This window comes from Arachis hypogaea, chromosome 20 (genome assembly GCF_003086295.3).
Source record: "Arachis hypogaea cultivar Tifrunner chromosome 20, arahy.Tifrunner.gnm2.J5K5, whole genome shotgun sequence".
NCBI classification, from domain to species: domain Eukaryota; kingdom Viridiplantae; phylum Streptophyta; class Magnoliopsida; order Fabales; family Fabaceae; genus Arachis; species Arachis hypogaea.
In genome coordinates, this window is record NC_092055.1 from 95,251,130 (window position 1) to 95,323,218 (window position 72,089).

At 38.8% G+C, this 72,089-nt stretch overlaps 1 protein-coding gene across 1 annotated transcript; it reads right to left on the reverse strand.

The window, feature by feature from the left end:
* Positions 1-23,347: 23,347 nt before the first annotated feature.
* Positions 23,348-26,019, reverse strand: LOC112784659 (organic cation/carnitine transporter 1). Its single transcript, XM_025827950.3, has 2 exons — positions 25,468-26,019; positions 23,348-24,814 (listed from the first exon to the last, which is right to left on the reverse strand). The coding sequence occupies exons 1-2, from the start codon at positions 25,874-25,876 to the stop codon at positions 23,598-23,600; spliced, it is 1,626 nt and encodes a 541-aa protein (XP_025683735.1). The 5' UTR covers positions 25,877-26,019; the 3' UTR covers positions 23,348-23,597.
* Between the last annotated feature and the right edge of the window lie 46,070 nt (positions 26,020-72,089).

The window sequence follows — 72,089 nt, forward strand, 5'->3', positions numbered from 1 at the left end:
TGTTTGTCACAAGTACAAAGCCCTAATAAAACTAATAACCGAAGTATTTAAACCTCGGATCGTCTCTCAAAGGAATTGCAGGGTAGTGTTCTTGTTATTGGATATGGACATGTATATTTTGGGGTTTTGAATAAGAAGCAAGAAAAGTAAATGGCAAAGGAATTCAAATGATGAAAAGGTCTTGGCAAGGTTTGGTGGTCAAGGATCTCTATCCTTATCACTAACCACAATATGATAATTGCAAGGATCAATCCCACTAAGCTAAGTCATCCTCTAATAAGTAAAGAAAAGTCAAATGAGCTATATCAATCCAAGTCTATAAGTCCTAGCTATTCACTAATTGAATTAATGAGAGCTAGAGTCAATGGCTATCAACTATCACTCACTTGGACATTAGTGACTCAAGAATTCCTAAGTTACCTTCCCAAGCCAAGAGCACAAAATTCTACTCTAACATCCTTTCAAGTATTTTAACAAACACTTGGAAGGTATAAAAGGAAAGCATAGTAAATTAACAACAAGAATGAAATCTAACACTACTTATTGCAAAGAATTAACAACAACAATAAAAGAGAACACAATTATCATGAATTACCTCAAATTGCATTGAAAGGAAATGAAAGAAACAAGAGTAGATCAATAACAAAGTATGGAAACAACATAGAGGAAATTACAACAAAAGAATAGAAGAACAAGATGTAACAACAAAGAATTGAAAGGTAGAAGTTGATGAAAGCATGAATTAAAACCTAGATCTAAGCTTATTGTCCTAAACCAAATCCTAATCCTAGAGGGAAGAGAGAGCTTCTCTCTCTAAAACTAACACTAAAACTATTCCTAATGTGTGAAATGATGGAATGAATGAATTAATGCCTCTCCCCTTCAATCCTTGGTTCTTTTAAGCATTTTGGCGCCAAAGTTGGTTTAGATTGGGCCCCACAGCCCCTGTGAATTTGCTGGGCACGTTTTCACTTAAAAATCACGTGCCAGCACCGACGCATATGCGTACAGCACGCGTGCACGTCCCTAAGATTTTTGCGATCCACGCGTGCACGTATAGTGCACGTGCGCGTGGATGATTGCATTCAAATCTTTGGCTTTTTCCATGTGTTCTCCACTTTGCATGCTTTTCTCTTCACTCCTTTGATCCATTCCTAGCCTTTTCAACCTGAAATCACTTAACAAACAAATCAAGGCATCTAGTGGAATCAAAGGTGAATTAAAATCATCAAATTAAAGGTCTAAAAGAATGTTTTCACACTTAAGCACAAAATGAGGGAGAATCACAAAACCATGTTATTTCATTGAATAAATGAGAGAAAAGGTTGATATAATACTCTAAATTCAGCACAAGATAAACCCTGAAAACAGGGTTTAGGGTGGATTAAATGAAGATTTGCATCCCTTCTTTCCAGTAGGCATAGTTCTTCCCGTTGAAGAAGGGAGGCCTGTTGTTTGACTGGCCTTCTGTTAGAGTGTAGCAACTGTGGTTGTACCCAAGTTGTTTGCTATTGGACCTTTGCTCCAAGCTGTGAAGCTTGATTCTTGAGACCTTGGTCCTAGATACCAATTGAAGGTTATAGAAGGTTTAGAGAAGGATGGTTGAATCTATGGCCTTCTTTTACTTTAATGAACTTAGCCTTTAATTACAAACTTTTACTTTGAATCTATTTGAACTGTGCAGCGAAAACTTTATGAGACAAATCCGTTTTATCTCATAAATATAAGAAAATAGAACTTAGAGAAAGAGAAGAGAAATGACACAGGCATGTATCCTGGTTCAGTTGCCTTGTGCAATGCAATCTACATCCAGTCTCCACTACAACATTGGTGGAATTTCTACTATAGTTAAAGTATTACATATACCAATTTCATAGGATTCACCCAATCCTTTTCTCTCAAGTTCTCAACTAACTTGACTTGGTTATGCTAATACCTAACTCTTCACTCTAAGTGCTAACCCAACTTAGAAAGGGGAACTTCACAAGTATAAGACACAAGACATATGAAACAACCTAAAGAAATCTGAAATCACTCTAGGCTTTATCTCAAGTGTTTCACTCAACCTTTTATCACTCATAGGCTTTTTCTTGATTTCTCTCTTTCAGCATTTTACCTCTCAAGAAATTAAAGAAAGATATACATTGAAAATAAAATACAAACTGTAAAACATGAAGGAGATTGATGCATTAACAACCTCTGTTGCTATAAGTTGAACCGGATTCAGCTGACTCTGATTAAGTTCTTCATCTTGGTAGAATGCTTCTTTAACTAGAAAACACTGTCCAAAGTTAATGAACTCTACAGAGAAGCTCTTCAGAATAAACTCAAAATCTGGTTCTCTCTCTTTTCCTTGCCTACCAAAAAATTTTTCTTTTTGTACCTTGTACAGGATCACAGATGTTTCTCCCCAGGTCAACTTCTCAGACTTTGAGCTTTGACAATATATTCCTTCACTTTCTTCAATCAACCCCTAATTTAGGGATTTCAATTTTGATTTTCTTGCTTGACCAAGGTCAACTGAGCAGCAAAGGATTATTCAGTGATAAGCCCTATATTCACACCATTAAGAATGTGCTTTGGCTCTAAGTAACTTTGTGGATCATTGATTTACAGCAGCATAGATCAGAGATTTCTTTCTCCATTTATCCCAAAACTGTATCGCAGAAAGTTGGAAAAGGAGTGAAGAAAATAAATTGCATGCAAATGGAAATAAATCACCTTTAACTTCTGACTAAGCTTAGCTCGTTTTGATTTGGGTGATTAGACATTTGCTTTTGTGATTTACCTTTCTCTTTCTTTCTTCTCTGGTGAAGGAACCAAGAAGAAACTTTCTTCTCTTTCTTCATGTTTCTGATCAAAGTGAACTTGTGAATGATGGCTTTGGAAGGCTTCCTATTGAGTGATGCAACTTCGGCTGAATTTGCTTCACTTACCTCTCAACCCATGTGATTTCTTTGTTATTTCTTTTGGACTTAGTTTGTGGACTTTTGTATACCTCAGCAGCTTTTGTTTCTTTGTTTCTTTTGGATTCGGCTGCTCAAAGAATTTGGGCCTGCCACACTAATCAAACATAAATAAAAACTAATTGGGTGTTTATTCCAATACATCAATATTTGTCATCATCAATTAAGTTAGTTAATTTCTTAACTCAACAGATCTTATGATCATTAAAATAAAAAGAGAACGGATTCGTATAACCATAAAAGAATACTCGACAATCAAACTGCCAAGGTCTATCCAATAATAAATGACAAGCTTGTGTTAGCATTATATCACATAATATCTCATCAATATTCCCAACAGAGAACGCGACTGTAACCTGCTTTCAACCTTTATCTCACCACTGTCATTCAACTATTGCAGTGTATATGGTTTAGGATGCTGACGAGCGGGACTTTCTGTCAGTAAATAATTTCACAATTAATATCTCATTGAAAGTATAGTTTCTAAACCAACAGAGAATCCTTTCATACAAAAGTTTTGGTTGTCACAAGTAACAAACCCCTAAAAAAATTGATAACCGAAGTATTCAAACCTCGGATCGTCTCTCAAAGAATTGCAGGGAAGTATGATTTATTATTGGTTATGAAATTGTATCTTTTTGGGGTTTTTGAAATAGGGAACAAGAAAATAAATTGGCAAGGAAGTAAATTAATAACTAGAAAAACTCTTGGCAAGGTATGAGAACTGGAAATCCCATCCTAGTTATCCTTATCAGGTGTGATGAGAATTGTTATTGCTCCCACTTTGTTAACCCTTACTAAATAAAGAAAAGTCTAATGGACTAATCAATTTGATTCCTCAAGTCCTAGTCAACTCCTATGGATAGACTAGCTTTAGAGGGATCCAAATCAATAAGCAATTTTCAATTTTCAATCAACAGCTGAGTTTGACAACTCAAGTGTCACCAATTACTCAACCAAAGCCAAAAGGGGAAAATCAAAATTATTTATATCATAAATAGAAGAAAGAAACCATAAATCTGAAATACCTCGAATTATATTAAATAGAGAATCAAATTAAAAATATAGGAATCCATAAACCAATTTGGAAAAATAAACAAATTAAAGTAATAGAATGAATAAAAGTAGAAGAGAAACATAAATTAAAGGAACATTGAACCTGGAATTGAGGAGAAACAATCCTAAAACTAAGAGAAATCCTAAATCCTAAAACCTAAGAGAGAGGAGAGAGCCTCTCTCTCTAGAAAACTACATCTAAAACCTAAAATTGTAAATCTGAAAGTTATCTTTTGAATGGATAGATTCTCCCACTTTATAGCCTCTAATATGTATTTTCTGGGCCAAAACTGGGTCAAAAACAGCCCAGAAATTGCCCCCAGCGATTTCTGATACGTCCAGCACGCGGCAAAGTCACACGTGAGTGCACGCGTGGATTGGATTTTTGCCAGGTCATGCGTGCGTGTCACCTATCTTCTGGGCAGCTATGGCAAATTATATATCATTGCCCTGGATGTTAGCTTTTCAACGCAACAGAAACCATTTCATTTGGACCTCTATAACTCAAGTTATGATCGATTTAGTGCGAAGAGGTCAGGCTGGACAGCTTTAGCAGTTCCTTCAGTTTCTTGTATTCCTTCCACTTTTGCATGCTTCCTTTCCATCCTCTAAGTCATTCCTGCCCTGTAATCTCTGAAAACACTTAACACACATATCAAGGCATCGAATGGTAATAAGAGAGGATTTAAACATAGCAAATTTAAGGCCAAAGAAGCATGTTTTCAATCATAGCACAAAATCAGGAAGGAAAAATGTAAACTCATGTAAATCATATGAATAAGTGGGTAAAGAATTGATAAAAACTACTCAATTGAGCACAAGATAAACCATAAAATAGTGGTTTATCAAACTCCCCACACTTAAACATTAGCATGTCCTCATGCTAAGGTCAAGAGAAGCTATAAAGGAGTGAAGAGGAATGGTAGAATGTAAGAAATGCAACCTATCTATATGAATACAGCTACATGATAAGATGTTTCTACCTACTTGGTTAAAAGTAAATAAGCTCTTCAAGACAAACATAAATCAAATTCCACTAATTCAAATTATACAATAAAAGACAAGTAAACTTGTAAGAGGATAGCTCATGAAAGCAGGGAACATAGAATCAAGCATTGAACTCTCACTGGTAGTGTATGTGCACTCTAATCACTCAAGTGTATAGGGTAATTCACTCTACTCTTCTCCAATAATGCTTTCTAAACTTTGTTCTTCATCTATCCAATCAACAAATATTTAATGTACCAATGCAAACATCATGAGGTCTTTTCAAGGTTGTAATGGGGCTAAAGTAAAGGTGAGGATATATATATATGTATGGCTAAGTGAGCTGAAATATAAATCTTTAATTAACCTAAGCTTTCACCTATACATACTCTATATACTTTTAAATTCATGCCTAGCTACCCAAAATTCCCACTTTTGCATTACATACTCATGCATCAACTTTTCTTTTAATTTGTATCACATATGCATTGATCTTTTCATTAACTTAACATTGCATTGGGGTAATTTTGTCCCCATATTTATTTACTTATTTATTGAATATTTTTTTTTTGGATTTTTTTCTCTTTTTTTATTTTTTTTATTTTTTATTTTTTAAATAGAAAAATAAACATAACTTATCAATGCACATGGATTTTTAATTTTTCTGGTCTTACATGAGTAGGTACCCAAATTCCTAATATTTAAATGAAATAGAAACATTCCCTATTAACCCATGTTTCCACAGTTTTCCCACACTTAATTAACACACAATCTCTATCTTAAGTTAACCAAAGATTCAATTTGGGTATTTAATTTGTTTTTTCGCTTAAGGCTAGTGATGTGGTAAAATATAGAACAAATGGGGATTAAAAAGGCTCAAAGTGGCTAACAAAGGTAAATAGAAGGGTAGGCTATTTGGGATAAGTGAGCAAAAATAAATGATGGCCTCAATCATATGCAAGCATGTAAATACACTAAATAATGGACATATAGACTGGAACAAAATAAAGATCACAATTATAGAGAAGTAAACATACAAGAATTGAAATATTGTGGTTAAATAGTGTAACCATATAATTAAGCTCAAATCTCACGGTTGTATATTCTTAGTTATAAACTATGTTCCAATTTACAATCTTCAAACAAGTTTTAACACAAAAATTTTAATTTAAATTAGTGAAATACTATAAAGTCTTGAAAATAAATTTATTACTTTAACCAAGTAGTAACTAAATGCATAAAATCAAACAAACATGCAATTAAACATGCAAATGCAACAATGAACTAACAAATAAAGTAATATATTGGTGTTGAGAAGAAAATAATAACCCATGGAAATCGATATCGACCTCCCCACACTTAAAGATTGCACCGTCCTCGGTGCATGCAAAGAAGTGCAAGTGGACGGGCTGCTACAACTGATGCTTTTCTCCAAAGAATGTGCAAATGGACTTGTCTGTCACCCCATGTAAACGTTTTCTATTTTCCTTCCTCGGTGGCCATCCTGAAAGAAGAGGAAAAAGAAGAAAAGTAACCCAAAAATAAAGATAGGAAACAATTTAAAATATGGTTAGGTTAATGCCAAATGATGAGAGTCTCAATTACATGGTAGCTACAACATGCAAGTGAGAAAACAGTAGAAGCACGTCGCAAATCAAGAGTGCAAAAATTTGCAACAATGGGAAGAGAGTGTGGGTAATGCAAGAAAATATAAATTCATGTCAATGCAAAAGGGATACAGGTAACATAAAAGATTGATAGTGACAGATAAATAATATCATCCAATAGTGTAAAACAAGTTACTAAGCACCAAAATAATACCAGAAAAGATACAACAGTTGAAAAAGAAAATTTAACACCAATGAAAAAATAAAAAATTTAGAAAAGAAAAAAAATGCACAAAATTAAAATGCAATGAATGAAAAGTATGCAAATAAATTAAGTAAAATAGAATGAAAGTGAAGAAGGATAAGAAGTTAAAGAGATGAAGAAGAAGAAAGTAAGAAAGGAAGAAGAAAGAAGGAGAAAGGAGAGAAGAAAAGGAGAAAAATGGAATCTGCGAAGCGACGCGTGGGTGTGCAAAAGAAGAGGCGATGCGTAAGCATCGCTCATGCTTACGCGTGGGTGAGCAAGAATCCTGGTGACGCGTAAGCGTCGGTTACGCGTACGCGTGACCACTGGTTGTGCTAAACGCACAATACCAGCACCAAGGCAGCACAACTCTTGGCCAAATCACCCATTGACGCCAATCTGGCAATCCACACGTACGCGTCACTGACGCTTACGCGTGGGGTGACTAAAATACGGGTGACGCGCACGCGTCGCCCACGCGTCGCCCACGCGTACGCGTGGGTTGGCTCGTGCGCAAGGCACCCTTCCTGCACAGCTCCCGCGTGACTTTCTATAAGGTTTAGCGTCGCATGTGACGCGTGCGCGTGATTCACGCGCACGCGTGAAACGCGCTTTTCTCCCTTTTCTTTTCTTTTTTATGCAGTATGCAGAATGCAGAATGCAAATGCTGATGCAGGCACTATGAATGAACACTAAGAAAAATAAAATAAAATAGAACTAAGAATAAAACAAAATAAAATAAAACTAAGACCGAAAAAGAATGATCATACCATGGTGGGTTGTCTCCCACCTAGCACTTTTAGTTAAAGTCCTTAAGTTGGACATTTGATGAGCTCCCTGTTATGGTGGCTTGTGCTTGAACTCATCCAGGAATCTCCACTAATGTTTGTGATTCCAATGGCCTCCGGGATCCCAAACTAGGCGTATAAAGCCTTCAAGCAAGTCAAAGCAAGTGACAAGGCCCCAAGAGTGTTGATTGCTAGACTGAATTTCGGGGTCCCAAACCTTGCTGTTGCACCCGTCTTCTTGTTGATCATCATTTTTTCACTTGGGTGGTGAACAGTCATAATTCTCACGGAGACATCCAAAAATTTCCTAGACCCATTCAATTGAGAATTATACCAACCCTTATACTTCAATTTGGAGCATGCAACCATATTGAACCTTGCATGACAACTCTTACCACTAACCATCTCCCTCTTACTCTTATAGCCACAAAGTGCTCTAAGTTGCCCATCCGTCTCAAGCAAAGCATATTCAAGTGGGCTAATTAAACTTAGAGATGAAAGATTTACCTACTTGAATGAAGGAATGGACGGTGATGGCTTTGGGGGAGAGGTCTCCAACAATTTTGGCAAGGTGATTTCCAGCTCCATTCCCTTGAGCTCTTCTTTGACAACTTCCACCTCTTTGCAAGCTTCTTCAATATCAACCTCTCCCTCTTGGTAGCTTTTTTCTAATTCGATCTCTTCTTCATTGTTCACCAAGGGCATGGGAGGTTGTGCTTCTTCTTCTTTAATCTCCATGTCTAGTCCAATGGGAGAAGATTCAAATGTAGATAAGAATTCGTCAATGATTGAATCCATCTCTTGATCATCCCCTTCAAAGTCTTCAACCATGATATGCCTTGGAGGTTGTACACCCTCCTCAACAACAAATTCAAACTCCTTAGAAAGGGGCTCTATGACTGGGCTTTCCCATGGACGTTCCGCATCTCCTAAGTCTTCGACCACTTCTTCTTCTTCAATAATTCTGGCTTCCTCCACTTGTTCCAGTACAAAGTCATGCTCCTTACTGTCCACCAGAGTTTCTAGTGTCTCCTTCATGCTACGTTCTTCATTAGATTCTCCATATGAAGACATGGAAGTTCCTTGAGTGTCCGACTGTCGGGAAGCTAATTGATTTATCGCTTGCTCTAGTTGATGAAGGGTTGCATGAAATTGATCTACTGTTTCCTTGAGGCGAGCCTGTGATTCTTGGGTCGATGGATATGGACATGGTGCAAATGGAAGTGGTGGTTCTTGGGGGTAATTGGATTGGAATTGGGGTGGATAAGGATTAGGGTCATATGGAGGTGAATGGTTGTAGGTGGCTTGTGAGTATGGTAGTTCAAAGCTATGTTAAGGAGGTGGTTCATTGGCATATGATGGGGCTTGTTGGTAACTACAAGGGGGTCCACCATATCTATCATCTCGGTACGCACCTCGGAATGGCTCTTGACCATAGTAATTTGGTGGAGGTGGTTTGTCACGAAAGGGTCCACCATAACTATTGTCTTGGTATGGATCACAGAATGGTTGTTGGTTATAGCGCATTGGAGGGGGTTGTTGCCAAGAGGGTTGATCAAATCCTTGTGGCTCCTCCCATCTTTGATTCTTCCAACCTTGATGCCTATTTTCATTATAGTTTCCATTCCTTATAACAACATTGGAACCAAACTTGAAACCAGAGGGGTGAGAATTCATAGTAGCAATTAAAGAAAAAAATTAATAAAAATTAATGAAAATAAACTCCTAAAACTAGAAACACTAAAAAAAGAAACAAAAAAGAAAATATTTACAATAACCAATAATAAGGCACACGTTTGCAATTCCCCGACAACAGTGCCATTTTGACGAGCGGGACTTTCTGTCAGTAAAGAATTTCACAATTAATATCTCGTTGAAAGTATAGTTTCTAAACCAACAGAGAATCCTTTCGTACAAAAGTTTTGGTTGTCACAAGTAACAAACCCCTAATAAAATTGATAACCAAAGTATTCAAACCTCGAGTCGTCTCTCAAGGAATTGCAGGGAAGTATGATTTATTATTGGTTATAAAATTGTATCTTTTTGGGGTTTTTGAAACAGGGAACAAGAAAATAAATTGGCAAGGAAGTAAATTAATAACTAGAAAAACTCTTGGCAAGGTATGAGAACTAGAAATCCCAACCTAGTTATCCTTATCAGGTGTGACAAGAATTGTTATTGCTCCCACTTAGTTAACCCTTACTAAATAAAGAAAAGTCAAGTGGAGTAATCAATTTGATTCCTCAAGTCCTAGTCAACTCCTATGGATAGACTAGCATTAGAGGAATCCAAATCAATAAGTAATTTTCAATTTTCAATTTTCAATCAACAGCTGAGTTTGACAACTCAAGTGTCACCAATTACTCAACCAAAGCCAAAAAGGGAAAAATCCAAATTATTTATATCATAAATAGAAGAAAGAAACCATAAATCTGAAATACCTCGAATTATATTAAATTGAGAATTAAATTAAACATAGGAATCCATAAAACAATTTGGAAAAATAAACAAATTAAAGTAATAAAATGAATAAAAGTAGAAGAGAAACATAAATTAAAGGAACATTGAACTTGGAATTGAGGAGAAACAATCCTAAAACTAAGAGAAATCCTAAATCCTAAAACCTAAGAGAGAGGAGAGAGCCTCTCTCTCTAGAAAACTACATCTAAAACCTAAAATTGTAAATCTGAAAGTTGTCTTTTGAATGGATAGATTCCCCCACTTTATAGCCTCTAATCTGTGTTTTTTTTTGGGCCGAAAGCTGGGTCAAAAACAGCCCAGAAATCGTCCCCAACAATTTCTGATACGTCCAGCACGCAGCAAAGTCACGCGTGAGCGCACGCATGGATTGGATTCTTGCCAGGTCATGCGTGCGCGTCACCTATCTTCGGGGCAGCTATGGCAAATTATATATCATTGTGAAGCCCGGGATGTTAGCTTTTCAACGCAACTAAAACCACCTCATTTGGACTTCTGTAACTCAAGTTATGATCGATTTAGTGCAAAGAGGTCAGGCTGGACAGCTTTAGCAGTTCCTTTAGTTTCTTGTATTCCTTCCACTTTTGCATGCTTCCTTTCCATCCTCTAAGTCATTCATGCCCTGTAATCTCTGAAAACACTTAACACACATATCAAGGCATCAAATGGTAATAAGAGAGGATTTAAACATAGCAAATTTAAGGCCAAAGAAGCATGTTTTTAGTCATAGTACAAAATTTGGAAGGAAAAATGTAAACTCATGCAAATCATATGAATAAGTGGGTAAAGAATTGATAAAAACCACTCAATTAAGCACAAGATAAACGATAAAATAGTGGTTTATCAGATGCCGAACACATGTCAAGCCCAATTTCTCCACCATAAGAGTACTTGCCACATTAGTCCAACTTCCTCCATCAGTAATCAAACTGCGTACCTTTTCACCCACTAAACATTTATTATGAAAAAAATTTTGGCGTTGCTCTAAGTTATCTTCTTTCACTTGCAAATTCAAAGCACGCCTAACAACAAGAGATTCACTATAGACTGCATACTCAACATCACCATTAGAACATTCCTCCAAAGGTGACATACTATCATGATCGAAGTCATCACATTGGTAAGAGTTAGATATAATATCACCTCTTCTAATAACCATGACACTTGAAGCATTTAATATCTCTCTACCTAGAGGTAGAAAAAGAAGAAGAGTTAGAATTATCTTTCTTCTATGTAGCGTAAAATAACTTTTTCTTAGAGTCAGCATCCTTAGTCTTTGTTATGTCATCACCACAAGACTCTGTAAATTCACTTTTAATTAGCATGAGACAATCTCTTTGCTACTCTTCTTTGTTGTTGTCTCTCCACCTTCATCGCCACACTGACTAAATCTTCCATCTCCACATAATGATGTAATTCCACCACATCAGTAATAGCTCTATTCAAACCACCTATAAATCGTGCCATAGTAACATCGATATCATCTTCTATGTTGGCCTTAATCATAAGCATCTCCATTTTCTTATAGTAGTTGTCAACTGAATTGGAACCTTGAGTCAACCTATGTAATATTTGATGCACTTTCCTGTAGTAGTACGAAGGCACAAATTTCTTTTTCATGAGACGCTTCATATGATCCAAGTCTGTATAGGATATCTTCATTTGGCCGTCTTATTTTCACTAGTTCATCCCACCAAAGTAAGGCATAATCAAAGAATGCAATTGCTGTCAAGTAAACCTTCTTTGTCTCAGAGTAGTTATGACAAGCAAAAATTCTTTCGACCTTACGTTTCCACTTCAAAGAAATTTCAAGATCATTTCTCCCTTTGAATGGTGGTATTTGCATCTTGATGGCATTGATATTGCTATCTTATCTTCTATATCAAGGTGTTGTAGCCTCATCAGAGTCATCATCAGATGGTTTATGAGTTTGACGTTAATTCCTAAAAGTGTCATGTTTAGTATTTTTGGACAATGTTTGTGTCACCTCCTGCCACTATTCTTTTAATTCATTCAAGCGATTAATTAAGTGCTGAATTACCCTTTGCATCATCCTCATATCAACTAGAGTATCATATGAGTCGGTTGTTATAGCAATGAACCCATAAAAATTATTGTAGAAAGGACCTCGCAATCACTCTCTCACGTGTTTCACTCAAAGATGGACACTCGTGTTTATTCTCAAAATTGACTTTTACCTTCTATTGAACTCACTATTCTTGTCTTTTACCACTCTTAATACCATCTGGTTGTTGCACTTTGGAAACCAAATAAGAAAGTAGATGAACTTGAACAACAAAATTAGAGTTAATGCACAAATATAATTTGGACAATAAAAAAAACGCCAAAGTTCTCCTTGCTATCACTATTCATTTCTTCGTACACTTCAACTCTATCATCTTCCATATATGAGTCATGTTAAATTCCATTTGCAGCTATATATATGTCAAATTCAACATACAGCTTAATATTTGGCTTTTGAATATGAAACATCTACTGCATACTTGCTTCCTCAACGATGGGCATAGTATCAAATTGTATTAACTCACCAAATATGATAACAGGATTTCTATATAGAATATTGCTCACTCTCTTTAAGATATCACTTTCTATTTTTTGACAGAGACCGTACTGTAGCTCTGCAAACGTCATAGTGTATGAAATAACAAAGAAAAATAAATTCTCATACGTAAAAAAGCTCGTACTCTCATGTGTATTTCGTATAATTATGCCGTTGTAATACACCAGTATATTTGCGCTATCTCCATCACACCACCCACAGACCAAAACAATTCTCATCTAACAATGAAATAAAATGGTAATAAATTTTATATCTATAGACAGAGTTCTAGAATGAAAGAAGGAGCATTTAACATGCAGATATGTTGCATCAACATCCTTTCAACATTCGATATGTGACAACACGCAACTTGCATACTGGACCAACACACCACTTATATGTTAAGTCTGCTCTATCTGCAAAATTCACTCACCTGCAAATTATACCTCTTTAGCCTGTTTCAATGTGTATCTTACCATCAAAATTATATATATATATATATATATATATATATATATATATATATATATATATATATATATAAAATGAGCCACATTTATTTATTTTTTTGTTTTTTTTTTTGTCTTTTTGTTTTATATAATATTTATGTTGGTTAGAATATACTATATAATGAAAAAGAAAGCATGTTAATTTATAGAATAATTGTGATATTAAAAACTATTTATAAAGAAAAGCATGTTGATTTATAAGATAATTGTGATATTATAGTATGCTAAAATATTAAAAAATAATAAAAATTAATTAAAAATAATTTAAATTTATTTTATTTTTATATTTTTAGTTCATTTATCTTATTTTATATTATTTAATTACTGATAGAATAATTTAATAAATTAAATATAATAACTGTATAATTATAAATATGTACATATATAAAATTATAGATGTTAATTTTTTTTATTATGTTACATCTTTACCCAATTAGTGAGAAGATTACAATGATTTATAACACTATAAATCACATGTTCTTGTGGTACTTACTACAACTTTCATCTTTATATTATACATGAATCAACAGATTTTGTTCCGTTATAAATTATAAAAAATAATTATTTTCACGGAACACAGTTTTGATCTTTATTTACAGGAATGCACGTTTTTTTTGGTAATTAGGGCAAGTTCACCTTATCCCCGGCGAACTCTATGCAAAGTTTCCCCCATAAATGGCCTTAGCACAACGAAGTTGAGCACCGAACTTTGTTCTCGACAACCATTTTGGCTGTTGATTATCTCTTTTTTTTATAATGGTAAGAAATTCACTGTTATCCATTCATTACGATGGAGAAATGGTGTATGATGAGGAAGGTTCTATCGTTTTTAGATCGAACCAACCTATATTTACCCATCTGACAACAGAAATCAATTGTTTAGAGCTGTTAAAGAATCTAGTATTACTCTCTGTGGGGATGCAAGAGACAAAGAAGGTGAAGAAAATCTACTACAGATATCCAACCGAAATAGATGGTACTTTAATTTATAAAAGGTATGTCACAACTATGTTGTTTCTGCTATTGGTATATTTATATTTATGTGAACGCGCTTGTGATAAAAACGTTATGGTATTTTTAATCAGGTATTGTCTGCACGACGACGAGGACGTACGTCTTATACGGTCTTGGCACAACCACTGGGCAAATGTTCATTTGTTTGAGTTAGCCGTGTTCGTCGTCGATTTGGGTGGCTGAGGATTGTCTGTGGATACTGTCGACGATAGTCCGTTGAGTGGGCCTGTTAAACGAAATATCAGGCGGACAATGGTGGATCTGAATATGGCTCCTGAAGGTAGTCAAGAATGGTCTAATGTTGAAGTGGACAATGCTGAGGTGGATGATGGCGTTGAAAGTCACGATGGTTCCACTCTTAGAGATCCAATGATGGATCAGTATGAAGTTAACCCTGATGATAGAGACGATGCCAAAGAAGAACCTGCCGAAATTCCTGATGGTGGTGACGATGAAGAAGAGATGAACTATTACGGTGAAACACAAATTGCCCTGACACAGCCCGCTATTTCCCAACCGTATGATCGCCTGGACCACTTCTCTAGGTTGAATCTGAAGGCAATGACGTCCGATTGGTCCTTTACCCAGGGAGGGCCTGAAGATGATCCAAGGAATGAGTTCTAGGTTGGATAACATTTTCAAAACAAGGAAGAAGTCATGTTGGTTGTTAAGACGTACAGCATCAGAAGGGATGTGGAATACAAAATAGTAAACAGTGACCAGTGGAGGTATAATGCACAGTGTATCCAGTTCGGACCGGGTTGTAATTGGAGCATACACATATCATATCGCCGTAAGGTAGAAAAGTGGGAGGTGAGGAGATACACAGGTCCTCACAAATGCATGCAAAACTCAATGGGGCAAGACCATCGTCGGTTGGATTCGAAGGTGATTGCGCAACACATTTTCACAATGGTAAAAGTGGATCCAACAATAAGTATCAGGGTTCTACAAGGAGGTGTAGAGAAACACTTCGGTTACAAGGCGTCGTATAGAAAGGAGACGTGTGCATCTGTGAGAATGGCTGCGCCTGCTGTGAATGTGTCCCGATATCTGCCAACCCGCCATCACCCCCTGCATCAACCCCGTCATCCACTCAGGGACAAGCATCGTCACATCAAGCAAGTCCTGCGTGTCCAATATGGGCTGGTAATCCGTATGCTGTCCGAGATCACTAGGGCTGAATGGCAGATGGAACTGGGTACCGAAATCTCCATGCACTGCCTGCTGCTCCTGCTGGCTAGTCCCAACCTCCGGTCCCTCAGCCTGGTGGCTGGTACCGGCGTCAGAGTGATGTGACCTAGGGGGTCTGAGGGACAGGTATCCTCCAGGCAAGGGTCCCGACAGAGTCCCAGCAATCTGACCACCAGCCTCATGCCCACCAACTCCCTCTGGCCCACCACCTAGCGGGCTGACTGGGTCCCTGTCCCGCTGAAGCTCGTCAGCTTGCTGCCTCCCTCCGCCTCTACGACGTCTGCCTCTGCCTCTTGCTCTCCCCCGTCCCCTACCTCTCCCTCTCCCAGTGGGAACGCGCAGCTCTGGGAGGTGATGACCATCCTCAGGCTGATGTAACTTTGGAGCAGGTGGATGGTATAGAGGCAGGTCCTCCGGCACCACCCTCGCCGGTATTAGGTGCTGGTCACCCTGACCAAACAACTCTGTGTGTGCCCACTAAAGGTACCAAGCCATATACGATAGTGAAGGACGCAGGTCTATATGATGATGGATGTGTAGACGATGGTCGGCCTGATGATCCCATAGCTCATGCCATCCCCCCAGCAAATGTGGGAACCACTCACCCCGTCCAAATCGACCATCCATCCCATGCATGCTGTCGATGTCTAATGGCCTGGTCGGGATGTGCTGCAGGCCACCGAACTCCCGCACCACTCGGTCCACCTGATGCCACTCAATAATGGAAAAGTAGAGAAGCGGGCAGACAACAGCTGCCGTGTGGTCAACCTCAGCAATCTCATGCGGAACTAGACCCTCCAACTGTGGGTCTGCATACGGTGTCCACTCAACCTGTTTCCAAGACACAAGTTGGTGTTATTATTGAATTTTCATATGCAAAACACATAACATAAAGTAAACTGGGTTTGCATAAATATTTAAAACTTATAGCGAGCATGCTAATCCCATTCAGGACACGCCTGTAATGCCTAAGGCGCCCCTCGCCTCTGGCATTGTCCGGTCGGTATTGAACATCACAACTTAGTTATATTAAACACAATATAGTAAATAAACAAAGGACTATTGCAAAAAATAAAAAAAAATCTACCTCTCAACAAGCGGAAACCGACGGGTATCAAATCCATCCGGAAGTAGCAGGGAAATACGGTGGTAGGCCCAAGACAATAGCAGGTTGACACAACCACCCCAACAGGTTGCGCGCACCATGCTCCGTGGCGCGGCACATCTGGCGGTACATCCAAGCCAATACAGTCGATCCCTACGACAACCTACCACATGCATCGAGGTCTTCCAGCAGGGAGAGCCACCTGATGTGCACCCCAGAGTCAGATGCATCTGGGAATAGAATACCCCTATCAGCTGCATAATGTAGCCTCTCGTGTATCTCAGGAGGCGCTCCTCAGTGGCGTCCTGCTCCAGCTCTCCACAGATAGTGTTAAGGAACCAAGTCAGCTTGACAGTCCACTTCGTCTGTGACTGTCTGTCATTCGCGCCAAGCACAACACCCAATACCTCCTGACAAAAGTCCTCAATGGTCCGTCCCTGATGGTGCTGCTCCCAACTACCTATGCACCCGCTCACAGAATCACCATCGATCCTGAGTCTCAGCTGATACGCCACGTCCTTCAGCGTGATGGTCATCTCCCCGCATGCTAGATGAATGGTGTGGGACTCAGGCCTCCACCTCTCTAACAACGCCGAGGCAAGTGGCCAGTCATACTCGAACTCAACCATGTAGGCCACATACTCAAATCCGGCTCGTCTGAGATATGGCCTAAACGCCTCCGGTGGCCTCGTCATCAAATTCCACCTGGTGGGCAAGATCCGAGGTGCCTACCAAACGGAAAGATAATATTAAAAACAAAACAAAAAAACAGCGTCAACTCTAAATAGCACAAGTTCACTGTTTCATAATTAAAGAGAGATAAACGACAACGATATCATCATACCACTCGATCAAGTCTGCCAGCAATGTGCTCAGCCTGATCTAATCTGTACAGGGACCCCTCGTATCCCAATAACTGCTGCTCCATCTAACCACAACCAATTTAAACAAAATAACATGTACTTATCAGCATTTGTTTCACATTAACCTATTCTATTACTCACTTAACCCCACATTCTAACTTAATTTTATAAAATTTGACTAACAACTTAAACCAATTTTTTTTACTAAACTAACTAAGAAATATACTAACAACTTATACTAATTCACATGTTAAAAACAATCAACAACCACCGAATAACATGAAATAAGCAAACAGTAACTCTAATTATAATTAGCATGCAACCACGAACTAAAAAATAATAGGTAACTCTAACTAATCTGAGAAAAATTACTCAAACTAACATTTTAATTACTAACCTCAAACTGCTAATGCTGTGAATAAGAATCTCTTGAACGCCGGATTACAGAAAGTTCTAATAGAATAAAAATTGGGAGAAGATTTGGAAAGAAAAGGACAAGGAACAATGGTCCCACTTCGAATTTATAATACGTCGAACTTTGCATAGAGTTCGCCGCGGGGTGCAGCGAACTCTATAATATATGTTAGAATATAATTAGGATCAATTAGAATTATTTAGTATATCTGAATATTTATTATATAATATTACGTCTTTATTATTACGATTCTCTTAGTCCCTATAAATACACTTCTATGTCAGGAAGGTCATTGCCATCACGGGGAGGTAGAGATGTATTATCTGACACCCTGGATGGTGACAAGCTACCACGAGTAAGAGATAAGGTTTATATTGATGCACCTCGCAAATTCTCTAGAGAAAGACACCAAGATATCCCCTAGAAATTCTAGAATGAATTTTGTGCGTGGTAGAGGAAGGGATAATAATTCTAATTGATCCTAATTATATTCTAATAATATATATAGAGTTCGCTGGGAGTACCGCGAACTTGCCCTAATTACCAAAAAAAAACCCTGCATTCCTATAAATAAAGATCAAAACTGTGTTCTATGGAAATAATTATTTTTTATAATTTATAACGGAAAAAAATCCTGAATCAACCTTCTAATGAATACATCTTTATATTGCCATCATATTTACTTAGTACCAAGGTTCTAAAAACCGAACCGGTCATCGAACCGCTCTAGTTACTGGTTCACTGGTTCATAGGTTCAATCGGTTTGACCGTGGTTGAACTGAAAAAACTGTTTTATAATAAAATAAAAAATAAAATATAAATAAACACATTAAAACATAATTATAGTCTAATATAAATATACAATTCACAAGTTAAAGATAGAAAATATTGTCTGTAGCTGAGTCAAAAAGTAAAACAAATTGATAGGTATTATACAACAAACACAACAGGACCTGAAACAAAAACACAACAGCTGAAACAAAAAAAAATCCAACACAGAGGAGGGGCAGCAAGTCAGCAGAGATTGAGAGCAGGGACGGTGCAACCAAACAATGAACAAAACTCAAAAAACTTTGAATCAGTAACATAGTGCAAATTCAAGAAACTTTAATAAAATTTAACTATACAAACAGACAATAAAGTAATAATAGAGTTATAAATCTAAAATTTATCATCAAATATAATCAGTGAGCAAAGCCAATCAATCAAGCATTGACTGGGCATTCGAGAAAAAGAAAGAATTAAAAAGAACATTTAAATCACAGCAACAACACAACACCACCAATTGAAACATTTAAAAAGAAAGCAACTAAAAAGAATATCTAAAAATCACCAAGGTTGAAAACAATAATTTGATCTCAACGAATTAAAAGCTAAGCTTCCGGGAAAGTGAAGAATACCCAAACCAAAGAACCTTCAATCACAGTTTAAACCAAAATTCAGAATCCCCTCAAATTGAAGCAGCAAGCAACTTGAAAATCAAAGAACCAAAAAATAATTTTCAAATAAAAGATTCAGATATCCAATCCTAACCAGAAATAAAATCAAATTCCAATAACAAAGAAATCTAGAAGCCTAAAACAGAGCAGAACAGATCCTGAGAAAGAGGGGAAGCAGCACTGATCGGTGAAACAGAGCTGGCACCGGCGATGGTAACAAGTGAAGTAACAACAACAAAGTTCACAGCTTAACTAACAATAATTATTCATCCATACCTAAACATTACCAGCAATCCAATAACAATACAATCCAATCCAATTATTCAATTGAAACAGGCAAACATGCAATAACAATCCATTCCAATAACAATACAATCCAATCCAATAACAATACAAAGTTCACAGTTCTGAATCAGTAACTTAGTTCAGTTAAAACAGGCAAACAATTATTCAATCAATTATTCAATCACTATATCACTATATCAGTTCACACTTCACAGTTCACAAAAAAAAAACAAACAATTATTCAATCACTATATCACCATATCAGTTCACAGTTGAATGACTTGAATCAGAGTTTAGAGCTTCACTATTTCAGTAAATCATAAATTCAGAGTTGACAGAGCTTCACTATTTCAGAGTTCACATAACTTCACTATATCAGAGTTCAATCATAAATTCATAGTTAATAAAAAAATTACCTAGAGAACATGCAAGAGACTGTGGTTGCAGAGAGGGACAGAGACACCGAGAGGCAGAGATAGAGACACAGAGTGACCAAGGGAGACAAAGACACCGAGAGACACTAAGGGAGACAGAGCATGCAAGAGTGGTGGAGCAGACGGTGGCTTCGAAGGTTGAGATGGCTATTGCGCGATGGAGGCTTCAAAGGTTGCGCGACGAAGGCTTCAAAGGTTGCGATGGCTGCTGCGCGATGGAGGGGAAGTGGGCGCGCAAACGGTGGCTTTTCGAAGGAACGACGGCGGCGGCACGAGGCGGTGGCTGGACGAAGGTGAGGGGCGCTCTGGAGCTCGATGAGATTGAAACGGCGCTCTGGAATCTGGAATGCTAGATCTGGCACGGGAGGATGCAGTTAGGGCTTGCTAATTGCCTCAATGAGTGGAACGGTTTCAATTACGGTTTCTGAAATCCACGGTTTTTGCATATGTTCGGACCACTTTTTTCAGCGATTTACGGTTCAACCGGTTTGACCGGCTGGTTCGAACCGATTTTAAGAACATTGCTTATTACCCTTTTATCCAGATACCATTTCTTTTGTCAGCACATCTTTTTCATTCTTTCCACAATCCGAATGATTTCTGTACCTTATAAAGCATATATATGCTTTGGAAATAGGACTTATAGCGGAATTTTTATTTTTCAACAAATTTTTCTTTCACTTATTTTATTTTTATTAATGGATATTAAGTTAAATAAGATAATTTTAGTTATTGTCTTATTATTTTTTTTTAAATTTAGTTTGATAAAATTTTTTAAAGAGAAACTTGTGTTTTTGAAAAGTTATATTAACTTATATTTATTAAAATGAAAAAATTTAATATAATATTATACATTAACAAAGATCTAAATTTATTTTTATATTTATATTTATAATAGTATTTTTAACTTTAAAAATTAGTTTAACAAGCACAATTATTATTTCTTGTACTCATTATTTAATTTAATTTAACAAACATAAAATTTATAATTTTAAAAAATTAACTTTTAAAAGTTAATTTTAATAAACTCCTTTCAAAAAATAAAAACTCTACTAATCACCAATAATATATTTATACTAGTATCCGACCTATTAAAAAAATAATCATCGGATAATATAATTATATGAAATCTCACATAACAATTCTGTATATGAAATTTAAAAAAAAAAAAGATTTACAGAGTGTAAAAAATATATATTCTTTTTAAATTTTATAGACAAAATCTTTTAAACACTGTGAAAAACATTTCAAATTATCTTTTAACAATTTTACTGATAAAAAAACATATTTTTTAATACATAAAAAAGAGCATTTTATTATTGTATTTTCAGAGATTTTTACGATTTTTTATTTAAATTAAATAAATATATAAATGACAAAAATATATAAAATGTGAAGTATTTATAAAAATGCGTAACCTTACGCATCTCGAATGTTGAGGCATAAGTTAAAAATTGAACATGTCTTGGATTCTGAAATTCTGTGTTGTGACCAGGCGTCACCGAGATATATCCTAGATACACCCGGGATATGTGTTATTATGGAGATCGAGATTTGAGCATCCGAGATATGTGACAACTTAGAAAAGAGTCTCAGTACTCGGGATATATACAATTCTCCTAATGGGGTCTCAGTTCCTATTAGACACATATCTCGGATGCTAAGACCTAAATTAAGCAAATTGTACATATTTTAATGAGATTCTTTTCTAAGCTGCCACATATTTCGGGTGCTCAACCTCCGATTTCCATAATAACACATATCTTGGGTGTATCTAAGATATGTTTCGATGTCGTCCGATCATAGCACGACACCAAGTCTTAGATGGCGAAATATGTTTAATATTTAATATATTTTTGAGATGTGTAAGTGTATGTATTTTTGTAAATATCTCATATTTTATATATTTCTGTAATTTATATATTTATTTAATTTCAATAAAAAATCCAGCATTTTTGTTATTTATGTAAAAAAAAAAAACTGTGTACCTACAAAAAATAATGACGTCCATATCACCATAAATCACCATATCTCACCCCATAAACCTCATTTTACTACTTTCTCCTTCATTTTTAAATAAATAAATAAAAAGTGATAATCATCCTGGTATATATATATATATATATATATATATATATATATATATACTTGTTCATTCGAAACAAAATATTTTCTGTGTGGCGGTAAAAAAAACATGCTTTCTTGGAGAGATACTATTCTACCAATCGAGTCACAGGTATTTAACATATTAATATCTAACCATTTTTTTTTCGTAAAGTGGTGACGAAGGGTATAACTTGTACAAATCTTTCCATTTTTCAATTCGATTCGATCCATTCGTTCGTAGAGCTATTTACTCGATCGCAGACATTTCGAGAACATCTCTAACAGAGGGACAAATAGTCAATTTTAAAAGAATTTATTGTAAACCTCTTTCGGATATGAATCTACCTGATTCAGAAGGGAAAAACTTGAATCAGTATTTCAATTTGAATTCAAACATGGGTTTGATTCACACTCCATGTTCTGAGAAATATTTACCATCCAAAAAGAAAAAAAACAGAATTTTTATCTAAAAAAATGCCTTGAAAAATGGCAGATGTATAGAACCTTTCAATAAGATAGTACTTTTTTAACTCTCTCCAAATGAAATCTATTCCAAACATATATACCATGGTTTTCTGCTCCTCTTTAGTTTGAACACACTAGATATTCAACTCCCATATCATTTAAACATGTCATCTGCTTGGAATTGAAATATTAAGTAAATTCCCAATAATATTATCCAAAGATTTAGGTTCTCACAAAAAAAAATCTTTGTAAAATACAGAAACATTCCAAAATATAATAAAGGTACAAATTTTTTTTTTTTATATAAAATTTGATTAGTTTGATGTCATCATCTTCTTCGAAAGAAAATTGAAGATGGTTATGCTGTCAAATTTGACAAGTTGAAGGTTTTACTACATGTTTCTAGGAGTTATAGAATCATGTTTGAAAAAGTCAAACAATAAGCTAAGCTTATTAAGATACAACTATATGCGAGTTGTATGCATCTTATGGCCACCATATATTGATGCATGGTTATATAAAGGCTTTAGGACGTTGATTAGTTCTTAAATGAAGATCATAAATTAATATGAGCAGTCAAATTGAGAGTTATCACTTTGTCGCCACTACGAAAGTATAATAGATTAACAGAGAATAAAAATATGAATTATTATTATTATAATTATAGTATTGTTTTTCTCTTTAAATTATTATTATAATATTATTCTTCTTCTTAAAATATTATTATGTTATTGTTAAAAAAATTATACTAAGATTAACTAAAAAAAATGCTATTTTACGGGAATTTTGTTACGGAACTTTTAACTAAATCACGTTCTTCATTAAAACCATAAATAAAATTTACATACAGAGAAATTTATATAGAATTTTCTTGTCATAGGAGATTAAAATAAATACTGAAATACATTAAGTAGATGAAATAATTGACAAGCTTTTACCTTTCTACAAATACAGAGCTGCCAAAGTAGAAACTTTCTTTTTTTTCATTTGCTTTTTATTTTTTGAAATTAAAACCTTTTCAAGCTCTGATAAGTAGTCAAAAGTCTAACGACTTAATTGACCAATGTTACCATTGACTTGAATCATTTTCCAAATTCTAGGCACCTAGAATGGCCATTGGAAACATGATTAAGAGCCTCCATCTCCTCCTGCTGCTTAAGTGTCTCATACAAAGGAGCATTCCTGGTCTCAGGAATCCAAATGCTCAAAACGCCACTAGCAATGGACAAGACCCCAAACACTATAAAAGAAAGTGATGGGCTCAACCGGCCCACCACCACGAGCAGCGGCGCCACCGACGCCCCGAGCATCAAAGTTTGCCTCAACATTGAGACAGCAAAGTTCCTCACATTTGTAGGAAACAACTCCACACAATAAATGTACAAGATATCATAGGCCAAGGAAGAGCCCATAAACCCAACTGCCTCAACAATCAACTGCCCCCAGTTCCCGCCAAATTTGCCACGTGCCTTGGAATTTGAATACCCCTTTGAGAATATTAGGCACAGAATGCAAGAAACGCCTGCCACGTAGGATGAAACGGAGAATAACAACCTTCTGTTAGAAAATCCCAACAGAAAAGAACCGGCAAAAACAGCAGGGATTTCCATAACCGCATTTATAGCCACCGAGACATAAAGATTGAAATTCAAATTCTCCACGTTGAGTTGAACTCCGTAGTAAACAAATCCAACCCCAAACCCAGCAATCATAACAAGAGCCATTCGTTTGGCAGCCCATTTTGTGGTCCAGAGATTCTCTCTCTTGTTCGAAATTGTTCCGGATTCTTCATCTTTCAGTTCAGAAGGATTTGCTAAGGTTAGATTCGGAGGGAATTCGTCTTTGCCGTTTATTCTGGCGAAATATTTCAACACTTTCAATGCATCTTTGCTTCTGCCTCTTATTAGAAACCACCTTGGGGATTCAGAGACCCAAGGGAGTATTATGATTGCATATGCCAGGGGCAAAATGGACAAGAATTTGTACAAGTTCCTCCAATTTGTTCTGGTTGGGTATGCCAGAAGAGGGAGTGAGAGGAATCCAATTGTGAAGAAAAAGAAGCTGTATTGGCCGGCTTGGCCTCGCCACTTGCGTCCCACTGACTCTGTGGCGAGGACAAGGCAGCTTATGCCGATTCCTGATCTCGCAAACCCTGTTGCGAATCGGAAGAAGGCATAGGCGTAGATGTTTGGGGAGTAGGATGTGGCCAAAAATGTTATGGAGGTTAAGATGCATGAAATCATCACTGCTCTTTTTCTTCCAAGCCAAGTATCTGCTAGGTGCCCAAATATAGCAGACCCTGAACCAAAATTTGAAGAACATGTTAGTTAATGTTGTTACAAATTACTAACACAATTCATATTCACAGCATCATATGTATGGATGCCCGCCCGTTAAACTAATCCACTATGTACTATATTATATTATATTAATATTATAGGCTATTGAGTCTTTGTATTACATGCTTGTGAATGGCCAAATTCATATCCAATAATTCACTTTTGCAATGGGTGAAAAGTTTATTACATGGAACCAATTATTTTCGTAGTTACATCTTCTATCAGTTGAGTTCAAAAAAGGGGATATAAAATCACGCCCTTTATGCAGATCAACTCATGTTTATAACCAAAGATCAGAAAACCCTGTATCCTTTAGTACAAAATGCAATGTATTTGTCTGTGTATATAAACAATTAACTACTCAATTAATCACCATGTATTTATCTATAAATATATATTGTTTTATATATTTTTTTCAACATTTATACAAATGACTGATTTGATAACTAATTTTTTCGTACACATATTGACATTAAATATATACGAAGCATAGGACTATATTGTGGTGATATATAATATCCTAGATTAAAAATATAGAGTAACGATTTTAGTATATGTATATTAGCATAAATGAATATAAACATAGTAATTAAGATTCTAAACAGGTATATACCTAAAAGAGAACCAAGGAAGTTGACAGAAGCAGGAACAGCAGCAAGAAACTTCCTATCACATATAAGTCCCCATTCAGCTACGGTGGAGCTTCTATCTCCACTAACCCATTCCCAGCTCCCAGGCACCAAGCCACAAACAGAACTGCGGCGGCCGTCGGCGCAGTACACGCCATTCTTGCACCTCCAAGGTGGCTGTGCATCACTGAAGATTGTCACCAATGTGCTCTGTGCATCAAATATCCATGCAAATGAAACCACAAGGACATGCAAGATTTGGGATAATCCAAGTGAGCCTACATAACCTTCCACAACTTCATCCACAGTTAGCTCAAGTTTTGTGCCTTCTTCACTTTCCACCAGGGTTGTGCCTCTTCTTCCATCACTCTCTTTTGATTGATCCTGTTCCATGATGCTTCCTACAATAATCAAAACACAATGGAAATAATTAATTATTATTAGTGCCTATTGTTTTGCTCCCTTCCTAGAATGCACATACACTCTTATTTATAGTGTTATTGTGCTCTCATTCTATATTTCTAGAACATTAAAATAAAGTTGCAACAAAAATAAAATATATATAAATTAGACATGGGTTTTGTTTGTTAAAAGTCTCCTAATTAAAAGCATTAAAGACATAAAAGTAGGATCTTCTAAACATTTTCATTAATTCGTTGTCATTTAATATTAAAGTTTTTTTTTTTAATATAATGAATTGTGTCCTAATAAGTTATCACAAATTTCAAAAGAAAAAAGTACCCTTCTTTTTCAATATATTAGTTGTTTTGTATCTGTAGCAATTTAGTTGTGGCTTTGTGTTTTCAAAAAAAAAAAAAAATACTACATAACTAATAAAATTTATTATTTTTATTTAATAAAAATATTTTATATTAAATAAATCCTAAATTCTAATAATATAAAAATAAGATGTTAATCTAAACTATTATGTAATATTGATAAAACCTATTGACCCTTAATGTTTCTCTTCTAGTAATTTATATTAATCGATTTCTGTTTATTCTAATATATATATTTATTAATCGGAGAGATAATATTGGTAGAAGTTAAAAAATTTGATAAGGAGTGTTTGCAAAAAGCTTTAATAGTTATTTTTTTTTAGTGTATTTAATAAAGGAGAAAATTAATTTGAAATGAAAAGAGTAATGAAGACGAAAATAACATTCTGGTATAATTTTTCTTCTAAAATTTAACTTTATGTTAATATAATTTGATACTCTTTTAGTTTATAAAATGTAACACTGATCTTTCTTTCATGTATCAAATCAAGGGTGCCAATTTTAGTTAGAGGACATTTAAACATCCATATATAATTTTTTGAAAATCATATCCATATATAATTCACCCTAAGTATAAATGGAAAAAGAGATAGAGACTTCACAATAAAACTGGAGTTCTAATTGAATAATGTGAGATTAATGTGACTTGTTGGGAAATATATCCTACATTTTTTCCACTCAAACAATTAGAGATGCATGCAAAATGTGAATGTCATCACTCATCACCTATACAAATGGTAGTGGATAGTGCCAATTTAAAAATCCTACAACGTATTATATTTGAATTGTAGATGACTCACTTATCATAAAATAAGTACCTAGTACAATAATTAATTATTGGTGGCTTAATTAAACCGTGATAACTATTAGTAATGGTAATCCATGGCTATGGGGCCCAAATTTTATAATAATAATAATGGTAGTTGATAGATGATTGAAGAAATAAAAATGGAAACCATGAAGACAAACACCCACTCACTCTGGGAATCTTGGTGAAAGTTTGTTTTGACAGATAGTTGATTAATTTCTTGAGAAATGATACTTTTTTTTTTCTTTTAATTTGAGAGATATTTAAATAATTTTTTTATTTGAAAAAATAACTATTTGTATCTATAAATTTTATGAACATTGATAAAAATACTCATCAAATAAAAAAAATAATGTTATACTCATAAAAGATGAGTTCTATACGACAAAAATATCCAAATCTAATTTTTTTATTCATTTTTTAATTAAATTCCTAAATTATCCTCTTTATCTAACCTCAACCTCGACACCACCATCTTTTTTTTCCCCCAAATTTCAAACATTCTCAATCCTCCATAACATAACCTCTATAACCCACCCTACACCTTTGAAACCTCAAACACTTATTCTCTTAAGCCTCACTGCCTCCTTTATTCACTCTCACCGTCGTTCTCCATCGTGTCCCTACAGATTCCTAGTCGTTGTTCCTGTTCGTCGCTAGTCTCTCATCGTGTCGCTGTTCGGCGTCGCATCTTACGGTCACCTCGCCACCACCAATAGATTCTTCTCCTCCATCAGCAACGTTGCATCTTGTAGATTTCTTGCCAACGGACTCCCAATCGCGTCGTTGTTCGGCGCCGCGTTTTGCGATCACCTCGCCACCACCAGCAGATTCTTCTCCTCCAGTAGAAGTGTCCCACGTCCAGCGTCCTGCAGATTCCTTGCCATCGCCAACAAAATCTTCGTTGTCATTGGCTTGTTGTTCTTCTATTTTTTTTCTTCATCATCATTGGTGGTGGTGATATTTCGTATGTGGATACTTTGTTAATTGGATTTGGAGTTACCGGAGAAGAAGCAAAAATTGAATGACGAAGAATTGGTGATGGTGAGTTTGGAGTTTTTGTGTTAGAAGAATTATAAGAAGAGATGGTGATGTTGAAGTTGAAGATAAAAAGGATAATTTAAGAATTTAATTAAAAAGTCAACAAAAAATTAAGATTTAGATATTTTTGTCGTACAAATTTATCTTTCATAGATATAACGCACGTTAGTTTTTTTTGTTTAATGAATATTTTTGTCAGCATTCATAAAATTTATGGACAGAAATAATTGTTTTTTCTTTTTTATTTTCATAAGGCCATTCTCAAAAATATGTCAAAATATGTTAAAACAAGCATCCACTTATTATTTTTCATTTAAAAGTGCGAAATGTGACGAAAAATCTTATACAAAATTGTGAATTGAAATACACTTACGATTATTATTATTATTATTTTGCTCTATTCCGAACGAAAACTCTTTCCATGCACATACACATACACTATCAGAATTGAGAATTTATTATTAATTAAAAATATCTGCATTATTATCCCCACAAACTAACACCACCAGAAGTTTTTGTCTATTTGCCTATTACAAAGCATTTGTGATTTTCGAGCATGGGATATTATTCTAGCCAAATAAAGCACAACACTATTTTGTTTTTATTGTTGATATTTGGCTCCATGCCAGGCATCACAAATACAATACGAAACTAAGTTGCAACAATAAAAATAGAAATAGTAGTTAGGGAGCTACAAAATCATGGGCTGGAAAAGAAAAATAAAAGGTAATTAAGATTGTTTCCTAAATGATATTTTGTTTGTAATAGTTATTTATTTAATTTTCGATTCATATCTAAGAGTTTAGATAAATTTAATAATAGTATGTTCTCTTACATTAAAATGTAGACTTAATTTATTGAGTCATCAAAACTTCAAAAGTATTTGTAAATTATCTATGCTAGAAACCAAGGGCAAAATTTAAAGGAAAAAGTCTGTTTTTAATATATATCAAAAGGTAATTGTTTTAAGAATTTAGCGACAGTTATACTAGCGATTACTGAAAACTGCCGTCAAATCTACTCCTTGCACTCATAACCAGGATGGTCCGGTGAGTCGCCGACCTTTGATTTTGTGCCGTTTTAAACTGCCGCTAATCATAAAAAAATCGCCGCAAAGACACGCCTATCTTGTAGTGATTTAACTAATATTACAATATCATTACAATTGTGTATTCTAAAAAAATTCTCACAGGAACAAAAACCTACCGAACAAACATGAAAATCAATTGCAGCAAATATATAAAGAATGCTCTCAACTGTAACTTGCGTGAGCATAGAGGGCTGGTGACTCGACATGCCATTATCATGAATGATACAAAAAAAGTGGCTGATTTCTTGGCCATGGAATAACCTTAGCAAGTTTAGTTAAATATATATATATAATATTTTTATCATAGTTTAGTTAAATATTTAAATCCTAGATAGCATGTCCTAAGAATATTCCATTTTCTTTTCCTCTTCATTTTAGCTGAAACATTTTTATATATAAATTACTTTTCATTGTTTTCCTACTCAATATGTTGTTCACAATTTCTATTAAGGATAGTTATAATATTTTCTGTTATTTTTGTATACTACTACGTACTAGTTTTTTATTTTTATTTTTTTCTTTTTGTGTGTGTGAGGGGCTAAATGAGAAAAAGAAAGAAAAGAACAAGGAAAAAATAAAAAACAAGCAAATTAAAGAAAAAGCTAACAGGGTCACAGCCTTGAGCCAAATCCTTCTCCAATATATTAATGTTTTTCTTTGTCAAACATTTTATATTTGAGTATGTTTTTCTGTTTGACTGATAATCATTATTAGAATTGAAAATAATAGATATAATTTAATTACAAAAGTTTGTTCAAGGACTGAGAAGTACCTTATATTATAAATTATTTAAATGTCATATTCTTCAAAAATGTGAAATTTAAAATATATCTTCTTTTATGTTAAGAATAATTATTTAAAACGTTAGCATTCACAGGTGGGTCAACAGTGTCAAACGAGTTACAATTTACCGTACTAACATGTTTAGTCCACCAAAAAAATGCGATGAGCATTAAAATTGATCCTACAAAATAGAAAAAATGTATGTCTAATCCGCACTGTATTTGATATGTGGGCATTGGCAGAAAAATGTAGATCGAATTAGTGAGATACCTACTGTTACGATGGGTAATCGGAGATTAATAGGCTGGACTTATAAGGTTAGTCCAAACGTCAGGAGGAGGTGGTCTCCGACTTGGTTTGCGTCTGGGAGTCGCCGTTCGACTTGTGTGTATGAAGGAATGGGGGGTGGTACCTGCAAAGACACTCCGATGCCTAAGTCAGCAAAGGGTTTAGCAGGTTTTTAAAGTATTGGAACTTAGAGATACCTGAGAGGTGTCAGTGTATTTATAGTGGTGAACCAATAACCACCATTGGAGTAGTTCCACCTTTTAAGGTGGATAACTGTCCCTTTATCTTAAGGAAGTTGAGATATGACTCTTGGAAGTGGGTTGAGAGATTTTAGGGGCAGCTACTTATTTGAATAAGTGTTATTTGCCAGCTATCATTCGATCCCGACTTCTTTGGAGTGGAGTCTGTATTCAGTCCGACCTCTTTACAAGGAGGTCGGTTGGTAGCAAAGGCCAATCTTTAGATTGGGCCTTTTTGGTTTATTTGGACCTGGGCCTTAGTGTTGGGTCAGGGTATGAACAGTGCCCCTACTCGAGTCCAATCTCTTTCGCTTATGAGTTAGATTTGACTATTTGAACTCGAGTTTGTAGCCGACGTGTTATGAGAACCAACATAATTTTTGAAACCGACGTGATTCAAATTTCTCAACAGTCGCGTTTAATCAAACGTCGCGTTTGTTATGAGCTCTGCATTCACACGTGGGAGCAGTTACATTGGTAATGGACTAACGGCGTGTTTCTTTAATGATTTCTTCGATTTTACCATTTTGCCCCTGACGTGTTTATAAATATTTTTTCCTCTCTTTTCTCTATCTTCTTTCGTTTTTTGAAATCTCTTACCTGCAATCCTTATTTTTTTAAAGAGAAAGCCTTTTAGGCTTCCTTCTTGGAGTGCTACGTTCGCTGTTTCCTGCTCGTCCTTGCTTCAAAGGTTAGCCTTTTCTTTCTCCTCTTTATTTGAGTGCTTTATTTTGCGCATTTAGAGGAGTTTTTGCGCGTTTGTAGTGAGTCTGTTGGTAGGTTTAGTGACTCTATTCTTTTCAGGGATTGCTTTGGCCTTTTAGAGACCCTGTTTTTTATTTTTTTTTTCCATTTTTCTCTATAGGTCTCGTTGCCTTTTCACTTATTTCTTTTTACTGGAAAAGATGTCTTCTCATATTTTTGAGTGGGTAGATGATACTGTTCTTGGGGAAGAACCCTTAGTGGACACCGACTATCTCTCTGAACTTCGTGTTCATCATAGGATTTGTGTCTTAGAGGACGATGAGCCCAAGTATGAATTGTTGGCCCCGGGTCTTGGTGACTGAGTTTGTTATGGCAGGGTTACTGACTCTGACCCCCATTTTTTCTTTATGTATGATTGCTTTTTTTACCCGTCTCGGGGTTTCTTTGCCTTTCTCTGACTTCGAAATGGAGGTACTGTCCCATTGCCGAGTTGCTCCTACTTAGCTCCACCCCAATTCTTGGGGCTTTATGAAGATTTACTAGCTTGTTAGTCGAGAGTTAGATTTTCTGACCTCTTTAAAGATCTTTTTCTACCTTTTCCATATGGCCAAGCCCTTTAGTGGGCAAAATAATAAGCAACAGTGGATTTCTTTCCGGACCATTCAAGGTCGGAAAGTTTTTTCTATCTTTGACGATTCTTTTCATGATTTCAAAAATTTCTTTTTTAAAGTCCAAGCTGTAGAGGGTCACCATCCCTTTTTTCTTGATGAGAACTCTGACCCCCGATTTCCTCTCTATTGGTTAGAGGCATCTTCTGTAGAAAAATATGGTCTGGAGGATTTGGATGAGATAGAAGAGGCTGTCGTGAGGTTTTTCTGAGATGCTTGGGGGAGAGTGATAAACCCATATTTTATGATATATTTTGTGCTCAAATTGAGTGATTTATTCAATCCTTCACCCACTTATTCATATTAATTGCATGGTTTTACTTTCCCTTCCTTATTATGTGATGTATGTGAAAAACATGTTTTCTATGCTCTAAAAATAACTGTTCATACCCTGGGTCGAGCTATCTGACCTGGGATGATCAACGATGAAGCGACTGACCTGTTAAGGTCAAAGAGGACCGACTTCGTTATAAAGAGTTCGGTCATATCGACAGCAAAGCCCAATAAAAGGGCCCAAATAGAGGAACACGACCCAGAATCCAAAGGCAATCCCAGCCTATAGAGATAAAGGCGGTTCCCTGGAAAGATAAGCTGACTTCACTCAAGATAAGATAAGATAAGATAAGATAACTAACTTATCTTATCAGAAAGGTCAGCCCACGCTACTATAAATACACTGGAGCACCCAGGTATAACTCATACTCTGATTCTACATAAAAACCTGCTTAATACCCGTGCTAACTTAAGCATCGGAGTCTCTTGCAGGTACCCCCCACCCTCCGGGGGCCAAGGATCAGCAGTGCAGCAAGTCCAACGAGTCGGACCCAACAGTTCCGGCCGTCATCAGCCAGCCGGATACGTCATCTCCGACCAGTACAGAAGATCTCATCCGAGATCGACCTCCAGTTTCAGGTAACCCACGGAACATTGGCGCCGTTGCCGGGGAACCTGGAAGTCGTCCCAAAACCATGGCGGACGGCCATGACAACGACCACGATTCAGATCTGGAGAACAGAACGCCGCACAAGAACGCGAACACTACGCTAAAGGATACCCTGGAATCCAACGGGGACAAAAACTCACCAAATCCGGGGGCCATGGAAGCACTCCAAGATCGTTTAAAGCAGCTAGAGAAAGAAACCCAGCAACAACGGGAGATCAGAAAAGATCTACAAAGAGAAGTACGGCGACGTCGAGAACTAGAAGAAAAACTACAGCAATTAGAGGCCGACCTCAAAACAAAAGCTCCTCGGACCACTCCTGAAGAAAAATCACGCAAAGAACAGGACCCATTCACCAGAGAAATCATGAAGACCAAAATTCCAAAGGACTTCAAGCTTTCGGATATGGTTTTGTACGATGGCACTACAGATCCCAACCATCATCTTAGCAATTTCAGAAGCAGGATGTACCTTACCGATGCCTTGGATGCCGTTCGCTGCAAAGCTTTTCCAACAACTCTCACAAAAATGGCGATCAGATGGTTCGACAACTTGCCTCCGAGGTCCATCTCAAACTTCGACGATCTGGCCAAAAAGTTCCTGGCCAGATTCTCCATCCAGAAAGATAAGGCCAAGCACACACCCAGCTTACTGGGAATCAAGCAAGGAGATCGGGAGAGCCTCCGCAACTACATGGAAAGATTCAACAAAACATGCATGGACATACAAAGTTTACCGACAGAGGCCGCCATCATGGGGCTTATCAATGGCTTACGAGAGGGACCTTTCAGCCAATCCATATCAAAAAAGTATCCTACCTCCTTAGACGAAGTACAGGAGCGAGCAGAAAAATACATCAACATGGAAGAAAACGCTCGGCTGGGAGAAACCTCAAAATCTGGAACCTCCTACCGAGACAAAGACAAAGACTCCAAAAGGAAAGAAGATCGACAAGGTGAGAAAATCAAAAAGTACCACAACTACACTCCTCTCAAAGTATCCCTGGTCGACATATACAAAGAAGTTTGCCATACTGAGAAAATCCCCCCAGCGCGACCACTCAAAGGCAAAAGGGGAGGAGGAAATCGGAAGGAATATTGTGACTACCATCGAATTTGGGGACACTCTACAAACGAATGTTTCGATTTGAAAAAACATCATAGAAAATTTGGTAAGAGAAGGAAAATTAGATCGATTTCTGGCCACCCGGGATGATAACCAAAGAAAAAGACGGAGAGACGAAGATGATGGACGAACTGAACGGTCACCTCGGACACCAGAAAGACACGTCCACATGATACATGGCGGATTCGCAGGAGGTGGGATCTCCAAATCATCCCGAAAGAGATACCTTAAAGAAGTATACCACGTTAAGAGAAAGGAGGAAGCACCCGACATCCCGGCGATAACATTTACTAAAGAAGACGCATCCGGCATCATCCCGGGACACGACGACCCCATGGTCATCACAATTATACTGGAAAACGCCAATCTACACCGCACACTAGTAGACCAAGGGAGTTCTACCGACATCTTATTCAAAACAGCTTTCGACAAACTCGGCTTAGACGAAAGGGAACTAAGAGCATACCCGAACAATCTGTTTGGACTAGGAGACACTCCGATACAACCGTTGGGATACGTATCGCTACACACTACTTTTGGAAAGGGGAACCAATCTAGGACCCTCAAAATAGACTACATTGTGGTCGACGTAAGTTCAGCCTACAATGCTCTCATAGGACGGACAACACTCAATCAACTCGGCGCAATAGTCTCAACTCCACATCTATGCATGAAATTCCCAACTACAGAGGGGATAGCCACGGTAAAGGCAGATCAAAAGATGGCACGTCACTGCTATAACGAGAGCTTAAACCTCAAAGGCAGAGGAGAAGAGTTTCATACAATTGAGCTTGGTGGAGCTCAGCATCGAGAAGAACTCCGTCCGCACCCAGAAGGTGAGGTAGAGAAGGTCCAGATTGGAGACACCGCAGATAAAACGACTAATATCGGTACGGTCCTAAGAGGAGACTCAAAGGACTCACTGATACAATTCCTGCAAGATAATGTCGACCTCTTCGCATGGAAAGCCGCAGACATGCCAGGCATAGACCCCAAGTTAATGTGCCACAAGTTAGCGGTCTATCCAGGATCTCGGCCAGTGCAGCAGAAACGAAGAAAACTCGGACCAGAATGATCCCGAGCTGTGGAAGAACAAGTACAAGCGTTATTGGAGGCAGGATTCATAAGAGAAGTCAAGTATCCACTATGGCTAGCCAACGTCGTTTTGGTGAAAAAGTCAAACGGGAAGTGGCACATGTGTACCGATTACACCGATCTCAACAAAGCCTGCCCAAAAGATCCATATCCACTCCCAAGTATTGACGCTTTGGTAGATGCTTCCTCTGGATATAGATACCTCTCGTTTATGGACGCCTATTCGGGATACAACCAAATCCCCATGTATCCACCAGATCAAGAAAAAACGTCGTTCTTAACACCAAAGGCAAACTACTGCTACATCGTGATGCCTTTCGGCCTCAAGAACGCGGGAGCTACTTATCAAAGGCTAATGAATAAAGTCTTCTCAGATCACATTGAGAAAATCATGGAAGTCTATGTGGACGACATGTTGATAAAAACACAGAACGAAAATACATTATTGTCCGACCTGTCCCAAGTATTCGACACTATAAGGAAGCATGACATGCGACTCAACCCCGCAAAATGCACCTTCGCAGTTGAAGCAGGCAAATTCTTGGGTTTCATGATCACACAAAGGGGAATTGAAGCAAATCCAGACAAATGTCAAGCTATACTCAACATGAAGAGCCCAACCTGTGTCAAAGAGGTACAGCAACTCAACGGGAGATTGGCCGCCCTATCCCAATTTTTAGCAGGAGCTGCGATAAGATCTCTCCCCTTCTATGCTACTTTAAGAAAGGAAAAATAGTTCGAATGGACGACAGAATGTGAACAAGCTTTCCAAGACTTCAAGGAGTTCTTAGGACGGCCACCTATCCTATCTCGACCACAAGAAGGAGAACCACTTATATTATATCTCGCAGTAGGAAGCTGGGCGATAGCCTCAGCACTAGTCAGAGAAGACGAAAATGGGCAACAACCCGTCTACTTCATTAGCAAAGCACTACAGGGATCCGAGCTGAACTACCAGAAAATAGAAAAATTTGCCTATACTCTCATCCTAACATCTCAACGACTCCGCCCGTACTTTCAGGCTCATACCATTAAGGTTAGAACTAACCAGCCCATAAAAGGAATACTGCAGAAAACAGATTTAGCAGGCAGAATTCTACAATGGGCAGTCGAGTTATCAGAGTTCGACCTCCAATATGAAGCTCGGACGGCCATCAAATCACAGTATCTGGCCGACTTCATCACAGAATTCACAGATACCCCAGAAACCCCCGCAGAATAGAATCTCTACATGGACGGTTCTTCAAATAAAACTGGAAGCGGCGCAGGCGTGATAATAGAAAGCAACCAAGGAACCCAAGTTGAGCTTTCCCTCAAGTTCGGGTTCCCGGCCTCCAATAACCAAGCGGAATATGAAGCACTATTAGCTGGTTTGAAGCTGGCTAAAGAGGTCGGAGCTCAAAAACTCAACATTTACAGCGATTTACAAGTAATCACATCACAAATAACAGGGAGCTACCAAGCCAAAGACCCCACCATGAAAAAATATTTAGACAAAACTAAGGAACTACTCGGACAAGTCGGGGAATATAAGATCTGCCACATACCCCGCGAACGAAATGCCCGAGCTGATGCACTCTCAAAACTAGCCAGCACCAAACCAGGGGGCAACAATAGAAGCCTCATCCAGGAAATGTTGCGAAACCCGTCAATCTCGGAAGAAGAACAAGTCCTGGCCATAACAAGTCAGGACCAAGGATGGATGACCCCCATAGTCAACTACCTCAAAGAAGGAACACTCCCCGCAGAAGAAAAGGAGGCAAAAAAGTTAAAAAGGGAGGCACAGTACTACACCATCATAAACAACATCCTGTACAAAAGAGGAATCTCAATACCTTTACTAAAATGCGTGCCGACCTCCAACACAAAGGAAGTGCTAGAGGAAATACATAGCGGCATTTGTGGCAATCATCTCGGAGCGCGAGCTCTCGCCAAAAAAGTACTCCGGGCAGGATTTTATTGGCCAACTCTACAAAAAGAAGCCACAGAATTTGTAAAGACATGTCCACCATGTCAAAAACATGCCAATTTTCACATCGCCCCGCCAGAAGAGCTCATCAGCGTGACTTCACCTTGGCCATTTGCAAAATGGGGACTCGATCTTCTCGGCCCCTTCCCACAGGGATCAGGATAAGTTAAATTTCTCATAGTGGGAGTAGATTACTTTACAAAGTGGATTGAGGCAGAACCCCTAGCCAATGCCACCGCTCAAAGGAGTCGGAAATTCTTATATAGAAACATTGTCACGAGATTCGGGATTCCATATTCGATAACTACAGACAATGGCACTCAATTCACAGATGCAGGCTTCAGAAAACTAGTAGCCGACTTGAATATAAAGCACCAGTACACCTCCGTTGAGCATCCACAAGCCAATGGACAGGCCGAGGCGGCTAACAAAGTCATATTGGCTGGACTAAAATGGAGATTACAAAATGCAAAGGGAGCCTGGGCAGAAGAGCTTCCACAGGTCCTATTAGCATATCGAACAACTCCACATTCCACCACGAAGGAATCCCCCTTCCGATTAGCATACGGAACGGAAGCGATGATTCCAGTAGAAATTGAGGGATCGCCAAGAATAGTTCACTACAATGAAGGAGCAAACTCCCAACTTCAAAGAGAAGAGCTCGACTTGTTACCCGAAATCCAAGAAAGAGCTCAGATCAAGGAAGAAGCCCTAAAGCGCCGAATGGCTTCCAGATACAATCAAAAGGTAGTGCCGAGAAGTTTTGCGGAGAATGATCTTATCCTAATCCGAAATGATATCGGAACAACTCGACCGGAAGAAGGAAAGCTGGCGGCAAACTGGAAAGGACCCTACCGAGTTATAGAAGTACTTGGAAAGGGCTACTACAGACTGCCTGAACTCGACGGACGAGAGCTTCTCAGGTCATGGCATGCCTGCAACCTCAGAAGGTACTACAGTTAGAAAAAAGGATATAAAAGATCTCATCATTGGATGCACTCTTTTTCCTAAAAAGGTTTTTTAATGAGGCACCAAGTTGAGACTCAGACAATCCCATATGTATATATTTCTACTTTTTCTTTTAATAAAATATATTTGAGATATTCTACAAAGATTTCAAGACGCATTAATCTGAAGCATTCATTGTCCGATTATAAAGCGACAGATCGGCAGAAAGTGAAAAACAATTTCACTGCACGATCACGGTAAAGACAAACCGTCCGATAAAGGTGAAAACGCGATTCACCCAAAGGACGACCTAGAGATGACAACCACTTTCTACAAATCGGCAAAGATGAACACAGAATAATGTAAGAAGTTATCGAAAGTGATCTAAAAAAGAACCTGACGAGGTCCTACGGATCACTAAAATAATAACTTTAAGACTGGCCAACGTTGAGAAGTCGGACCAAGTCAACCCGAGATATAAGTAAACCCTGGAAAGAGGTCTGGCCAACCCTATTAAAGAGGATTACTTTAACTCAGAAGGGCTCGACATGACAAAGTCAGCCCAAACTAAAAGTTATCAAAGTAGTCCCTGAAAGAGATCTGACAAAGATCCAAGAAAGAGGACTACAAATAACTTAAAGGAGACCGATATAACCAAGTCGGACTCCTACTACTAAAAGTTATCAAAGTAGTCCTTGAAAGAGATCTGACAAAGATCCAAGAAAGAGGACTACAAATAACTTAAAGGAGACCGATATAACCAAGTCAGGACTCCTACTACTAAAAGTTATCAAAGTAGTCCCTGAAAGAGATCTGACAAAGATCCAAGAAAGAGGACTACAAATAACTTAAAGGAGACCGATATAACCAAGTCGGACTCCTACTACAAACAAGTTATCAAAATAGTTCCTGAAAGAGATCTGACAAAGATCCAGGAAAGGGATTACAAATATAACTTGGAAATGGACTGCGAAAACAACTCGGAGACCAACTTGAAGGAATCGGTTAGGAACCGTCAGAAATAAACCAGAGCGAGAACGAACCAAAAAATTCTTAGTTAGACCTACTTAGCCACAACCACAAAGGATTCAAAATACAAAATACAAAAGCAATCCAAAAGAGGTTAAGCTGTAGGGTTCCAACATTCACAGAAAAAGAAATACCAAGTCAAGCACAAAAGACAAAGTTATCATCCACAAGGTTAAAAAGCCTCGGAGGCAACCAAAACCTACCGCAAAAAAGTAGAAGCATGCTACCATTTGTTTTTATAAAAAACAAAAGTTGCTAGGCAAGCAACAAGAAAGTGTCAGCAAAACATAAAGAGTTTAAAAAAGCCCACAAGCCGGGCCAACTACATGTCCAGAATAAAAATAAAAAGCTAAGAGTCAGAAGATTTTTTAGCAGCATCAGGCCGAGGAGACGGAGGCCGAGTCTGGAGAGGAACGGCATCTACAGTACCGTCATCCCGATTCAAAATCTAGCAGTCGGGATCAGAAACAGGAGGACCAACCTCGGCGGGGGCAGCAGAAGTCGACACCTTGGTAGAGGTTACAGGGGGAGGATCGACATCATCCTCATCCTCTTCATCAGGGACAACTTTGCCATCCCTGACAACGTTCTCTAAGCTAAAGAGGGTCAGGTCGGCCTCGAGAACAATAACCCGAACTTGTTCCTTCAGGTTCTCATAGGCAGCAGTTACACTGCCAACAAGATGACCTTGGAGTTCGGAATAATTCTCCCGGGCATTCTCCAATTCTTCTCTTAGACGCAACACCTCCCGGTAAGACGTCAAATAACTATCCTTATGCCGCATAGCCGTGTCCTCGGCCAGTTTCAGAGAGCCAGCCAAGGAAGTAGAAATAGCCTTTTCATTTTCCAAATCTTTCTCCAACCTGGCCACCCTTACTTCAAGCTCCCCCTTCAAATCCTTCATCCGATCAAACTCCTGTTTGGCCTCCTCCATAAAAACTTTAGTGGCATGGAGAGGAAGACTTTGAGCAGTCCGATATAGGGCCGCCCCCATGACTGCCAACTTGATACCACTCCGGGTGATATAATCAAAATGATGAAGAATCGACACGTCGTCCATAGGAAGAACACCATAAGGGCCGATTTGTTGATCTACAAACTCAACTGCATCAAAGTCAGGAGTATCAAGGTTGAAAGGTTCAGTTGTTCTTTGCTTCTTACTAGGAGGGGACCGGAAGCAGCAACGGAAGATTGTGGAGGATCGACTTGATGGACCCGAGGAGTAGGAATTGCTCTCCTCGGCCTGGGAGAACTCGGTATAGGAGGTTTAACCAGAGGCTGAGAAGACCCCTCTCCGGCCGCTTTGGCCGAGAGGTTTAGTGCTGCGGTCGCCTTCTTCGCCTTCTTATAGGCTCTCATAGAATCATTATTCTTCGACATCTCTGAAAAACACAAAAAACAAAGACAAGTTACAACACAGGAGAAACAAAGCCCGGGAGCAAGTATAAAAACAAATCAAGCAGTACCCAAAGCAGCCCGAACCAAAGATGGATCACTCAAAAATCTCTTCGTGTCCAGGTGGAGTGGCTTCCCCCACAAATCTTCAAGAACGACCACAAAGGCCCGCTCAACCTCACTAAGCATTTTCCACGTGTAACGTGGCACTCTTACATTCTTTTGCCACTCTAGAGGAAAAGCAGGTTCATCATTTTCATTAAGAAAAAAGGGGCGAACCCCCTCAATGGCACGGACTCGGAAGAAATAGTTCTTAAAATCTTTAAACGACTCATCATGCATGGCAAAAACTTTATGCCCCTGGGCCGACCTGAAAGAAACCCAGGAAGCTTTCTTTTTGGAGGAACCCCCAGGTTTGGCCGAGACAAAAAGATAAAGGAAAAGAGTTTCAGAAGGTGTTATATCCAACTCCTGACAAAGAAGTTGAAATATTTTGATAAAACCCCAGGAGTTTGGATGCAGCTGGGATGGGGCAATGTTGCAGGACCACAACAAATCAGTTTCAAAGGCAGTAAAAGGGAAAGTAACGTTCAATTGGCTGAAAAAGTATTCATAAGCATAGAAAGAGGGACGCTCCCCCTCGACGGAAGTCGGAAAACAAACTCTCTCATCAGAATCAGGAGCAACAAGCTCATAATCACCCTCGCAGGAACTGTTAGCACAAATCCTATGGCGCTTCCTCAGCTCTGTGCAAAATTCAGCATCCACAATAGAAACACACAATAAAACAAGGGAGTCCAGCCAATCGGACATCCCCTCGGGAACTCTGGAAGACATCTCTACAATGTTATTGCGAGAAGACATGAGGCCAACTAAATCCTACAAGTAAGAAAAGAAGAGGGGATTACTAAAAATATCTCGGACAAGGGAGAAAACAACTCAATACGATGCAGGAGATCACACAGAAAAGGAAAACCCCAAGACTCAAACCAAAATCTTGGGGCAATCCTTTGGAGGCAGTAACAAAGCAAGGTTTCCAGGAAAATCTACAGCTCTCACCCCAGCACCTTACAAACAAAAGACTTCAAACAAAGCAAGATTTCTCAGAAGCATAAGTCATCATAGTCAACCAAACAAAAAGCATTCCCAAAAAATACAAAACCAAAACACGACAAATGAAAATCATCAAAGGTACGAACTTTTGAGAAATCAGACAAAAAGCAATCAAGCAAAGCACGGAACAGATGAAGAAGTGCCTATCGAATAGTAAAAAATCAGAAGCAACAAAAACCATATAAAGCCTCAATGGAAACGCCAGAGGAACGCACAAAAGAAAGCCAAGAAAACACATTTACAGCGATGAACGGATGCGGAGTCACGAAAAGGATCAAACTTTCAAAACATGCAAAGGCAAAAGCTTCACCCAAAAGACTGAAGACGAAACTGAGAAAAAAGCAAAAAAATTAGTACCAACCTAAAAAAGCAGTAAGACTTTAGGAAAGGTGAAGAGAGACGGCGAAACCAAGAATCACTACCGCGAAGCAAAAGGAAAGACGCGAGCCAAAGAAAAACGTCGCTGGACCAAAACGCGAAACCACGAACTCCAGGCAGAGGCTTCAGAAAAATCAAACAAAAGGCCGCAACACAAAGAAAGTTGAAAGCGAGAGAATGAAGGGAGAAATGCGAAGGAGTTACGGAAAAGGCGAAAGAAGAGAAACCGTTTCTGTGTTTTCAAAATTAAAACAAAGAGCCAAAAAGGAAACGGGGCAATTAATGCTAATATTAAAAGGCATTAAACCCTCGCACGTTCCCAAAGCACCGATATAAAAGCGCGCGCTTGTAGAGGAAAACGTTCTACATTCAAAAGGTATTGAGAAAAGAAGTCGAAAAAATGCTTGAGTCCGGCTTCGTTACAAGAAAGACCGAAGTCAAGGAACTCGGCCTCGACAAAGAAGACCGAGCTCAAGCAGGGGCACTGTTCATACCCTGGGTCGAGCTATCCGACCTGGGATGATCAACGATGAAGCGACCGACCTGTTAAGGTCAAAGAGGACCGACTTCGTTATAAAGAGTTCGGTCATACCGACAGCAAAGCCCAATAAAAGGGCCCAAATAGAGGAACACGATCCAAAATCCAAAGGCAATCCCAGCCTATAGAGATAAAGGCGGTTCCCTGGAAAGATAAGCTGACTTCACTCAAGATAAGATAAGATAAGATAAGATAACTAACTTATCTTATCAGAAAGGTCAGCCCACGCTACTATAAATACACTGGAGCACCCAGGTATAACTCATACTCTGATTCTACATAAAAACCTGCTTAATACCCGTGCTAACTTAAGCATCGGAGTCTCTTGCAGGTACCCCCCACCCTCCGGGGGCCAAGGATCAGCAGTGCAGCAAGTCCAACGAGTCAGACCCAACAGCTCTGGCCGTCATCAGCCAGCCAGACACGTCATCTCTGACCAGTACAGAAGATCTCATCCGAGATCGACCTCCAGTTTCAGGTAACCCACGGAACAATAACTATTTTAATTACCCTTTATTTCCATTCGATGCCGTGATTCGTGTGTTGAGTAATTTCAGATCTCCTAAGGCAGAAATGACTTAAAGGATGGAAAGGAAACATACAAAAATGGAAGAAAAGCATAAAACGGAGTTTTTGAAGAAACTGGCAGTGACGCGATCGCATGGATGACGCGGCCGCATGCCAGCGCGAATTAACAGCAACGCGACCGCGTGACTGACGCGATCGCGCGCCTTGAGCATAACGCAGATGACACGGACGCGTGACCAACGTGACCGCGTGATATGGAAAACTCAAAATGACGCGACCGCGTGACCCACGCGGCCGCATGACAGAGGCCACGCACCAGAAATTACAGAAAATGCTCCCAGCGATTTCTGAAGCCCCTTTTGGCCCAAATCCAAGTCCAGAAGGCACAGATCAGAGGTTATGAAGTGGGAGAATGCATCCGTTCAAGGAGAGTCTCCAATTAGTTAGTTTTCATGATTTAGATTTAGTTTGAGAGGGAGATTCTCTCCTCTCTCTTTAGGATTAGGATTTAGATTTAGGATTTTATTCGCTTTCAGGATTATCTCTTTTTATCAGGTTCAATATTCCTTTTTAATTACTTATTTTTCCAATTTAATTTATGAATTCTTCCATGTTACAGATTACTCTTTCGAATTAATGTTATTTGAGGTATTTCAGTTTATGATTGCTTTCTTTTATTTATGTTACTGTTATTCCCAATCTGAAGACATTTTTATTCCAGTAGATTTACTTTTCCCCCTTTTGGTCTTGGTTAAGAAATCAGTAACTCAGGAGTTATCAAACTCAAACATGATTGATAATTGTTATCTTTGCTAATTGAATTGAACTTCAATAATCTCAATCTTTTCTCAGGAAATAAATAGGATTCGAAGATCAAACTAATTAGTCCCTTGACCTCCTTTTGCTTTAGTAAGAGTTAACAAAGCGGAATTAAGATTCAATTTTCATCATCATTGATAAGGATAACTATGATAGGACTTCTAATTTCTCATACCTTGCCAAAAGTGTATTTTACAGTTATTTATTTATTTTACAGTTATTTATTTATTTCCATTGCCATTTAAATTACTTGTTCCTCATTCTCAAAACCCCAATTTACAATCTTCATAACCAATAATAAGAACATACTTCCCTGCAGTTCCTTGAGAAGACGACCCGAGGTTTAAATACTCGGTTATCAATTTATTTAGGGGTTTGTTACTTGTGACAACCAAAACGTTTGTAAGAAAGGTTGATTGCTTGGTTTAGTAACTATACTTGCAACGAGAGTTTACTATAACTTCTAAACCATCAATCTTCAGTTCTTCAAAATGGCGCCGTTGCCGGGGAACTGCAATCGTGTGCCTTATTATTGGTTATTGTAAATATTTTTCTTTTACTTGTTTATTTGTCTTTATTTTCCCCTTTTGTTCTTATTAGTCACTATGAATTCTCACCCCTCTCGCTTTGAGTTTGGTTCTAATATTGTTGAAAGGAATGAAAGTTATAACAGGAACATGCATCAAGGTCAGAGCAATCACAGATAGATGGAGCCAAGAGGATCTGATCAACCCTTTAGGCAACAATACCCTCCAAGATACCATGGACAAAGACCATTCTACAATGCATACCAAGGCAATAGATATGGTGGACAACCTTGCAGTTACCAACAAGCCCCACCCTGTGCTTATAGGCCATCCTCTCAACATAACTTTGCACCACCACACTCACAAGCTCCTTTTCACCATTTACTACCGTATGATCCTCATTTACCCAAATTCCAATCCAATTACTCCCAAACACCATGACTTCCCCATATACCACGTCCAAATCTATCACCCCAAGAATCAGAGGTTCGCCTCAAGGAAACAGTAGATCAACTTCAAATAACCCTTCATCAACTGGAGCAAGCAGTAAGTCTATTATCTTCTAGACGTTCGAACATTCAAGGGCCTCCTAGAGCCCCATGTGGACAATCTAATGAAGAGCGTAGCATGAAGGAGATACTAGAAACTCCAGTGGACAAGACAGAGTATGACTTCGTACTAGAACAAGTAGAGGAAGCTGTCATTATAAAAGAAGAAGAGTTGGTTGAAGACTTAGGAGACGCTGAACTTCCATGGGAATCCAAAGTTGTGGAAAATTCTGTCACGGACATTACAATTGATGCTAAGGAGGATAGTGCACAACCCCCAAGGCAGGTATTTCATGAAGAACTAGACGGAATAATCCAAGAAGCAAGTTTCCTTGATGATGATAATCTCAAGTCAAGTTCTCCTAGTAATGAACTTGCATCTGCGGGTGAATTCTCTGAGAACGAAGAATCTTCCCCAAGTGACTACAAAGATGATACGGAGGTAGATTTCTCTCAACCTCCAGTTTATGACTTAAGTGATGAGGAAGACATAGAAGGTTTTGATAAGGACATGGATGCATTTGAAGAATCTTGCATGGAAGTGGAGAAATTCACAGAAGAGCACAAGGGAGTAGAACTCACAGAACCACTGGAAACACCTATTCCAAGGCCATTACCACCCAATACAAGCTTCAAGTGGGTACAATCCTTAACCTTTAACTTTATTTTTCCATTTGAATATGATTTGCTTGAAACAGATGGCCAGCTTAGAGCTCTCTGCGGCTTTAAGAGTAAGAGGGAAATGGCTCGTACTCAGAGCTGGTGTACATAGTTCAATAAGGTTCCACGCTTCAACTCAAAGTGCACGGATTGGCATCACAATCAATCGAATGGATCTCGAAGAACGTTTGGTCACCTTGGTGAGAACCTAATTTCTAAACCGCCCGGATGGAATAATATAGATCAAGACGAAGGCGGACTTAAAAGCCAAGTTTGGGATCCTGGAATCTATTCTGACATTCGTCACCCCGGAAGCCTGAGAATCTATTTGAAGCTGCTCAGAAGCTTTACATGCCTAGTTTGGGACCCCAGAGGCTATTGGCATTCCAAGCATTGGTGGAGATTTCTGGATGAATTTAAGCATAAGCCCCCATAACAGGAAGCTCATCCAATGTCCAACTTAAGGACTTTAACTAAAATTGCTAGGTGGGAGACAACCCACCATGGTATGGTCGTTTCTTTTTCAGTTTTATTTCGTGTTATTTATTTTTATTTCCATTTCAATTGAACCTGAATATTATTCATTCGCATTGCATACTGCATAGTTTCATACCTGCATAAAAAAAGGGTGCGCGACGCGACTGCATCATTCATGCGATCGCGTTAGTTGCGAAAAACACGTCCCACACGTCTGCGTCATTCACGTGGCCGCATGATTTGGAGATTGGCGTAAACATCCAACATCCAGAAAGTTAGGCTGGAATCGTGCGGCCGTTGTGCATTTCGCACAAAACGACTGGTATGCGAAATTGTTACTCAGGTTGTGAATTATTGTTCGAAATTGATTCCCTGGTGATGGCACCAAAAACGGATGCACAGAACCATGGTCTAAACATATCTTCACAACTTCGCATAACTAACCAGCAAGTGCACTGGGTCGTCCAAGTAATAAACCTTACGTGAGTAAGGGTCGATCCCACAAAGATTGTTGGTATGAAGCAAGCTATGGTCACCTTGTAAATCTCAGTCAGGCGGATATAAAATAGTTATGGAGTTTTCGAAATTAATACTAAAATAAGGATAGAAATACTTATGTAAATCATTGGTGAGAATTTCAGATAAGCGTATGGAGATGCATTCATTCCTCTGAACCTCTGCTTTCCTGCTGTCTTCATCCAATCAGTCTTACTCCTTTCTATGGCTGGCTTTGTGTAAGGATGTCACCGGTGCCAATGGCTACTTTCAATCCTCTCGGGAAAATGGTCCAAATGCTCTGTCACAGCACGGCTAATCGTCTGGAGGCATCACCCTTGTCGTTGGTTGCATCCTATTCCTCTCAGTGAAAATGGTCCGATGCGCTGTCACTGCATGGCTAATCATCTTGGAGGTTCTCGATCATACTGGAATAGAATTTACTATCCTTTTGCGTCTGTCACTACGTCCAGCACTCGCGAGTTTGGAGTTCGTCACAGTCATTCAATCCCAGAGTCCTACTTGGAATACCACGGACAAGGTTTAGAATTTCCGGACTCTCATGAATGCCGCCATCAATCTAGCTTATACCACGAAGATTCTGATTAAGAGATCTAAGAGATACTCATTCAATCTAATGTAGAACGGACGTGGTTGTCAGGCACGCATTCATAGGGAATGATGATGATTGTCACGTTCATCATATTCAGGTTGAAGTACGAATGAATATCTTAGAAGCGAAATAAGATGAATTGAATAGAAAACAGTAGTACTTTGCATTAATCTTTGAGGAACAGCAGAGCTCCACACCTTAATCTATGGAGTGCAGAAACTCTACCGTTGAAAATACATAAGTAATGAAGGTCCAGGCATGGCCGAATGGCCAGCCCCCAAACGTGATCAATAGATCAAAAGATAATCCAAAGATGATTCCAAAGATGTCTAATACAATAGTAAAAAGTCCTATTTATAATAAACTAATTACTAGGGTTTACAGAAGTAAGTAATTGATGCATAACTCCACTTTCGGGGCCCACTTGGTGTGTGCTTGGGCTGAGCTTGAATGTTACACGTGTAGAGGTCAATCTTGGAGTTGAACGCCAGCTTTTGTGCCATTTTGGGCGTTGAACTCCACTTTGCAACTTGCTTCTGGCGCTGGACGCCAGAATTGGGCAGAAAGCTGGCGTTGAACGCCAGTTTGCGTCGTCTAAACTTGGGCAAAATATAGACTATTATACATTTCTAGAAATCCCTGGATATCTACTTTCCAACGCAATTAGAAGCGCGCCATTTTGAGTTCTGTAGCTCTAGAAAATCTACTTTGAGTGCAGGGAGGTCAGAATCCAACAGCATCAGCAGTCCTTCTTCAACCTCTAAATCTGATTTTTGCTCAAGTCCCTCAATTTCAGCCAGAAAATACCTGAAATCACAGAAAAACACACAAACTCATATTAAAGTCCAGAAATGTGAATTTAACATAAAAACTAATGAAAACATCCCTAAAAGTAACCAGATTCTACTAAAAACATACTAAAAACAATGCCAAAAAGCGTATAAATTATCCGCTCATCAACGACCCACGCGGTCGCGTCCCTGACGCGATCACGTCACTTGCACAACACCAATCCCACGCGACAGCGTGCGCAACACGATCGCATCGCGTGGATTGCACACCACCTCAAAGGAGACAGAGAGTTGCGCTGAAACGATGCTGGAATTGTGCGTTCAGCACAATTTCCAGCGACGCGGTCGCGTGCCTCATGCGACCGCGTCATTCACTCTTTTACCCATTCCATGCGATCGCGCCACCCACGCGATCGCGTCGACCCCCATTTCACCCCAGCCACACGACTGCGTGCCCCACGCGATCGCGTGGATTCAAATTTACTAACCCCCGTAGTCACGCGAATCCTACCCATTCACACCCCCCAACCCCCCTCTCCTTCCTCTCTTCTCTCCACAACCACCACCCACAACTTCCAGCCACCACCACCGCCCACCGCAACCCCCAACGACCACCCAGAAGCCGCCGCCACGCCTTCCCCTTCCTCCCCCCTCTCTCTTCTTCTTTCCTCTTCTTCCCTCCACCACCACTGCCACCCCTCCGCGACCGCCACACCCTCCGTGCCACCGTCACCGCCGCGCCCCCAATCGCCACCAACGCCCCCCTTCCTTTCCTTCCCCTTTCACCTCCTAACCCTATTACCCTTCCTGAAACCCCCTGCCTCCGAACAGCCGCCACCGCCGCCGTGCCGCTGTCAACCACCGCGTCGCCGCCACCACCACCATCCCCCGGCCACCTCTCTGCCCCACTTTCTTCCCTACGCCTTCCAAGTTTCGCTGAACGTCACCCTTCTTTCCATTCATCGTTAATTTCCTATTTTTCTATTTATGTTCATATTTAGGCTAGTTAGTTATGCATGTTGTAGTGGATTCTAGGTTGTTAGGTAGCCTAGGATGTGGTTAGTGGATTTAGGCCTGTTTAATTGCGCTGTTCATGTTTCTTGTTTTCTAATTTTCACAAATCTGTTGTTGCTGTGATGTTAGTATTGTTCATATGCTGTAATTTCTTGTTTCATGCTGCTTTTTACACTGATTTTCCATGTTCATATTCCCTTTATGTAATTGCAGCTATATTTTAATTCATATGAGCTATTCTGATTGCTATTTATTTTCCGAGAACATCCAATTTTAGCCGGGATGCTGTCCAAATTTCTGTAAATTGTTTTGATTTTCATTCCTGTTTTGGTTTTGGCAAACTTGCACTCTGCTTTACTCAGCTTTTACCAAACCAATTCATGAATGACAGGGCAAGCTTTCTTATTCTTTTTAATTTCCTGGTTTATAAATTGCATCTTGGATGATTCAATTCCACTTTTTGCTATTTTCATTTGATTCATCCTTAACTTCCTTGTTTGAATTTAAGTTATCTGTTGCTTTAATTTGTGAATTCTCGTTATTTAGAAAATGCTCATCATGCTACTTACTCTAACCCACTTTTTACTAATTCACTAATTTTAACTTCCTACCCTCTTTTTCATTCCTAACCCCCTTACCTTTCGAAACATCTCTTCTGGTTTTTCACTATTCTCTCTAACATTCTAACCAAGGCATGACGGACATTTTTCCTACTTAACATGAATCCTTTTACATTTTGGATTGTGAATTTTTATTCTCATACTTTTAACTCCTATACAATCCTTAATGCACAATTACTTAACTCCTTTTCATTATTCTATTGCTCCTTTGCCATTATATGCTTCTTTTGATTAATTGCCTACCTGTTTTCCTATTTTTATTATATCCTAATTTTCTGTTTTTCAGGATGTCAGACACCCAAAAAAAAGGAAAAGGAAAGGCAACAACAGGGAAACGGAAAAGAGGAGAATCCTCTATGTCCATACTGGACATCATGCACGATGACTCCTGGCGGGAGAAACACTTTACCACGTAGGAGAAGGCTGACCAGCTACTCCCTGCTACTGATCCCATTAGATTTGCAAACCGATACTGCGAGCTGAAGTATCCGGTGTTTGCAACCTCCAGGAACTGTACCTGGAGAGGACTTTGAAAATCCCAGAAGAACTCCAGCAATACACCTCTGATCAGATCAAACAAAGAGGCTGGTTCTTCCTGGAGAGAAACCTGACTGAGGTCAATGCATCTTGGGTAAGGGAATTTTACTGCAATTACTTCAAAACTTCCCTAGATGCATTGAACCTAAGAGGGAAGCAGATACTAGTCACTGAAGAGGCCATAGAGGATGTTCTGAAGCTTCTGCCTAAATCTGATCAGTTGGATGGTTATCAAAAAGTTGAGGAGGATATGCGCTTCATGAAGTTTGATTGGGATGCAGTCAAGGCCAGGATAGCCCTTGACCCAACCGTTCCATGGATCATGGGTCAGAACACCACCATGCCAAAGGGAATCAAGCGGATTTACTTAAATGATGAGGCTCGGCTATGGCATCAGATACTTAGCAACTTTGTTATGCCGAGTACTCATGAGACTGAGATACCTGCCGCTATGATCACCCTCCTATGGTGTGTGCTAGAGGATAAGGACCTGTACCTGCCACGCTTCATTCGGTACTATATTGCCAGGGTCCACGTCCGAGGCACTCTCCCCTTTCCTTATCTGATTACACAGCTAGGCCGTCGAGCTGACGTGCCTTGGGAGGATACTGATGAGAAGCCACCTGCTGTAGAATGCAAGAAGATTATCCCTCACACCAGGAACTTTCTGACTTTGGGCTACAGACCTCCATTCCTCACTGCTACTGCTGAGACAGCCACACCATCTGCCGGCCCCTCTTCCTCTATAGCTACCCCAGCTACCCCTGCTACCACCACTGCACCTCTACCTGCCTCAGAGCCAGTTTATCACCTAATGCACCACCTGTTTCGACAGCTAGACCAGATGGAGCGCCGCAACCGGCGCCGATATGAGAGAGCTGAGCGTCGCAGCAAGCGACGCTATGAGCACCTGAAGCTGATGATACGATCTGGCGGTATCCTCTCCGAGCCTGACACACCATCAGAGCCATCTGAGGAGGAGGCGGATGATCACGAGGCAGAGAACCATCCACAGAGCGAGGCTGCACAGGCAGGCCCGGAGCAGGCTGCTTCACAGCAGGAGACACCGCATCAAATCCAGGCTGCAGACCCAGAGATTGCTATTCAGTCAGCACCTCCTCTGCAGTAGGCAGATCCTCAGACCACCACCACAGAGATTCCAGCTACCCACCCTTCCAGTGATGACACCCCTTCACACCCTACTTGAGTGAGCATCAGGGACGATGCTTCATTTTAAGTGTGGGGAGGTCGCCATCTCTGGCGTATTTTTTGGTGAACTACTACAGACTCTTTCATTTTATTTTGCTATTTTTCTGTATTTTTTCTCTTTATTTTTATTTTTATTTTTTTAGTACTTATACATTGCTATTTTCATGTATTTTTACTCTATTTCTGCATGTTGCACTCTTAGTTCATATTTTAGCCATTTAGTTTAGTTGCAATTCTAAATTATTAGTTATAGAAATTGTGGATTAATTAGTATAGTTTACCCTTTTTATCATAAGATAGCTTAGTTTAAATTGAAAATATAAAAAGGAAGTAAACTAGAGACTTGAACATAATAGAAGCAATCCACACATCTTGTATATATAGCATTACATGTTAGTTAGTTAACAACATTTCATCAAGGAGAAACACTAAAACTTTAAAGCCACCTTAAGATTTACATTGAGAATAATGGGAACTCTTAATTTTACTTGCATGACATACATAACTGATATATGATTTTTGATTTAGAGAATACACAGCCTGTGAGTTTTGAGCTTAATTGTATGGTTATATTCAAACCATAATTTTTATTTCTGTGTGTTCCGCCCTTCTTTTTTTATTCTGGTGTTCTTTACTTTGTTTTAATCTATATGTCCAATTATAGAATAGAAATACATACCAAGAGAGTGATTGAGGCCATTGTTTGATTTTAGCTCACTTATCCCAAATTATCCTACATTTTACATCACCCTTGTTAGCCCTGTTGAGCATTTAAATCCCCTCTTATTCTACAAACCACATTACTAGCCTTAAGCAGAAAAACAAAATAAAAATCCCAAGTTGAATCCTTGGTTAGCTTAAGATAGAAATTGTGTAATTGTTTAAGTGTGGGAAACCTATTAGGAACATGGATGATAAAAACAAAGGGTAGAAAGTTGAAAAGAATAAAATAATTCAAAATAAAATTTTTTGAGAAGCATGCTCATGTGAAATCAAAATAATTGAATTACCATGTGCATTAAAAAAAAACATAAAAATAATATTTATTTTTTTTTTTTGAATAAAGGGGAATACAAAAGAATTCCCCAAATACAAAATAAAGCAATGCACATGGGATAAAAATAAAATAAAAAATTGAAATATGAGTATGTAACATCAAAAGTGGGAAAATATGGGTAAAATAGGTAAAGAAGCTTTGCTTTACAAAGTATGTATGTTAGGTGAGATCTTAGACTAATCAAGGATTCGCTTAATTAGCTCACTTAGCCTTATACATATATCCTTACCTTTACCTTGGCCCCATTACAACCTTAATTACAGACCTCATGACTTTTGTATGCCTATATTCTATAATTGTTGATTGGTTAGATGAAGAACAAAGTTATAGAAAGTAAGGATAAAAAGAAGAATAGAGTGATTAACCCAATAAACACTGAGTGACTAGAGAGTAAACACAAAATCCAGTGAGGGTTCAATAGCTCATTAACATATATCTCTGCTTGAATTATTAATTGTCTTGAAAGTCTATAAAATATTTTTCTTTCCTATCTCAATTGTAAAAGTGCTTTATCATTATCTAAGGTTTGGCTATATATATATGACTCCTTGAGAAGGTGAAATAATTCAACCACATGTAAACTTTATATACAAGTGAATAAAAATAATTAGAATTACATGATGCATTTAAGTAGTTGCATTTAGAATAGATTGCATTGCATGAGATTCCACCACTTCAACCTTACCTTACTCTTTATCTTGGATTTAGCATGAGGACATGCTATTGTTTAAGTGTGGGGAGGTTGATAAACCCATATTTTATGATATATTTTGTGCTCAAATTGAGTGATTTATTCAATCCTTCACCCACTTATTCATATTAATTGCATGGTTTTACTTTCCCTTCCTTATTATGTGATGTATGTGAAAAACATGTTTCATATGCTTTAAAAATAACTATTTTAATTACCCTTTATTTCCATTCGATGCCGTGATTCGTGTGTTGAGTAATTTCAGATCTCCTAAGGCAGGAATGACTTAAAGGATGGAAAGGAAACATACAAAAATGGAAGGAAAGCATAAAACAGAGTTTTTGAAGAAACTGGCAGTGACGCGATCGCATGGATAACGCGGCCGCATGCCAGCACGAATTAACAGCAACGCGACCGCGTGACTGACGCGATCGCGTGCCTTGAGCATAACGCAGATGACGCGGACGCGTGATCAACGCGACCGCGTGATATGGAAAACTCAAAATGATGCGACCGCGTGACCCACGCGGCCGCATGACAGAGGCCACGCACTAGAAATTACAGAAAATGCTCCCAGCGATTTCTGAAGCCCCTTTTGGCCCAAATCCAAGTCCAGAAGGCACAGATCAGAGGTTATGAAGTGGGAGAATGCATCCATTCAAGGAGAGTCTCCAATTAGTTAGTTTTCATGATTTAGATTTAGTTTGAGAGGGAGAATCTCTCCTCTCTCTTTAGGATTAGGATTTAGATTTAGGATTTTATTCGCTTTCAGGATTATCTCTTTTTATCAGGTTCAATATTCCTTTTTAATTACTTATTTTTCCAATTTAATTTATGAATTCTTCCATGTTACATATTACTCTTTTGAATTAATGTTATTTGAGGTATTTCAGTTTATGATTGCTTTCTTTTATTTATGTTACTGTTATTCCCAATCTGAAGACATTTTTATTCCAGTAGATTTACTTTTCCCCCTTTTGGTCTTGGTTAAGAAATCAGTAACTCAGGAGTTATCAAACTCAAACATGATTGATAATTTTTATCTTTGCTAATTGAATTGAACTTCAATAATCTCAATCTTTTCTCAGGAAATAAATAGGATTCGAAGATCAAACTAATTAGTCCCTTGACCTCCTTTTGCTTTAGTAAGAGTTAACAAAGCGGAATTAAGATTCAATTTTCATCATCATTGATAAGGATAACTAGGATAGGACTTCCAATTTCTCATACCTTGCCAAAAGTGTATTTTACAGTTATTTATTTATTTTACAGTTATTTATTTATTTCCATTGCCATTTTAAATTACTTGTTCCTCATTCTCAAAACCCCAATTTACAATCTTCATAACCAATAATAAGAACATACTTCCCTGCAGTTCCTTGAGAAGACGACCCGAGGTTTAAATACTCGATTATCAATTTATTTAGGGGTTTGTTACTTGTGACAACCAAAACGTTTGTAAGAAAGGTTGATTGCTTGGTTTAGTAACTATACTTGCAATGAGAGTTTACTATAACTTCTAAACCATCAATCTTCAGTTCTTCAGAGAGCCCCCAATTTGGATACCAAAAAATTTCTCTTGGGTTCTCCGAGTTTCGTGCGGACCCAGATAGGTAGTCTTTTGTCGAATTCCGCAATTCTCTGACTTGTGGTGCTTTTTCTGAATTATAGACTGATTACTTGTTTCTCTTCTTCTTTTCAGAGATGGTGAAGGGTAGTTCAAGTGCTGCTCACCAGAAAGTTCAAGATGCCAGGAGAAGAGCTCGGGCCCAGGCTGATGCTGCAAGGGCTGCAGGCGCTCCTCCTCCTCCTCCTCCTCCTCCTCCTCCTCCTCCTCCTCCTCCTCCTCCTCCTCCTCCTCCTCCTCCTCCTTGTGATTTGGGAACCTCTTCTCATCCCATCATGGTAACTTCTGCCTCTGCTTCTTCTCTTCCTCCTCCCATCCCCCTAGTCTGACCTTCCCTTGAACCCGAGAAGAAAAAGTGCAAGACCTCGGGGTCTGGCTCTTCTTCTGGGGATTCCACTTTTGATGGTCCCAAATTTGTTTGGAATCACATCTTTTTCCATACTAAAATTAGTATGGATTATGCTTCCATTCGAAACCATCTTAACATTATGATTCAGGGGAGTGTTCGGGTTGCTGGGGTATGCACAAAACTTTTTGATATTTTGGACAGGACTCTCCTTAGCTCTTTGGGTTCTACCCAAAAGGTTGAAGAGTAGGAGGGGACGATTTTTCTTTATCAAGAAGAAGAGAAGAGGCTCCAAGAGAAAGTTGCTGGGTTGAAGGAGGAGTAGACCCGACTTCAAGAGAGGGAGAAGAGGTTGATGGGCCAAAACGCCATGGCGGAGGGCCTTAAGGAGAAAGCGAAGCAGAACTATGTCAGGCTCTTTAGGGAGAACCTTGATTTGAAGTGGGAGCTAGCAAGAGGGCGGGAGGCCTTTCCGGACCTGGAGGACTCAGTGGCGGAGAGTTCAGAGGAGGCCTGGAGGATTTTTAAGGAACAGGTCAGAGTTATCGCTCCTGACCTGGACCTTTCTCCTCTTGACCCTGATAAGATTGTTGTAAATGGGGCCATTGTTTCTCCTCCTCGTCCTGAGATGAATTCCGAGCTGAAGACCCGTGGACAAAGGCTTATAGAATCTCCTCCTCGTGAGGATCAACAGGAGGGATCTCAACCGATGTCTTCAAATGCTCCGACCCCTGCTACCGAAGAGACTGCTCCGTCTTCCCCTGCTGCAGATCCGACCTCCCTTCCTACTGGTAATGCCAATCCTTCCTCCAGTTAATTGATTTGAGCTATTTAGGGCTGGGCTTGTGGGTCCCATTTTTTGAACAATTTTATTATTTTTGTTGCTTGTGGTGGTTCCTTGACTCTTCTGGCCTTTTACGGCCGTTAACAAAAAATGCGCTTAATTTTTATTTCTTTTTGGATAAGGGCTTTAAGATATATTTTGTGCATGCATGCTTTCTGCAATTTTTTCTTTTGTTAGGTATTTTATAAAAAAAACCCCTTTGATCTTTTTGTTTTGGGAGAAAACTTTTATCTTGGCAAGCCGTGTTTTGTCTAGGTTATTTGGATTTTTCAAAGACTCAGAGGCAGCTTCTGCCTTTGATTTTTGATGGGTTTTCTTATCTCTTTTTGTATTCCTTGTACTCAATTTTCACTTATTGAGTTTTTGTAACTTAGGTTATTCTTGTGATGCATTTCTTTTTTTCTCGGTTCCTCCGACAAGGTAGTCGTTCTAGGTTTTGGGATTCCAAGTTATTATGATCGTCCCTATAACCTCATTACACCGACTTGTACCTCGTCATTTTATCATGCCGACTATGCAGGTCGGGCATGGGATTTTCACATTTTTTCGAGTTTAAGTTGGTGCATTTCGTAGGGTAATGGAAATATAGGAATTTATAAAGAGATGTAAGTGAAAAGATCTTTATTTATTAATGAAGGTACTTTTTTGCTACTAAGGGGTTAAAAATTATTGCCCCATAGTCTCCACTTTGATGGCTCGTTAAAACCCCTTTAAGAAAAACCCTTCTTTTTGGAAAAAAACCATGAAGTCGGGAAAAAGAGTACACCAGGGAGTGGAGTTTGCTTTTAACTATAGTACCTTTTCATATTACAAACATGCCACGACCTAGGTAGCTCGGTACTGCTCAAGTCGGTTACCTTGTAGTATCCCTTTCCTAAGACTTCGCTTATCTTATATGGCCCTTTTCAATTAGCAGCGATTTTCCATTCCCAGACTTGTTGACGCCAATGTCATTTCTAATTAGGACTAAGTCGTCTGTGGTGAAGATTCTTCGAATGACTTTCTTGTTGTATCTGTTTGTCATCCTTTGCTTCAACGCTGCTTCTTTTATTTGGGCTTGTTCTCAGACCTCAGGGAGTAGCTCGAGCTCTTCTTTGTGCCCCTGTATGTTTCCAACCTCATCGTAGAAGCTCACCCTTGGACTTTGCCCATTGATTTCTACTGGTATCATGGCTTCTATGTCATAAGCAAGTCGGAAGGGTGTTTCTCCTGTGGCAGACTGAGGTGTAGTCCGGTAAGCCCATAGTACTTGAGGGAGTTCTTCAGCCCATGCTCTCTTTACATCTTGCAACCTTTTCTTCAACCCAGCCAGTATGACTTTGTTAGTTTCCTCAACTTGCCTGTTTGCTTGCGGGTGCTCTACCGAGGTGAACTGATGCTTGATCTTCATACTGGCTACCAGGTTTCTGAAGGTGGAGTCAGTGAACTGAGTTCCATTATCAGTGGTAATGGAGTGGGGGACTCTATACCTTGTGATAATGTTCTTGTAGAGGAACTTCTGACTTCTTTGGACGGTGATGGTGGCCAATGGTTCTGCTTCGATCCACTTCGTGAAGTAGTCTACTCCCACTATTAGGTACTTTACTTGTCCAGGCGCTTGGGGAAAGGGTCCCAATAGGTCCAATCCCCATTTTACAAAAGGCCATGGAGAAGTTATGCTAATGAGTTCCTCGGGGGGAGCGATGTGGAAGTTTGCATGCATTTGGCATGGCTGACACTTCTTCACGAACTCGATCGCATCTTTCTGCAAGGTCGGCTAGTAGAACCCGGCTCGGATGACTTTCCTAGCCAACGACCTTGCTCCAAGATTATTCTCGCAGATACCATTGTGGACCTCCTCCAGTACTTTCGTCGTCCTTGGGGTCGGGACGCACTTCAACAGTGGTGTGGATATTCTTCTTTTATAGAGGATATTTTTTATCAGGGTGTAGTTCTGTGCTTCCCTCCGGATTTTCTTGGCCTCTTTTTCATCTTTGGGTAGGATGTCGAATTTCATGTATTCAATTAGTGGGTTCATCCATCCAAGGTCCAATCCGGATACTTCAGGGACGTATTGTCTGCCCTCTATTTTTGTAACTGAGGGTTCTTGGAGAGTTTCTTGGATCAGGCTTCTATTATTCCCTCCTGGCTTGGTACTTGCTAGTTTGGAGAGGGCGTATGCTCTGCTGTTGAGATCCCGAGTTATGTGTTTGACCTCGGTCTCTGCAAAACGCCTAAGATACATATTGGGGTCTTTAGCCTGATACTCTCCATTTATTTGGGAGGTCACCACCTGAGAGTCGCTGAACATGACTACTTTGGTCGCTCCGACTTCCTCGACCAGCTTTAACCCTGCAATCAAGGCTTTATACTCTGCCTGATTGTTAGAAGCTGAAAATTCAAATTTGAGGGAGACTTCTACTTGAGTTCCCTCTTGGTTGAATAATACTATGCTTGCACCGCTTCCGACTTTGTTGGAGGATCCATCCACGTATAGCTCCCATGCAGTGGAGGTTTCCCCTTGATCTCCTGCATATTCTGCCACGAAGTCGGTGAGGCATTGGGCTTTAATTTCTGTCTGAGTTTCGTACTTAAGGTCGAACTCGAATAGCTCTATGGCCCATTGAACCATTCTACCCGCAATATCCATTTTCTAAGGGATTTGCTTCACGGGCTGGTTCGTTCGAACTCTTATTGTGTGTGCTTGAAAATAAGGCCGTAGCCTTCGAGAGGCTACGATTAAGGCATACGCAAACTTCTCAAGTTTTGATACCTCAATTCAGGGCCTTGTAAAACTTTGCTGGTGAAGTATACAGGATGCTGCCCGTTCTCGTCTTCCTGTATTAGAGCTGATGCTACAGCTTTGTCGGCTACGGACAAATATAGGTCGAGTTCTTCCCCAACTTTAGGTCGGGTTAGAATGAGAGGTTGGCTTAAAAATCTTTTGAACTCCTGGAATGCTTCTTCGCACTCAAGGGTCCATTCGAACTGGCATCCTTTTCTTAGTAGAGAGAAGAGTGGTAGGGATCTTAACGCTAATCCTGCCAAGAACCTGGAGAGAGCCGCAAGTTGGCCATTCAACTGCTGGACATCCCTTAAACAAGTCGGGCTTTTTATTTCTAGGACTGCTTTGCACTTGTCGGGGTTGGCTTCAATCCCCCTTTGTGTAAGCATAAATCCCAAAAATTTTCCTACCTCCACCGCGAAGGTGCATTTTGCGGGATTCAACCTCATCCCATGCATCCTAATGGTATTGAAGACTTGCGAGAGGTCAGTCAAGAGGTCGGCCTCATCCTTGGTTTTTACTAGTATGTCGTCCACATAGACTTCTATTAGACTCCCAAGGTGAGGTGCAAACACCTTATTCATTAGCCTTTGATATGTGGCTCCTGCATTTTTTAACCCAAAAGGCATGACCACATAGCAATAGTTTGCTCTTGGCGTGATGGAAGATGTCTTTTCTTAATCCGGTTTATACATCAGAATTTGATTATATTCCGAGTATGCATCCATGAACGACAAGTATTGATACCCCGAGTTGGAGTCTACTAACGTATCAATGTTTGGAAGTAGATATGGGTCTTTGGAACATGCCTTGTTCAGGTCGGTGTCATCGACGCACATCATCCACTTGCCGTTTTACTTTTTGGCCAGCACCACATTTGCCAGCCACGCCGGATATTTAACCTCTTTGATAAAGCCAGCTTTTAGGAGGGCTTGTACTTACTCTTCCACGACTTAGGCCTGTTCAGGACTGAGCTTCCGTCTTCTTTGTTGAACAGGTCGCGATCCGGGGTACACTGACAGTTTATGCAACACGAGTTCGGGATCTATCCCTAGCATGTCGGAGGCTTTCTAGGCGAAGAGGTCGGAATTCTCTTGTAGGAGCCTTATAACCTTCTACTTCAAATCTTCTTTCAGGTTGGCTCCTATGTTGGTATTTTTTCCTTCCTCTTCTCTGACCTGTATCTCTTCAGCTTTTTCCCCAGGTTGTGGTCGCAACTCTTCTTTAGCTCTGACTCCTCCGAGCTCAATTGTGTGCACCTCCTTGCCCTTTCCTCTCAGGTTCAGGCTTTCATTGTAATACTTTCTTGCCAACTTCTGGTCTCCCCTAATGGTTGCTATTCCCTCTGATGTTGGAAATTTCATGCAAAGGTGGGGGGTGGACACCACTGCTCTGAGCTGATTTAAGGTTGTTCTGCCTATTAAAGCATTGTAGGCTGAACCCACATCAATGACTATGAAGTCGATGCTCAGAGTTTTGGATTTTTTCCCTTTTCCAAAAGTTGTGTGTAGGGGAATGAATCCTAGTGGCTTTATTGGTGTATCCCCCATGTAACAACCCTGATTTTCGAGTACGTGAGATCTTTTTGAAAATACGGATTTCTCCGGAAGATCAGTAAGGCGAGAACCTCTGCTATAACATCAAGTATATCAATCCTTATTGTCATTATGTCATCTTTAAGTTAGAACCTTTTATGAGGCAAGCTCAATAACGCAGTCACGAAGAACCTAGTTTTTGAACCGTATCGGTTAGGAGTTTTGATTCGGTTTTTTGTAAATAGTCTCAGTTTGACAAACCGGACCTGATTTATGAGATAAGAGAGATAATAGGATGATATTATCATTATATTAGTATTATAAGCTTATTGAATGATATTATAAGGTTACCTGATCAGTTTTAGTTTAAAACAGAAAACCGGTTTAACCGGGTTCACAATTTACTGGTGCAGCTTAGCACCTGCACTCTCTGATGACTTTAGCAATGCTAAGGCCTCATTATTCATGTTTTATTATCATAATAAATATGTTATAGTGTCATTTATGCTAGTAGCTCAGAAAATAATTTTTAGAGATGTTTTTGCAAGTGTTCTGATACATCTAGTTTTAGTAGTTATACACCTGAGATATTTTAATATTATTTTAATCCACCTCCAAGCCAACCAATCACAACTCACCCTACACCCCCAAAACCCTCAAGGCTGGCTCATTTTCACTTTGTGGCCGAAAATAGGTAGAGAGAAAAAGAGAGAAAAGTTCTTAGTTCCAAATCTTCAAAGCTTGATTTCTGCTGAACTAAAACCCAAATGAAAATTCCAATCCGACCAAAATGATCCTCTCTTCTTTCTCTACATGATCATATGACTTATCAAGGCTGGAATCAAGGTGAGTTGGCTACACCATCTCTCTTTTGATTCGGTTTCAAGGAAACATGGTTAAATATGTGTTTTCTTGACGTGATTTAGGAGGAAAAAGTGCTTAAGGACCACCTGAAAGTTTAATTGAATTAGGAGCAGCAAAACCAGGTAGGGTGTCACGAAATTAATCTTGATTATTTGTGTTTGAGTTGTGTGAATGTTGTATAAATTGGCTGTGCTAAAAATTGGTTTGGTTGCATATATGATTGATTCTTGGTGAAAATTTGGTGAAATTTTGATGAAATTTGATGAAATTCAAGCTTTAAAGTTCATGTTCTTGGGCAGCTGGAAAAACGAAACCCTAAACTTAAATTGAGGTTCAATTTGTGTTGAAATCATGTAGAAAAGATGGGGTTTTAGTGGCTGCTAATTTATTATGAATTATAGTAAAAATCGGTTGCTGAAAAGACTGAAAAACGGGTAAAAACAGAGAAGGAATCTGAAGAATTTATGAAGAACATGAAGAACACTTTGAGTGTGATGAAGAACAATGAAGAACACCTTTTTGATTCATAAAAGGGCAAGGAAGTAATTAATATGGTGTTTGGGGGGTTATTTTGTAATTTCTGAAAGTCAGGGTGGTTAAAGTAGAAATATTAAAAGTTACGGGTGGTAAAAAGTGAATTTTAAAGGTTAAAAGTAAAAGTAAGTTAATTTTCGAAAATTTAATGATAAAATAATAAAAAATAATAAAATATTAAATAATAATATTTAATTAAAAATAATATTTTAATAAAAATAATAAAATAATACAAAAAAGGCAGTTTTCTGTAAAAGCTTTAGAAAGACAACTTTAAACACAGAATCTCATAATTACTTTCATAAAACACTTAGGGAGCGGTAAGAACATATTAGTGAGGTAAAGATAAAGGAAAGATAAAAAGTTGAAGAAAATATAAGAACCAAAGAAAACTCTGTAAAGTTTTAATGACAGAAAAATAGACAGAGACTAATGAACGAACTAGGGCAACATAGTTAGCTCTGGAATTGCGAATAGGGTTAGGTATTATATGAAAAGTTAAACTGTTTCAGTATAGACTTAATGAATCTATACTTGGGACAGACTAACTATTCATACCGAAATTTATATAAGCTTTAAATACATACGTTAAACAGAGAAATCAGAGCAGAGTAAAGAAACACAGAGAACAGAGTAACCAGAGAAGAATAAAGGGATACAGAGAAAAGAGTAATCAGAGCAAAGTAAAAAGACAAAGAGAAAAGAGTATTGTGATAAAGAGAAATGGTTTGAGTTAAGATGTTGTAAAAGTAAAAGCTGTAGAGTTTGTATAGCATGATTGAACAGAGAAAGAAAGAAGTACTACATAAGAATGTGAAAGTGATGATGAATGATGAGAATGTTAATGAATGATGATAATGAGAATGATTATGTAAGAATCTGCTGCAGAGAGGCAGTCAGATAGATGGTGGTACGACCACTGAGAACGCTTTCCTGGGATACCTTGCTATAATGCTTTGCTGTAAGACAGAGGTTGCTTACAGAGGTATCGAGATAAGTGTGCTCCTGTAAGATAGAGGTTGCTTACAGTGAGTATGTTGTTGCTCCTGTAAGACAGAGGTTGCTTATAGTGAGTCTGTTGAGCGTATATCGGCTAATAAGTGCCGCCCTGCAAGACAAAGGTTGCTTGCAGTGGATACCCTGCAAGACAAAGGTTGCTTGCAGTGGATATTGCCAACAGGAAAGCCTTATCCAGACAGAGGTTGCTGGGTAACGTTGGGAGCAGGTATGTAACCGACAAATGAGCTCATTACCTGCACTAGGGCTAGACATGCATCATATTTGGCTGTGCATTTTCCTCCGTTATGATTGTTGTATGAATGTATGCTTTCCTTATTTGTATTCTATTCTCTGTGTCTGTGTTGTATTTTCTTGTATTTTTCTATTTGTGTTTTGTTTTCTATTTTCTCTATTTCCTCTATTTATATGTATCTTCTATCTACTGCTTCTCAGTATTCTGCTATTTATCTGCTAAACAACACGGAATTAATGAACTTAACTAATAACCCCGACCCTACTAAGAACTCCCCAGTTCTTACCCCTTCTCTCTCCATTCCCCCTTCAGATGGAAGCTTGGGTACCCTTCCGTAGTTCGCTGATGACCGTTCATAAAGAGGATTCCGCTCTAGGTAGTCTTCTGAGTCTAGGTTGAATCCCGTTCTCTGTTCATATGTATATACGGTGAGACCGGCCAACGTCTGCACCCCGTTTGTATGCGAACTTTAACCTAAATCCTATGTACAAGACTCTTGTTATGTGGCTACTTGATGAGGTACTGGAGTGATGTCATATGGCAATATCTGGTCGTGCAGAGGAGTAGAAGATGATGTTCCACCTTTTGATGACGTTCCACCTGACTTGAGTTTTGAAGACTTAAAACATACTTTCCCTCGCTTTAGTAGTTTAGAGGGACTAGGTGAGTATAGAGTCTAGGCTAGCCTGAGTGCCAGCTTAGGGACTTCTTGAACAGGTCAGGGCCTGGGATGTTGTATATATATATATATATATATATATATATATATATATATATATATATATATATATATATATATATATATATATATATATATATATTATTTAGCTATATCTAGGGGTGTTCTAACTAAAAGGCTATACTCTAATAAAGCTGGATCACGGAATGTTTCAACTGCTTGAGATGTATTTATGTGTGGTTGTTTATAACCGTTTTATCTATTATTATTTGTGAATTGCTTATGAATGATTCTATTTATTAATCCAAACGTTTAAAAAAAAAAACCCGCAAATTAACTACGCTTTTAACAATGACTCAGGCTCATATAATAAATAATAGATAATAATTAGGAAGACAAGTTGGTAGCGCTCAGTTTCTAGTATGATCATGACGTACCAGAAATTGGGTCGTTACACCCCAGCCCATATAGGGTATCGGGGTAAGCTCTTAACTCCTTTTCATCTAGTCCTAGCTTATCCAACGCTGGCTTGAACAGGATATAGACTGAGCTCTCCTGATCCACTAGGGTTCTGTGTAGATGGGAATTGGCAAGGATCATGGTTATCACAACTGGATCATCTTGTCCTGGAATGATGCCTTGCCCATCTTCTTTAGTGAAAGAGATGGTTGGGAGGTCGGGAGCTTCGCCTCCGACCTGGTAGACTTCCTTCAGGTGTCTTTTGTGAGATGAATTTGTGAGACCACCTCCAGCAAACCCTCCTGAGATCATGTGTATATGTCTTTCCGGGGTCTGTGGTGGCGGGTCTCTTCGGTCCTCGTCATCTCGCTTTCTCTTACCATGATGGTGACCTTTCCATGAGATATCTATCAAGCCGACCTTCTCTGGATAGCTTTTCTATCACATTCTTTAGGTCGTAACAATCATTTGTTGAGTGAATATATAGTTTATGGTACTTACAGTAGTCGCTACGACTTCCCCCCTTTTTGTTTTTGATGGGCCTAGGGGGAGGTAGTCTTTCAATATGACAAATTTTTCTGTAGACATCAACTAGGGAAACTCGTAGAGGAGTGTAGGAGTGATATCTCCTGGGCCTTTCAGGGCCAACTTCCTCCTTTTTCTTGGGCTCCCTCTCTTTCTCTTTTGATGAGTGAGAGTGCCCAGGTCGCTAGTTCGGCTCTCACAGTCTGGCATTTTCCTCCATGTTGATGTACTTCTCAGCTCTCTCCTGTACATTACTTAGAGAGATCGGATGCCTTTTCGAGATGGACTGGGAGAAGGGGCATTCTCGGAGTCCATTTACTAGGCCCATAATCACTACCTCCGTGGGCAGGTCTTGAATTTTCAAACACGCTTTGTTAAACCTTTCCATGTAGTCCCTCAAAGGTTCTTCGACCTCCTGTTTTACTCCTAGGAGACTCGGTGCGTGCTTCACTTTGTCCTTCTGGATGGAGAATCGCATAAGGAACTTCCGTGAGAGGTCGTCGAAGCTAGTGACCGACCTTGGGGGGAGGCTATCGAACCATTTCATCGCTGCTTTCGTTAGGGTTGTCGGGAGAGCCTTGCAGCAAGTAGCATCAGAAGCGTCGGCTAGATACATCCGACTTTTAAAATTGCTTAAGTGATGCTTTGGGTCAGTAGTTCCGTCATAGAGGTCCATATCAGGGATTTTGAAATTCCTTGAAACTTTTGCCCTTATTATGTCCTCACTGAACGGATCTTCTCCTCCTAACGGAGAGTCTTCTCGGTTATTGCGAGATTTTCGACCTCAGAGAGCGGACTCTAGTCTTAGGAGCTTTTCTTCAAGCTCCTTTCATCGCTCGATCTCATTCCTCAAATTTCTCTCTGCCTCTCGCTATCGCTCAAGCTCTTGCTCCAACTGCTCCAGGCGCCCTTGGTGGCCGTGGAACAATCCCATGAAGTCAGCTGCATGGGGTTGTCCCTTTTTTCCTTATTCGCGCCCTTCGGATGAGTTTCCCTTCGAGTCTTTCACCCCCGAGATGCCTTCTCTGTGCTGGTTAGTCCCCCTTGGTGGGTGACTATAGCTCTATCGTCGTTACCAATGTCTTGATTCTTTTTCTCAAAATCAGACGCTGTGTTTCCATCCTCGTTCAAGTCGTCCACCATCACTGGTTGATCTCTCGGGTCCCCAGCAACGGCGCCAATGTTACGATGGGTAACCGGAGATTAATGGGCTGGACTTGTAAGGTTAGCCCAAACGTCAGGAGGAGGTGGTCTCCAACTTGGTTTGCGTCTGGGAGCCACCGCCGTCCGACTTGTGTGTATGAAGGAATGGCGGGGGTGGTACCTGCAAAGACACTCCGATGCCTAAGTCGGCAAAGAATTTAGCAGGTTTTTAGAGTATTGGAATTTAGAGATACCTGAGGGGTGTCAGTGTATTTATAGTGGTGAACCAATAACCGCCATTGGAGTAGTTCCATCTTTTAAGGTGGATAACCGTCCCTTTATCTTAGAGAAGTTGAGATATGGTTCCTGGAAGTGGGTTGAAAGATTTTAAGGGCAGTTACTTATTTGAATAAGTGTTATCTGCCAGCTATCCTTCGATCCCGACTTCTTTGGAGTGGAGTCTGTATTCAGTCCAACCTCTTTATAAGGAGGTCAGTTGGTAGCAAAGGCCAATCTTTAAATTGGGCCTTTTTGATTTATTTAGACTTGGACCTTAGTGTTGGGTTAGGGTATGAACACCTACCATTTTTTCTAAAAAAATGTTGTAAACTTGTAATATTAAATTTAAATATGTTATTTAAAATATTTTGAATCCTAAGTTATTGAACTTTGTAAGAATATCACTTTTTTTTTTAAATATTTTATTTTGTTATTAAAATACAATATATAAACAATTGAATCTTAGAGTTGGTGTTATTTTCATCTTACGTTTTGGTATTCATCAAATTTTTTAGTTTAAGTTTAGGTTAAATTAAAAAATTTTAGTGTTAGTTTTTTAAAATAAAAGAAAAAACTTGTTTCTACTCAAATTTTATTTTATATCAAATACATTTTAAAAATTAAACATTTAGGTAGGGTCATAGATTGGCCTATTTTACTTAAGTGATAGATTTTGTTCAACGAGTCTAACCCGTTTGTTACTCTTAATGAGTGACATGATAATATTAAACTTAATAGACTTTTATGTCATTATTAAAATTCAGATTGAATTATTTTATCTAATTTAATTCTAAAAGTTAGTTCAAGAAATAAGAAATATCTCATATATACACTTATAAATTATTACCATGTTTTGAGGAAGGTGTTGAGTCATTAAAAAGAAAAGGTTTTTGGGTTACAAGGAGTAAAATGGTATTGATCAATTTGGATTATTGATGACAATACTAAAAATGATAATAAATTAATATTATGTGTGTTCTAATTTTAATTTTTTATTTTTATAATGTCTGACTTTGTTACTTTACTCTAGTGTGTTGATTTTTTTTTGTTCAAAAAAATAATATTATAATCATTTAGAGTTAATCTATTTATATAAAGATGCATGATTATTTTTTTAAAGGATAGATAATCCATTTAAATTTCACACAAGTAAATTTTGTATAATAATCAACGAGACTTATATTTTGCCATATATTATATTTAATATTAATGTTTGTTGTGATCATAAAAAAAAATAAAAAATCAAAATTTTCTAAAGTAAAAAAATTAATAAAATAAAAAATTAATTATTTTTAAATTAAAATAATAAAATTCATATATAATAGAATTATAAATTTAATTAATAATAATTAATTTTTTAATTTATCATTTTATCAATCTTCTCATTAGTATCTAAATTTTTAAAAAGAAACATTTAGAGTAATTTCAGTGGAAGTGGGCTGATTTTTATCTGAATTTCATCCGTAGTTAATTAAAAATTCAATTTCAATTTTTTTGACAAACTCAGAAAAAAAAATGTATTATTTGTCTTTCTAGATTTCAAGAATTTGGGTTCCCGCCTAACCTTTTCAACCGGAAATAATTAAAAAAAAAAAAAAAAACTGATGTTTATTGTTTTTCTGGTGTTGATGTTACATCTATGTGGAATCAGCAAACGTGCCTTATCCATTTCCTTTTCCCATACATTGCTTGTAAGTTGTAACCTCACTTAGAAGGATGTATGTATAAACAAATGAATAGAACTTTAATAATTTCATCATCTAATCTATTAAGCGAGAATCCATTTAGTGGCAAACAACTTAGCTTAGTCATTTTTGTCCAAAAGTATCACTGCATGTTATAAAATAATGTGAAGATTTCTAAATGAAATTCCTATAGCTAAAAGAATTTGAGAGAATCCAAATAACTATTTAATTTGAAACTTATCTCAAAAAACCTAACCACATACATGTGTCCATAAAAAAATGTTTTGCTTTACTAATTAAAATGTTAAATGCTTTCATTTGATGGAAATATTTAAAACTCGAAATATAAGTTTTTTTTTTTTAAAGCAAAAGTTCAACATAAAACAGTGGAGCATCAGTACTAACTGACACAGAGCACATTAGCACAAAAGTTTATAAACAGTGCGACAACAACACAAAGAAAAGTCCTCATGTTATCTCTGGCATAGCCATCAACAACCAAAGGGATCTACACCTCTTTATTCGTTGTAGTTCATCATCGTCATGTTGATTATCTCTTCCACACCTTTGCTCTCATTCTGAAATATTCTTCTATTTCTTTCCAACCAGATGTTCCAAACAACGGCGCAGAAGCCTCTCAATCGTTGATCTCAATCCTCCTTTCTCCTCGGTTCCTCTGTCCAACATAAGAAATGTTCTCTCATGGAGTCAGGAAAAGACCACTGTCGGCAAAACATCGATATCCAAGCACTCCACACCTGCCAGGCGAATCCACATCCTAAAAACAAGTGATGTACATGCTCCACCTCCTTATTACAAAAAACACAGATATTATCTTCCTGGCTAATAATGCCAAACCTGCTAAGTCTACTTTTTGTACTCACTCTACCTATCAGCACAAACCAAGTAAACAGTTCCACTCTAGGTGGAACTAGACCTTTTCAGATAGTCTTGGTGAAGCTATAACTGGTGACCGCCTCTAGGATTGTTTCCTCCTGCCAAACCTGCACAAATGAGTTAGTTGAAAAAATACCTTTTCTATCAAATTTCCACACCACTCGATCCTCTCTATTATTTATTAGTGTCACAGGTCTCAACACCTCATGTAATTGACCCAAAAGTTCCAACTCCCATTGAAAAAGCTCTCTTCTCTATTGAAAATTCTAAATCCACTCTAATCCGTCCCAGAACCCACAATCCCCTATGACAGATCCACATGGGTTTGAAACAGAGAAAAGCTTGGGAAACCGATCCTTCAACGATCCACAGAGTAACCATACATCCTCCAAAAAACGAGTACGCCGCCCATCACCAACCTCCATGGACAACCCTGCAACTAGCTTCTCCCTTATATGTTGATTCGTTATTTGTAGCTGGCATATATCCTTTCAGGGACCTCCCCTAGTAGGTAGCACTTGAGTTGATAGTAGCTCATTAGGACTTAGATTGTTACAGGAGCACACCACTCTCTTCCACAATGGGCAGTCCTCCTTGAAAAAGCGCCACCACCACTTAAACAACATAGCTGTGTTACGAATCATAGCATCTCCAACTCCCAACCCACCAGTTTCTTAGGGGCCTGCACCACTTCCCATTTAACTAGTGCCATCCCATTACTTCCATCATCCTTCCTCCACAGGAATCCCCTCTGTAGGGATATCAATTTTTCAGCAACAGCTTTTGGCATCTTAAACAAGCTCAGATAGTATATTGGTAGACTATTTAGTACTGATTTGATTAGCACCAATTTCTCAGCTTTGTTTAGTACCTTTGCTTTCCACAGGCTGAGCTTCTCCTCCACTTTGTCTATTATGGGCTTCCAGGTCTTTACCAACCTCGGATTCATAGTTGTAAGAACCGGACCGGTAATCGAACCGGTCAGGTTACTGGTTCACTGGTTTATTGGTTCAACCGATAAACCGCTGGTTGAACCGATAAAACCGGTTTCACATAAAAAAAAATTTTCATAGATTCAAGCATATAATTCAGCAAGACAAGCATATTCATATTTCATAGATTCAAGCATATAATTCATATTTCATAAATTCACAGCACAAGCATATTCATCCTAGAAACCTAGACAAGCATTAGTCAACAAGCAATCTTAAATAGTTAAATTTCCTATTCAGCAAGACAAGCATATTCATATTTCATAGATTCAAGCATATAATTCATATTTCATATTTCCAGAACAAATCAACAAAACAACAAATTTTCAAGTTTTTAACAAGCATGTGAAACACAGAACAAATCAACAAAACAACATAATTCATATTTCATAGATTGAAGCTTTCAACAAGCATATTTATCCCAGAAATTTCAACAAGCATATTCATAACACTGTAACAGCAAGAAGTGCAGAACAGAGCAGACTACAGAGGAGAACTGGAGTTAACCTGTTTGACAGAGTAGAAGAACGAAGTAAGGGCGAGTTCGACGGCGCAGCAAAGGCGAGTTTGACGGCGCAGCAAGGGCGACGGCGACGGCGGGGCAACGACGACGGCGATGATGGACACCCGCGGGTCTGTTCTGTTCGGCTGTTCCTGCTTCCTTAGTTCCTTCAGAGATCAGGCCGGCGGTGAGACGAAGAGGATGACGGCAGGTGGCAGGCGGCTGGCGGCTGGCGGCTGGGTGACACCGTAAAAGAGTGAGGTGAGGCGGAGAGGGTTAGGCGCCGTTAGGGTTGGGGGGAAATCAGAAACGTGGAAAGCGGAAACTGGGGGTGGGGTCTGGGGCTGGGGTACCCGTAGGGCTTTTCTTTTTTTTTTTAAAAATAAACCAAAACGACGTCGTTTTGGAAAAGGAATTAAAAAAAAACATTTTCGAACCGGTCAGTTAACCAGAAACCGCCGGTTTTCTGGTTTTTATTAAAACCGGCCAGTTCAACCCGGCCCAAAACGATTCTCTTCCTTATCCGGTTACATCACTCAACCGGACCGGTTATAGGTCCGGTTCACCAATTTTCTGGTCGAACCGGTCGGTCCGGTCCGGTTCTTACAACTATGCTCGGATTTGCTCCTAAAGGGATTCCCAAGTATTTAACTGGAAGGGAGCCTCCTTTACAACCCAACAAGCGACACATGCGGTGGACCCACTGCTCTTCACAATTTACTGGAATCAGGCTCGACTTGTCAAAGTTAATGCTGAGCCCTAACATCAACTCAAAGCACCTCAAGAGTCGCTTGTAGTTTTTTATGGTCTCTTCTTCTGGTGGACTAAACAAAATTGTGTCATCCGCAAACTGAAGATGTGATAACTCTACACTATCTCTCCCGACTAACAACAAAGATTTACGACCGTTCCTGATTGCCTCTCCAATCATCCGATGTAGCACATCTACAACCAGTACAAACAAGAAAGGTGAAAGTGGGTCACCTTGTCTCAATCCTCTTTCCATCTTGAACGGCTTGGATGGCGAACCATTTATCAATACTGACATAGAAGCTGTCGTCAGACACTCCATAACCCACGATCTCCATCGAAGCCCAAAACTCATCTTTTGCAGTACTAAGTCCACAAAGCTCCACTTGACTCTATCATAAGCTTTTTGAAAATCTAGCTTGATTATCACTGCCTCCTTCTTCCTCCTCTTAAGCCAGCCTACAGCTTCACACGCAATAAGTGCCCCATCATGTATTTTCCTCCCTTTCACAAAGGCACTCTGGGTCTCCCCTACTAGCTCTGGCATTACTTGTCTCATCCTCCTAACCAATACCTTAGAAATTACCTTGTATACACACCCAACCATACTAATAGGCCGCAGGTCTTTAATCTCCTTTGCACCAACGAACTTCGGAGCCAGCGCCACCCAAGTGATATTGGACTCTGCCGGTAACCTGGATGTCTGAAAAAACCCAATCACATCTGTCGTGAATTCCGGCCCTATCTCATCCCAACACCTCTTTATGAAATTCATGTTGTACCCGTCACAGCCAGGTGCCTTAGAAGACTCACAGTCCCACAGTCCCACACAGCCTCCCTTATCTCATCAGCAGACGGCATCATTTCCAACTTTTTCGCATCATCCTGACCTATCCTCCTCACCAGATCATCCCTAAATCCCATCATAGGAGACTCTCCCTGTTGATATAAATCCTTATAGAAATCTCTAATAACAATTTTTATCCTAGCATGATTCCTGACCAGTCTGCCATTGATTAGCAATGTATCAATCCTGTTATTCCTCCTTCTTGCTGAAGCTATATTGTGGAAATATCTTGTATTTTTGTCAATCTCCTTGGCTTGTCACGATCTGGACATCTGCTTCCAATAAATTTCTTTTCTCACATACCACCTCTCACAACAAGTGACCAGTACTTTTCGTCTAGCCTCCATCGTACCGTCATACACTCCACTGCTCACCATATCATCTATCTTCTTAATTTCTTCCTCAAAGGTCGTAATCTTCTTGTCCATATCACTAAAATTGGCCTTATGCCATCTCCCCAACGGGACTGTCAACGCCTTCAATTTATCTGTGAACTGAATCTGCCCCAATCCTCTCCACTCCTCTTTCACCATTCTGAGGAACCCTTCATGTGTAAACCAGGAA

What these genes read in the sequence shown, in the direction of transcription:
- LOC112784659 (XM_025827950.3), bottom strand. Translation starts at nt 25,876, where the DNA reads ATGGAACAGGATCAATCAAAAGAGAGTGATGGAAGAAGAGGCACAACC. An exon ending in CTTCCTTGGTTCTCTTTTAG is followed by an intron (nt 24,815 to 25,467) that starts GTATATACCTGT and finishes ATTTTGGTTCAG; the next exon opens with GGTCTGCTATATTTGGGCAC.